The sequence below is a fragment of the Lissotriton vulgaris genome, chromosome 3_1 (genome assembly GCF_964263255.1).
Source record: "Lissotriton vulgaris chromosome 3_1, aLisVul1.2, whole genome shotgun sequence".
In the NCBI taxonomy this organism is placed as follows: domain Eukaryota; kingdom Metazoa; phylum Chordata; class Amphibia; order Caudata; family Salamandridae; genus Lissotriton; species Lissotriton vulgaris.
Genome location: NC_141689.1, coordinates 1511887912 through 1511960000, shown reverse-complemented (window position 1 = coordinate 1511960000; position 72089 = coordinate 1511887912). Strand labels below are relative to the sequence as shown.

The 72089-nt window shown below is 45.6% G+C and overlaps 1 protein-coding gene across 1 annotated transcript; it reads left to right on the top strand.

Moving 5' to 3' along the window:
- The first annotated feature begins 14184 nt into the window (after positions 1-14184).
- On the top strand, positions 14185-51515 carry REST (RE1 silencing transcription factor). Its single transcript, XM_086961978.1, has 4 exons — positions 14185-14308; positions 22007-22902; positions 40714-40797; positions 45931-51515. The coding sequence occupies exons 2-4, from the start codon at positions 22017-22019 to the stop codon at positions 49800-49802; spliced, it is 4842 nt and encodes a 1613-aa protein (XP_086818104.1). The 5' UTR covers positions 14185-14308; positions 22007-22016; the 3' UTR covers positions 49803-51515.
- Positions 51516-72089: the final 20574 nt, after the last annotated feature.

The window sequence follows — 72089 nt, the reverse complement described above, 5'->3', positions numbered from 1 at the left end:
CCACAGAAGCAGCTTATAGAATATGGCTCAGGCCTGCCATTGAAGAGCCAGTGTGCAGTCTGGGACTGCCATGTCGACTTGGCAAGTACACCCACTTGCCAGTCCCTAAACCTTCCCTTTTCCACATGTTAGTCACCCCTTAAGTAGGCCCACGGGAAGGGTGCATTGTATGTAAAAGGTAGGACATGCCCTGATGTGTGTGGAATGTCCTGGTAAAGAATCACACCCAATTTTATTTTTCACTATTGCAAGGCTACCTGTTCCCATAGGCCAGAAAGGGCAGTTTGATTATACCATCTTATAATCCTAACTTGCCCAGGGACCAAGCTAGAAAAATGAGTTTAGTATGACTGAACTCATAATGTTAAAATACATCTTTTATTGAGGGTGATTCTTACAATCTGTGTTTGAAAATACAACTTTTAGAAAGTAGGTATTTTCTTGCCTAACCATCCAGTATGCCTCTGCTGGGTTTGTGTATTCCATGTCTGGGTTGTGAGTGAAAGGGGGCTGGAAAGGGCCTTGGCTCCAACGGTTTGATGGGTCAGGGCTGGGCTGAATAGTAGAGAGTAGGTGGCAGAGATTTCCTTTCACTGACCTGAGACCTTGTAGAATAGAGAGTAGGGGAGGAGATTTTCTTTCAGCTACCTGGGCCAGGTCTGCTCTCAAACAATGCTGTCTCCACCTCCTGCCAGGAAGCTGCACCCAGGAGGACAGAACTGGTTTTGACTAGGTACAGACACTCTCTGCCTTCAGAGAACAAAAGATGTTGCAATATAAATATTGGTGCCCATATCCCAGAACTTTAGATCATTTCTGGGAAATCAAGAGGAACCTTTGCCAAGGAGAAGAAACCAGAGAAGCTGAAGGAGGATTACTGCCCCTGTGCTGTTTGCTGTTGGCCTGCAGTGGTTACTTGTTGCCAGGGAAAGGAGAAAAGGACTTTGCTGTTTGCTTTGTCATCTTGAGGAAGATCTCCAAGGGCTTGAACTGATCTTGCCTCCTTTCTGAAGTCTCAGGGACACAAAGACTTCAGCACCAGCTCCCCCAGAATTTTCTTGTTGGGAATTCTAACCTACAGAGAGGTGCCTGCAGCTTCTTTAGGACCTCTAGTTTGTCGCTGGGAGCTGGAAGAACGATGAAGAAGCGAGTCACATCCACACTGAGACCCGACGCATCACGAGCCACAGGAAGAAGCGTGTTGCATCTACACTGAGTTCTGACGCATCACGAGAACATCGTTGCAGCGAATGCTGTGCGGCTGCAAAAGTACATGCATCAAACCGGATCGTCGCATCGCAAGGAGCTGCCATTTTGTCGCACCAGATCGTCGCATCTTGGCACCATCTTGTCGCATCGCAACCGGAACGCAGTAAGAAACCGATGCGTTGCCTCCTCTCCGGTGCGAAACAGAAGCATCACCTCCCCTGCGCTGCAGTACGGAACCGATGCATTGCCTCCCACAAAGCAAGGAACTGACGCATCACCTTCCCTGCGACCCTTTTGTTTGTTTTGCGTGACGCATATAAGGTACTTTGTTGGAAAAGTGTTGCATTTACAACCTGCATTGAATTGAACTATTTCTACCATTGAAGAGCCTATTTTAGTACTGTATTGTGGATTTTTGATGTTTGTTCTTGTTTAGATAAAGATTACCTATTTTTCTAAACTGGTGTGGTGTCCATTTGTAGTGTTTCACTGTGTTACTGTATGTGTTCACAAATGCTTTACACACTGCCTCTGAGATAAGCCTGTCTGCTCGTGCCAAGATACCAAGGGGTGAGCAGGGGTTATTTTAAGAGTGTATTCCCCTTTCCCCAACTAGAAGCAAGGGTCCCTATTTGGACAAAGGTGCAACCCATTGCCAACTAGTAACAACGCCCAAGGCCTTCGAAGCATGGAATAATGATTTGCACACTCCGCTAACAGAGGAACAGTTATCGTTTTGCTGCAATCAACTTACGGCCCTATCCCCCAATTATAAGATTCGGCTAATTCATTTTTGATTCTTACATAGATTTTACAGTACCCCTACTCAACTTCATCGAATGGGGAACAGGGCGGATGATAGGTGCTGGAGATGTGGCTACGCTCCAGCAACATTCTTACACATGGCATGGGGATGTCCTAGACTAGCTTATTGTTGGTCAACGATTTTTAACACCATACACAACATCATTGGTACACCTGGTCACACGGATCCCTTGTTGGGATTTTTGGGATATGTTAAAGACACATCAACGGGGACTCGTAAACTACATTCTATGCTATTGGTGTTTGCCAAGAGGGGGGTGGCTATGTACTGGGGAGAAGGAATGCCCCTTGCATAAAAGATTGGATTCAGGATGTGACATTCAGTCATACACAATTGTACACTTTTTGGGAACTGATGTCGAATGCATCAAGGCCTAGGGAGATATAGGGACCATTTTTGGAGTGGGCCGAAACAACCCCCTCAGGGACACTAGAAGGCTAGTTGGCATGTTTATCTACGCCAATGGGAGAACATTGCGTAGTTCTCAATACACAGTGGAGGTTAAAAATTAGATCTGGTTGACACAATTACCTGGGCCCCACTCCTGGACAAATGTTAAATGCTGTTTGGATTTTCAACTGTACAGTTCAACTTAACCATACAATTGATGCGCAATGTATAATATATTTTGTTTTCCCCTAGTACTAAAGATGCAGGGACTATCTCTTGTACAGACATTTGAACATGATTAGCGCACAGATGTTGTGGGCTGTAAGTGGGAGTGGCTGGCTATGTTGGTATTTTTGTTTGTTCATTTATTGTACAAAATACCAATAAAGAATTGGTCCCAAATGGCGTACCCATGAGAATAATTAAATCTGCCCTAGGTGATTTGACAGCCCTGCTCTCCCCGCTTTTTAAAAACTGAATGTGGGGGAATGCAGTGCTGGACAGCTGAAGAGGTCCCATACTCAGGCTAATCCACAAAAAAGGCACATGTGACAACCCATCTAACTTCCGGCTCTTTGACCTCCTTGACGTGGATGGCGAATACTTTGCAAAAATCTTACACACTGAGGGGGTCATTAGGATTGCGGTTTTTCCGCATCCTCGGGGCCGGCGGAAGCCACCGCCGGCCCCGAGGATGCGGAAAAACCGCAGCAGACTGACCAAGGACCCACCGCCACATTAGGATGGCTGGTGGGTCCTGGTTTCCGTCCGCAGCTTTTCCGCCGCGGTCGGCTTACAACCGCGGCGGAAAAGCTTTAATATGGTGACGGTGTCTTCCAGACATCGTCCACCATATTAGGATGGGCAGTACAATATGCTTTTCCACGGCGGGTTTTCCGCCGTGGAAAAGCATACAGAACTTCACTGCGGGGCCCGTTGCGGGCCCCCTAGGTGAAGGGGGGGGTGGGGGGTGCACATGGGGGGTACCTATGGTACCCCCCTGCATTTGCGTGCACAAAGCAGCAGGCACCGCGCGCTGCCTGCCGCTTTGTGCACGCAAATGCTGTGCATGCTTTTTTAACATTGCGGCGGGTGCAGCTTCAAGCTGCACCCGCCGCAATGTTAAAGATTGAGGATGTGACCGCCACCCTGGCGGTCACATCCTAATCTGCACGGAGGGACCTCCGCAGCCCCTGCGGACGGTCCCTCCTACTCTATGGTGGCGGATGGACGCAAGTCCGTCCGCCATCATAATCGGCCCCTTAGTTAGGAGAATGGTCCAGCTACAAGGCCCTAATACCCATTACTCAATCAGTCTTCAGGCAGAGGCATCGCACTGAAGACAACCTGATCATCTTATCTTCCTTGATTAAAGCAGCTAACATCAAAAAGCCCCCCCGCTTTGTCGCATCCATCAAATTTATAACTGCCTCTGATAAAGTGAACAGGGGGAGACTTTGGCAGAAGCTATATAACTGGATATCTCGGAAAATCTACTAAGAGCCATCAGAAGCCTATGCACTGGAACTTGGGTAAAGGTAAAAATCACACAACTAATAGCATCACAACCTATAAAATCTGGACCACATCTGGGGTAAAACATGGTTGCATTATTGCACCACTGTTGTTCAATCTCTATCTGGCAGGCACACACAAAGCTCTGGCATCTGCGCATGCTTTTCTCCCTAAATTTGCCTGCACCCACATTCATTGCCTCCAGTACGCCAATGACACTTTACTATTTGACCATATGGTGGTAGGGCTGCAGCGATCTCTGCCGGCTCTCTATTTTTATTGTTCTGAAAACAAATTAGAAGTCAATCATGCCAAAACTAAAATTGTGGCATGTGGAGTCAAAAATAGATGTACTGCCAAATTGTATTCAACAGTGAACAACGTGGCTCTGGAACAAGTGAGAAGCCTTAAATATCTGACCATTAATTTTAACCAATGTGGCACCCATGTCACACACCAGTCCAGCATTAAGGAATCTGCCCTGTCTAAGACAATAAGTATTTTAAAAAACGTGCATCTATGATAAGCAGTCCAGATCTAACTGATGCCAAATGTATGCCAACACTCACGCATGGCTCATTGATTTTCAACAATCACATCTCTGTCTGGCTGGAAAAGCCCAGAAAAGATGTAACAAACATCTATTCAACCTTATTGACGCTGCACCATACTCACAGATAAGGCTGTAATTCGGTCTCTATAAACAAACTAATATGTTGAAAGCTCGGTTCTTGGGATATTATGTGAAACAGAAGGATGCTCCTTCGGGGTCCTTTAAAGAAATGATGAGGCAAGGTATCCAAGACAGAAAACCTCCTGTGAGAACCCTACTAGGTAGAAGCCATGGAAGCACTCGACGTGCGGATCATCTTTAAGCAAAATCTAACCCCAAATCTCCCTGCAAAATTGTTGGTTAAAACGGCAAAGATACAATCGGGAATCGCCGATAAACAAGATCTTTCTTGAAAAGCCCCTACCATTCTATGTGAGACTTTGTACCAAGATATGGCCATGTATGAACGGAGGTGGCAGAGTGGGCTAAAGAACGGTGATGGATTAAACCCAGATCTGTTGACTGGGTGTGAGTGTTTGATTTGTTCAGATGCTCCGTCCATCACCATACCCTTTTGTATCGTAAAATTGGGGGAAAGCATCATATCTAGACACCCAATGAAACTGGCCTTTAAAAAAAATCTCTTGAGGCTGAGATGTGGCTTAATCACTCCAAAAGGCCACAAGTGTGGCCATTTAACTGAGCCAGTGGAACATAACTGCTGTTTATGCAGTTACAAAAAGGAAAGACTGACCCATGTCACGTGCATGTGTCCAACCCTAAAAGGTTTACGATGCTACTGGCTGAAAATGTTGTTCAGCAACCTTGGTGTAACACAATGCAACGTGGCCATCACTGCTTGTCTGAGCGGTGTGGATGTGCAGCTATCAGTCAGATGTATGAAATGTTTCAGAGAAGCATTTAAGATACTGAACGCACCAGAAAGCTGTTGAAATGGGAAATTCCTTGATCCTCCTTCCTTTCTTTGAAGTTACCCATTTACGGCAAGCAGGTGAGGCTGCGCTGGATCTGTCTGTGATGATAGGCCACTGCAGAACTGTCTTCCATCATCAGCGCTTCATCTTAACCCCTTCGGCGCTCATGACGAGCTTAGCGACTTCCGGCCTACGAGCCTATTCAGCCCTTTGCTGGTCCAGACGCGCAGCGGGTGAGCGCAGCGGGCGCGTCGGCAACGCGCTGAAGGCGCTCCAAAGGCAAGCCCGTCTGCGCCTGTCCGCGTCGGACCAGCGCCCAGGGCCCTAACCCCTGCCCAAATTCCAATAGCTCACATGAAATATGTCTACTCAAGAGAAACACTTACAAATCTAAGACGCAATGAGTGTCAACACTTGACACAACTCCCTGATAGAGGTAAGCCGTACACTCGTACATGTGGACCCTGCGGCTACACAATACCACATCTCGCACCTAGCGAGCTCAATTTAAGACCCAGGGCAAATTCTCCCGACCCTCCTGTTCAGCCCTCGAACTGTCGTTCTAAACCAAACATCAAATCCTTAAAAAACATACTTCTAAATGTCAGGTCAATGCCAAAGCATTAACACGAAATTGAATCCTTCATTGCTGACAACGAGGTCGACCTGGCCTTCTTGACTAAAACGTGGGCCACTAATTCATCTGGGCCAGACTGGAACGCAGTACCCACAGACTACTCGTTAGTACATGTGGACAGACAGAGAACCACAGGCAGGGGGGGTAGCCATCATTCACCGGTCAATTTTTTAAATATACATTCTCCATCAGCCAGGACTAGAAGCAGAGGCTATATCCTTTTCGGTCAAATTTAACAACCAATTAATATTCACAGGCCTCCTGCTATACCGACCTCCAGGACCCAGAGGTCCCTTCACTAACGCCCTTCTAACCTTCCTGGAGTCCACCTCAGATCAACCCACCTTCACTGTACTGGGAGATTTTAATTTTCACCTCGAGGATAAAAATTCTACTGAAACCACTACCCTCATAGATAACTTCTGTAGCTACGGATTAACCCAACTAAGGGCTGGACCCACCCATACAGCTGGCCATACCCTAGACTCAATTTTTACCAATAATCACCACATCAAGGTCACGTCCACCACGGCTCTCCCCTGGTCCGATCACGCTGCCATTAACTTCACCCTTGCAATCACTTTGACAAATGCAAGGAGAAAGGACCTTGTACTCCCGACCAAATCCCGTTCATGGAAAAAACTAGAAGCCACCTCCCTAGCAAACACACTCAGCAGGGACGTACCTGCCTTCGTTAGTACGGATAGCAATGTTGGAGCCCGTAAATTCCACACCTGGCTCACACAGGCAATGGACAAGCTAGCCCCGGAAGAATCCAAAAAACTCAAGATTCGTTCAGCAACCTCACAATGGTACACCCCTGAGGTTAAACTGATAAAATTGAAATGCAGGAGGGCCGAGAGGCTTTGGCGAAATGACTACAGCCCCCAGTCAAGAAAGGAGAATACAGCTGCCCTACACGAATACAAGCTAACCATAGAGCAAGCTAAGGCGGTCTTCTATACAAGGAAGATTCAAGAGTCCTCAAACTCTTCAAAGGAACTGTTCAAAACCATCACACATCTAGCCAAAAGTCCCAGAGAAACCATCTTCAAACCTCACCAAGAATTTGTGGAAAACATAGCACAATTCTTTCAGCAGAAAGTTCAGACAGTCTATGATGACCTTCGCCTGCTACCCACTTGTGAAGAGGTCCCCCACGAAATAGATCAACAGGTGTCAGATCCGGAACTCCCCAATTTCTCCCAGCTTAGCAACGATCAAGTCGCCACCCTACTCCTACAGACTAAATCTGGCTCTCCGCTAGACCCATGCCCCCCTCACGTTCTACACCTGGTCCCTGAAACTATCAGCCAAGCTCTTACCCCCCTCCTCAACACTGCAATTAGCTCCAGGCAATTTCCCAGCAGTTGGAGGAAGGCTTGTATCAGGCCCACCCTTAAAAAGGAGACACTAGACCCTAAGGAAGCTAAACACTACTGCCCAATATCGTGTTTGCCCCTCCCTGCCAAAATTCTGGAAAGTGCAATGAATCAGGAGCTAACCAAACACCTTGAGGACAACCACCTATTAGACCCCACACAACATGGCTTTAGGGCCTGTCACTCAACAGAAACTGCTCTGATCATAGCATCGGAGGACATTCGTCAGACCATGGACAAAGGAGGCAGAGCCGCTCTGATCCTATTGGATCTGACAGCGGGGTTTGACACCGTTAATCATGGTGTCCTCATAAATAGACTAAGAACGCTGGGCATCACACACACCGCCCTAAAATTGCTTCAGTCCTTCCTAGAGGCACGCATCCATCAAATTCACTGGGATGGTCTCCATTCAAAGGAGTTCCTTCTACCATGTGGAGTCCCTCAGGGTTCGGCTCTGTCACCAACCCTCTTTAATCTTTATGTCACTCCCCTAGCTGCACTGATAAAAACCCATGGCCTGCATTTAGTCTCTTACGCCGACGACACCCAACTGGTAGTCTCACTGGCGCAGACGGTAGAAGCCACCGCCACCAGTTTCAGGAACTGTCTGTCAGATGTTAAGACATGGATGAACGCTCACTTCCTCAAACTAAACACTGAAAAAACGGAGGTGATCGAGTTTGGCCAAAAACCCTCCATTTGGAACGATCTTTGGTGGCCCCCAGAAGCTGGCATCTGCCCGGCTCCAGCCAACAAGGTCAGAAACCTAGGTTTCATAATGGACAAGGACCTTTCTTGTAGAGCCCAAATCAACCAGGTCACTTCGGCCTGCTTCTTTACACTTAAGGTCCTCTGAAAAATCCTGCCATACATCCCTTTCTCCTTGAGGAAAACAGTAGTGGGAGCATTGATTATGTCCAGGGTAGATTACTGTAATGCCCTGTACATAGGTGCCGGCGAAAAACAACTTAACCAACTCCAGTCAATCCAAAATGCAGAGGCCAGAGTACTGCTTAACCTCCCCAAACGACACCCTACTTCCAAAGCAATTAGTGAACTCCATTGGCTTCCGGTCAGGAGAAGAATTCAATTCAAGGTCATGTGCTTGGCCCACAAATCCCTCTATGGGCAGACCTCCAAACAGCTTTCCAATCTTCTTCCCCCGTATGTACCTGAGCGCTCACTCAGATCCAGTTCCCAAAATCTACTGTACATCCCCAGGACTAAGAGAGTCCGTTGGGGCGGCAGATCTTTCTCTCATCAAGTCCCAAAGCTCTAGAACAGTTTACCATCCTCGCTTCGTTCCAAAAAGAGCATAGCTAAGTTCAGAAAGGCACTGAAGACCTGGCTTTTCGTGCTGCCGTAATCCACCTCCTCTCTCTCCGTCCTACAGCGCCAAGACCCCTCGGCATAAGAGCGCTCAAAAAATAATTCAGTCAGTCAGTCAGCTCGTCATAAGTTACGCCTGTCGTACGCTCATGACGAGCTGAGCTCGTCATGTAACGCGGGTTTTTTAAAAACTCAGCGCACAGCGGGAAAACCGCTAGCACGCATGAGGTTAAAAATCTGACTAGTAGAGCACACCCAAAATGGACTTCCGGCATGACATCTCATTAGTATGTGATCTTAGTAAATCATACATTTGTACTCCAGTCATTGGCTTCACCGCAGAGATGTCTGCCAGATCTTACTGCACCTGGCACTTTTCCAATTTCGATATGTTTGGGTCTGTCTTAGATCATCTACCAGTTATCTCAAAAGAATCAAATTATTAGAGTACAACCATCACAGACTTTTCGCCTTCCAGTTATATTTTCACTTTACCTTGATCGAACTTTAAATTTGCACTCCAGCCATTGGCTGCGCTGCATTGATGTCTGCCAGTTCTTACTGCATTACGCACTATTCCAATTTCAATCTGTTTGGGTCTGTTTGAGATTGCGCACCTTCACCTCAAAAGTATCAGACTATTAAAGTTCAGCCAAAATGGACATCCTGTTGCACTTTACCGTAATCGAAACTTAATATTTACATTTAAATCTCTGGCCTCGTCGCAATGCCTGCCAGTTTACACTGCACTAGGCATTTTTCCAATACCAATGTGCTCTTTGTTCACGTTCCTCTATAGAAACCCCTAGCATAAGATGCTTGCTGTCCAATGAAGATCTCCTAGGGCTATATATATCAACAACATAAGAGTGACCAAAGTGCTATAATCATATTATCGTGATACAACAGAAACCTAGAAATAACCAAATGGTGACGTGTAACCAATGAGAAAGAAAAGCTTTGTTTATTAAGAAGAACCCTCCCTCACCCTAGTGGTGACATGCTTCATCATAGGGTTCCCACTGGGGAGACAGAGTGGCCCCCTAGTGTGCTACAACGCCTGAGTTACAGCAGAGCTGGTATTTTGAGTGAAAAAAGAATGTGCTCAAGTGAGTGCAAATTTAAAAGATCCCAGTTATACCATAAACAATTTTATTACATGATTAACTGGTCTCATTAAAATAAGTGAAGAGGACTGAAACGCGGTCTTTATTTGAACCGCAAAAGTCCTAAAAAAAGGTTGACATGTTTCAGCTGTATATTGCCAAATTTAGCTCAGCTTTCTCAGGACCAAAAATTATCCCCCGGCGGTCCACGCGCGCTAAGGCGTGTCCTATCCGTGAGGATATATATGTGTGAAAAAAGTGTAAAACTCATGGTTATACCCGTGTGGGCACTCCTAGATATCACCAGGGGCCATAACCTGCAAGGAAATAGAAATAAAACCAACAAACTTTGTTGATAATATGCATGGTTTGTATAGTAAGTGCTTGGTAACTTATCATCCTTAATTATTCATAAATACATTTTGTTAACAGAAGTTATCTTCCCAAAGAACACCTCAAGCCACGCATATGTGATTGTATTTAAATGTTAGCAATCTGTAATTTTATCTCAACTTGCTCTTATATGCAGGAGAAAATTTCTTGAGACCATTAGTGCCCCCATTAGAAACTACAAAAAGTCTTGTGTTGGTAGAATTCCAATATGACTCAAAGCCCACAAGTTACATATCAGTCTATGTAGTTTTTGTCAAAAAGTGCCAAACCCCAATTAAAAACCTCCGCTCAAAACGGGGGAAATACAAATTAAAAACACACAAATAGGAAGATTTTTAAGTCCATTTACAACACATAAAAATTGAATGCGTAACATGGGCTCGCAGTGGGGGCAAAATCTACACGTTGCGCGCTATCTGCAAGTAAAGTAACATTGAGAGTAGGAATTACGCTTTTTCAGAGACCCCACCACTAAATGGCAAATCCAAAAGGAATGGGCCTGCCAAAATCACTTACTTGCTGCACAACGTCTCACCGCCAGGAACCTACTCGGCACGCTTCTGCTGCCCGAAAGATAATGAGTCAATTCCAAATACGGAAATAAAAAGGAACTTTAGTTGGTCACGTGGACGTCATATGCGTCATCGCGTTCAGAAATCAACTAGAGCGCAGATCGTGCAACCAGTTGTGTGAATAAGTCTTTCCTACTGTTGGATGGAATTTATTAAGTATTAGCGACTTTTCATATGAGGATTAACCATTGGGTCCAATTCCAAACTAACGTGATCGGCTACCTTAACTTGTTACTTTAATCGATAACCCTGGATCGCATTAGCGATCCTAGAATCAAGTCATCCATAATTGTGTTGGGATCAACAAAATGAGTGTCATCTTCCTAAAAACACCCAGTTAAGGAAGAAATTATAACACACCCACCCCTTCCTGTTCGATTCGGGGGTAAACCCTATGATGAAGCATGTCACCACTAGGGTGAGTGAGGGTTCTTCTTAATAAACGAAGTTTTTCTTTCCCATTGGTTACACGTCACCATTTGGTTATTTCTAGGTTTCTGTTGTATCACTATAATATGTTTATAGCACTTTGGTCACTCTTATGTTGTTGATATATATTTAATAGGGGTAGAAGAGTGGCTTACTGACCCTGTCACTCTTGTTGTTTTGATCTCCTGGGGCTCCCTACGCCTAACAAGTTGTTCCGCACATGCATGTTCGCTTCTTGTATTTTATTCACTGGATTATCTAATTCCAGCATGGCTACGGCTACCTCCGGCAGCTGAAGATGCACTAATTGACCGTTTTTATCTGCCTGACCCATTGTAGGTCTTTTCAGCTGATCTGCATGTAGACTCTAACATAGCACCCAGGCCTTTGTAGTCCGGGGCCAGAAGTGTGCTTCAACCAACTTGTTATATCACATTGCAACTTGTACTTTATCAGGTCATGGCCTCAATTGGGTGCACTGTGTTTTACTACGATTGATGTCTGACCATAGCTTTTAGAGGAAAGATGTTTGTATGAAGTGAATAGGTTATAGTATGTCTTCTCGCCACTTGTATTGTTTTAAGAACGCTGTTGTCTTATATTGATGGTTTTAAATAACTGGAAACAATAAAAATCTGTCTATTGGCAGATGGAGTCTATATTATTTGACATAATAAGAAACGTGTGTATTCTGTAGATTTGCATATTAAGCTTTTAAACATCCAATGTAACCTTAGTGGCTGTATAAATTGAAGTTTTCTATAATTTTTAAATGTACTGCTCATAAACTTGGAGTGCTGCTTATATTCCTTATGACCAATGTGTTTTTACAATAAACTGACTTGTGAGTTTCCTTTAATCAATATACTGACTCCAGGGTTTTCTTTTCAGGGGTAACTTAGAAAGAATGCTTTTCATGTGCCTGAAAGGACAAAGGAATTCCTCAATGCTGCCAGACAGCTCTGTGATAGAGGCAGGAGTGGAGGGGGGGCCACAGGGGAGGGGGCGAGTGGGCGCTACCCTCGAACAAATTAGTTGGTTCGAGTCAGTTTAATTGGACAAGGACTGGCTGCACAGCACATCTATTGGAATGTCACCTTCAGAAACCCATTGTTTCAGTCAACCACCCCCAAGGAAAAGGAGCGGGCCTGTGCCGACAATCTTCAGAGTTCCATTGGCGGACACTTGACCATCTAGTGTAATTGGCAATGCAATCCTGGGCATGCCATTGTCTTTATGAGTGCCGCCGAAGCACTTGGGTTTTATAGGTAACACTTTTAAACATTCTGCACAGATAAACAATCAGTTGTACTTTTTATAACGTTATCGAGGAAAAGGTAAAGTAAGGAGAGCAACCTGATACAATAGCATAGGTCTAAATATTTCGAAAGTATATAGTAAAGGCATCCTAACATTAAAATGCTAGTCCAGCTTCCGAGTTTGTTCGACATTTATTAAAGTGAAGGGACAATTTGGAGGATCATGCTAGCAAATTGTTTTTTTCCCCAAACTGAGCACATATTGTTGCTTTCAACCATCTATAATAGTGTCGTTTAAACTATATGCATTTGTTTCTCTTTACAGGCAAGAGAAAAGCTCCTCGCCTTTGAGAAATGATCCATTCTAATTAACCAAACGATTTAACTTGCGTTTGCCCTCGTAAACTGCCTTCCACGTCGACATCCCTCCAACATTGGGAAGTTGAGGGCAGTCTTGCTGGTCACTTTTTGCAGAATCCAAGTGCACATTTCTAAAATAGGGACGATGTTGAAGGTTTGGTTTACTTTAAAATAATAGCCCACCCTGAACGTTGGTTTAAAAGAAACAGACTTATGTTCCTTCCGTAAATTAGTACTTCTTGGATTAAAAACAGTAATTACAGGGCATGTTTGTCAATAAATATTTAACAAATAATCATTCTTAAACAGGCTAACCAAGAAATGCGCAAGGGAGGGGTAAATCAATCGTCCGTAAAAGGTAGAAACAGATAGTTTTAATTCGAACAAAAATTATCACAATAAAAACGACCAGATTTTTTTGAACTGCGTACATTCATTGTGACCGCTGGGAATAAGGGTACATACATTCAGCATTACAACTCGTGCTAAGTGCCAAACAGTCAAAAGTTTGTCTGGCTGGTGTAACTCATTTTGTGATATTTAACCAGCGCCAGTGTGCTCGGATTACTAAAGTAAAGAAGGCTGGCTGTGCGTGGACTTCCAGGTTAGAGCTTTCTCGGTTATCTCTGCATTTACAAAATGGCCCCGTCTAATTTAAGTTGGGTTTTCTTTTTCTCGCACACGCCTAGCAGAGCAGTGTCTGGAGAAACGAGTCCGGATGACCTTCATACTGGGTGGGGGTGAGAGCCTCGTGTCTGAATCGGAGCCGCTGGTGGCTGTCGCCTGCTGTTTCTTGATAACTAACTTCGAGTGGGCCTGCTCCGGCTTCACTTCGCACGTAGGACTTGAAGCAGTGACGGGCAAGCCTATAGTCCGCTAAACCTACTCTCCGGGTGGCACATGCTCAGCTTCGGGAGTTAAGGGTAGGGTCCAAACTGCCCTGGGTGCGGGTGCCCCACGGTGTGCTCGCTCCGCATCAGTCGGCTCGTGTTGTACTAGAGCTGTCTGGACAGCGCCCTGGAGCCTCCTCCTCCCGCCTCCCTCGTCCAAGGTGGAGGAGGAGGGGTTAGGGGGCTGCGCGGACGCGCGCGCTCAGTCACGCCGCAGCAACTCTTACTCTTAACACGTAGCTCGGCGCTGCCTCGCGACCGAGAGCGCGCGTGCCGATAGAACGAAGCGCGAGACTGTGCGAGCGTTCCGAGCCTGCGCACATCGACACACAGGGGGACGCCGCACGCTGGTGAGTGAGGAGAGCGCGCGCGCTGGAGGCAGCAGTGTGCCGGGGAGCGCGCGCGCTGACTCCCGCTGGAGGTGCGGGGAGCGCGTCGGCCTGTGCTGGAATGTGGCGTCGGCCGGAGTTTTCGGAGAGCTGAGAGGGGTCGGAGCCGGAGCGAGGCGACCCGCCCGGGGGTGAGAGGCCACTCTGGGAGGGGTGCGGAAGTGGGGGGCCCTGCCGGTGCTTGGCCCGGGAGAGGCGCTGTCCAGGGCTGATCAGCGCGCGGGGGGGAAGGGCCGGAAGCGCGATCAGCACCACGGCCAGGAGGAGCGAGGGGGTGGTGCGGGCTAGCGCACCCGAAATCTCAGTGTTTGAGGGGGGACTTGCCGAGCCGGATAAGAAGTCTACAGTGGGCAGAGGCCCGGGGGTTGTGGGGGGAGTTCCGCGGGGGGTGCAGCTGCTCCCCCGCCGTCTCTTTCAAAACTTTTGTTCGCTTCGAACTTGTTTTGAAAGATTCCTCGCCGAGTTCGACTTCCCAACTCTACTCAGCCCTCACCAGCGGTGGCGCTGGCAGGGAGCACTGGCGGAGTCCCCCGAAGCGCCCCGCTTAACTTTGTTTGACTCTCGCGAGTGCAGTTCCCCGGCCCCTGTATTGGTGGTTTTCAGAAAATGGCCGGATGCAGCTCTCGTAGCCCGGGAGTCGGTGGTACCGCCCGGCCTCCTCGGCAGGGGTCTGATCCTCTCCATGTGAGGGGCTGTGACCCTGCCCCCCGCGCCGGAGGGCGTCTTGCTGTGTCCGTTCCCACATTTCAGCACCAGGCGCTGCTTCCTGCTGCTCCACTGAGCATGATAAAGGCGCTGCTGTTTACTCCCTGGGCACTCCACTTCGTGATAGTTATGACATGATTTAGGCCTAATCACGAGAGAGAGGGCATCTCAAGGCCTTAGTAAAATACGACCACAGGAGTTATTAGCGGCAGTTTTTTTTATTTGTAAAGACTTTGTCTGCCAACAAGTATTTTTTTTAGAAGAATTATTCATCTCCACCACTAGCAAACTCTAACCAACTCACTCCATAAATTAGGATTTGTCACAATTAAGAGCCACTTTTTCACCGATCAGACGTGAAATTATATTTTTAATAAATTAGGTTAATTTTTTTGTGGTTTTACACAGCGTGGGCTGGTTATTTTCAGCGTTAGATCGTTTTACTGATTGCATGTCCAACAAAACGACTTGCATAACAACGCTATGCAAACTCTTCATGTATTATTACACTAGGGGTGTAATATGTTAATATTTGACACTATGTAATATGATAGGCCACAGCTTCTCTGGCTTTTAAGAGTTATACTCAGTACAAGCATGCAATATTGTGTTGGTGACATGTCGGATTTGACTGGCCAAGAAAGTTTGCTATGTTGCGTGTTGTGGGTACAGCGGCGATGCATGTGAACTTGCTTCAGACCCCTCAGCTTGTGCCCGACAACTCTCAACAGCCCGGGTGTCTGTGCATGCGCTAAACTAATGTTTGTAGTATCTGTTTTGCATTTCCATAGCTCCTAATTATCGTCCAGAAAACAGCAAACTCCAATAAGACTAGTTTTAACTTCGTGGTTTGAAAAATAATTCATGTCCTTACAAGAAGTTGATCCAGTGGTCAGTACTTCACTGTTACATCACTCCGCAGGAGAGCTTGCATACAGGATTTTGAAGTCACTGTCAAGTATAAGTGACACGACTGACTGAGGATGGGTGACCATGGCCCTAACTACTATTCTAAGCCACCGGGTTAGCTACAATAGATTTCGCTTTTGAAGCAGGCATCATTTGAGGTTAAACTGCTTATACGATTTTACTCCATCCTTATAGAGTTGTCACTCTACAAAGCCTTGGTAGCAGACCCTTTGGTAAGCAAGTAGGTCATCTAAAATCACGAAAGCTACACCCTCATATGATCAAATAAACAGCCACAATGGAGCCTGGCACTAGTACACTTGCATATGAGTAACCTGCCTTCTCAGTGCAGTTCATGATGGCGGTCCATAAGTTGACATTCTGCCGTTGGCCTAAGCCAACCATGACAGTCTTGTCCACTGCCTGCCGAGATAGCAACACAGCCTATGTGCTCTGGCTGAAGGCCTCTCATGCCTCTTACTCCCTTTGCCTGAGTTTGACATGTTTTTGGTGCTGAAAAGAGCATGCCTTGCCTTATAGTCTGACTCTTCACTGGAGCAAGTCCAGAATAGCCCCCATGTATCCGAAGTTGGCTCCAGCTCTTATACAGTATGCACAGGTTGACTCACTGAACCTGCACATCATTGAATCTCATGCCATTTTTTCTTGCATGGGGAGCTGCATTAAAGTAGTGTTTGCTGACTTTAAGATCTTTACGTTAGGTAGACCCATCATGTCTGTTCATCTTAACAATGACCGATTGCAGATTTCCTTGTCGGAGTAGGTTAATAAAGTTGGCTGCATCCAAGATTCTTGGAACAGTGTGAAAAAAGAGAGCCACGTCAATCTAACCTATTCCCCGTGATCCATATGTATGGTGTTTAAAAAATACATGGCCATTCAAGGGTAGGATCAACTGCAATATCAGGTTGTGTCACTACCACAGAGTTCCTTGACTACAGGAGACGAGGCCGATCTTTTGTGATGTTCCGAAATCGGAGTTACCCAACCAGGGCTCGAGTCAGGGGTACACGCAGGTACATGCGCCCCCCCCTCCTTTTCAGAGGGTGGACGCCTTCACCCTGCCAAGAAGATGGGCCCCACAGAAATATGCTGAACTTGTCCCGGTGTAATTTTTAGACACCAGAACACGTTCACCTGCACGTTGCCTGCGTTACATTCACAGCAGCAGCATGCAGGGAGCCTTTTTTCACCTCCAGTTGGGCCGAAGTTAAGGGGCCATCCGGCCTCCTTTTGTTTGTATATGCTGACTGGGGCTGCCTGGAACCTTACATTTAAATGTAAATGCCACAGAGGGAAATAAAGGCACACAGCTTGCGTTCTCTTCACAGATACTTTGGAGAGGCATGCTTTTGCCTTTGTTCTGTCCCAGTATATAAATGCAGACACTGTAAGACTGTCAGATGGGTTAGTCTGTCCCAGTATGTACACAAATAATTTAAATAGCACTGTTTTATTTCTTTTATAGCGCTATGTCGTGACGTCATGAGGTCATTTTGATATTGTCTTACTTGATCAGTCCCCCTACTTCTTTTTGTAGGACTTGTGCCCTGTACTCAACACAGTGTGATGAAGAGTGGCATACCGAGTGGGAGTTATTGTATTGTCAAATATAGAGACGTGTATCATGTTACTTGCACTTTGAAGTCATTGCAATTGTGAGAAAATGGCTATTAAATATCGATAAAAAGTGAAATCTGATATTCTATATAGGTTTGTAACTCTTGCTCTTCTACATATGAGTTCACAGAAATTAACTATCTGACTATTCTTTCATTTCAAAATCTTTATTTCGGTTAAAATGTAACCATAAAAGACATACATGCAGTAATTAAAACAGAACCAATTTATCCATTCCGGCCCCTATTCCCACAATTCATTTTAGACCAATTGAGGTTCATTCAAAGAGATTTGCGATTATAAAACAATAAATACATTTGTAAATTTAAAACCATAGTGCAATTCATTATTCTAAAAGATATTTACAATCACAAATTAAAGATTAGTATTTCATTAGAACCTAGTTTATATATGAATTATTACTCCCTTTTCCTATAAATAGAAAAATGAATAAAAGGTGCAAATATTTATGACAATTGCATTATATAAAACTAACTAGAAGGCATTACAGCTTAAGACCCTGTCTCTTCCGTACTATCGCCACAGAAAAGAGGTATCTGCTCACACTAAAAACTATTGGTTGAGTTGTTTCTGATCTAAGAATTCTTTCCGCCTCACAGTAGCGCCTAAATCCCAGGAGGCGGCAGATGGGTTTAATCCACTTTCTCCTCTGGTATGTGTAAGCAGGACAGAAGAATAGTAAATGTGCTTCATCGTCTCTGGCATTGCTGTTACATAATTCACATCTAGCCAGGTCATCCTTCCCTACATCACCCTCATGACATACCGATCTTGCGGTGTTAGCTTTGATTTGCAATATCGGAACTTTAAATACAGTGATTTGGCAAGGCCTGGTAGAATCTCATCCATAAAGGGTTCGAATCTACTCTCTGTCTTCATAGTCAGATATTTAAGAGTTAAAACCCCCAAATCCGGGTTGTGTAGTTTTAAATGTAAGAAAAATGCCCAGTATCGTTCCTTTAGCAATTTTTTGCAGCTCAAAGTGAGACCCTCAAGATCCATCCAGTAATCGCTCAACCCCAGCTTAAACAGCCACTCCTCGATATGGTTTAGCCATGCCAATTTCGTATTGTTTTTTATTTTCATAATTTCTTTCAGGGCTTCTCTGTAGTCTACTAATTCATCTGTTGACCACAAGCAGACCCAATACAACAGGGGTTGTAAAGCCGCATGGTCATCAGCACGATGAATATCCAGGTCCATTGTGAGTGGAAGTAGGGGTGTGCACTGTGGAATCGCTAGGATATTCCTGAGAAAGGTGTTCTCTTGTACCATAAAAGCATGTTTGGCAACATGGCCCCATAACTCTGCCCTGTAAAGTGTGGCCGATTGTGCTTTGTACTTGTACAACTTCAAAGCTGGAGTGACGGATTTCGAGTACCGTATTTTCTGGCGCATAAGACGACTTTTTAACACTTGAAAATCTTTTCAAAAGTTGGGGGTCATCTTATACGCCGGGGTCATTTTATAAGCAAGCGAATATAGCCCAAACCCTATATTTTAAAAGGAAAAGTAGGGGGTCGTCTTATACGCCCAGTCGTCTTATACACCAGAAAATACGGTAACTAATCTTTTGAAGCCTTATTATTGGTGCTACATTTTGTGAGAGGATCATTTTGCTTTTATCTATCTGGGTTTTCCAGTTTAGCGTCAATTGTAATACCTAAATAATTAAAATTCAGAACGTGTTCAATCGATTCCGCATTAACAGTTAATGTCTTTTTAAAAGTTTTATGGGGATTAACCGCCATGTACTTGGTTTTTGACGAGTTGATCTCCAGTCCTTTAGCTTCACAGTAAGACTGAAGGGTATCTAATAAGGTTTGAAATCCCTTGGGTGTCTGTGAAATTAAAATGGTGTCATCTGCAAATAACAACGCGGGCACATGGCGACCACCCAGCTTGGGAGAGCCATGCTCTCAGCCCAAGAGGGTGTCTGGTATATCATTAACATACAAGGAGAACAGTGTTGGTGCCAGCACGCATCCTTGCCTGACAGCTCTATTTATATTAATTCGATCTGACAGTTCTCCGTTTGGGCCCCACCTCACCCTAGCAAAATTAGCTTCATGTAACCTGACAATCTGTCCCAAAATTTCCTCAGGAATACCCTGGTCCCTTAGTCTTGACCAGAGTAAGTTCCTGGAGATCAGGTCAAAGGCTGCCTTAAGGTTAACGAAGGCCACGAACACATGTCCCCCTTAATTTTTATGTATTTCCAGTAGATACATAAAAATCTGAATACCTGGTCGATTTTACTAATCCGTTCTCTAAAACCTGCTTGGTACTTGGTTATGGTGTTGGTCTCCTCAATCCAAGAACCAAGCCTATTTAAAACCTGCCTCGCAAATACTGTCTGTAGAACGTCATGGCCGGATTCATGCGATCCCTCTTTATGAAAATTGTTACAATCTCAGTGCCCCGCCACATATCTTGGATAGGGGCACCCTTGGCAATATCATTACAAAGGCAGTTAACATATGGGGCCCACTGCATGTTTTCATGCTTCCATACGTCCCCCGGAATCCTATCCGGTCCAGGTGCCTTTCCCTGTTTAATCGCTTTAATGGCTTCAGTGGTTTCTGCCAAACTAAAAGACAGAGGTATAACACTACGGTTCGGTCCTGGGTTATCAGTAATAAATGTAAATTCAGTATTACTAGGGGAGTACAGCTTTGAAAAATAGGAGACCCAAACATTTGCTTCAAGGAACCTATCCCTACTGGGAGTTCCACCTTCAGAGCCTTTGGGAATCAGGCCCCAAAATAAGGTCTGATCATTTGCCTTAAACGCTTCCAATAATTTGGACCATCTGACTATTACTTATTAATGGTGTTTTCCAGAAGTCTAATTGTGGTGTTTACTTTTTTTGGAAATGGGTATTTTACTGGAGTATCATTGCTCCACATCCCAGCAAACTCCACACAATATGATCTGCGTGATATTGTGCCTGCTGCTGCAGTCTCATTTTAGTCCTGACCTGACAGCACAGTTGTCAGCTTGTCGTATTGCTGTCAATGCTCAAAAAGCATTGGAAAAGTGAATGTGTCTTGCCTTGGCTACATAGTGAAAAGTTTTTTTCCCATTGGAAGCATATACCCCAAAAATAACAAAAAAAGATACAGCCCCCTAAACGTGACTGCCATATTGCTTACAGTAAAACAATTTATGTTGAACATTAATTGATGCATCCGTTTTACTAGTGAGGTTTTATAAATAAGCCTTTCAGTTGTGCTTTGCATTTTATTATTCTTTTGTGAAAGAGACCGAAATAAATCATGTCACTTCAGTACAGCAACTTTAAATGGGAGATAGAAAATAAGTCGTCTTCTAACTGAGCACCCAAAGGGCAGGCAAAATAAACGACTGGTATTTGAAGTTAATATAAAAAGAAAAAAAGACAGACTGAACCAGGGTTGTCCCTGGAAAGATAGAACATTTTTAGGTGGAAGTGGACAACATGAATATGCTTTTATGCAGTCACTAAAGTGAAGGGAGCCAGTGGGTATAGTAGGTTGACTCATTGGCCATGCTATGGTGGGTGGAAGCAAAACGTAAGTGTCTTTAACAGATCAGTGGATCAATCTAGCTGACGAAAACCCATCTGTGTATGCATGTTGGAGACGCAGCAGTCTGCTGAGTCCTTTAAAGCTGCTTCAAAGTCTTGGCCTGAAAACTATGTTATGGCTCACCGCATGAGATTATTGCTCCCTCACTTCATGCTTTTGGCTGTTGGGTGTATATTGCCATCTTCCAGGAAGTCGTTTTCAGGTCTACAACTCCTATATGCATTATACACAGAAAGCAAACTTTTTTCTATTGTTTTTACCGACCGTAATAAAGTCAGTAGGGCAGGCTTTAATATGATAAAACAACATTTGTAAGCTATGCATGTAAAGTGCATTTGTGAATGTCTGTGTGCACATGCGTTGGCTTTGCAACTTCCTGTTTCTACTCCCTACTGACCATGCCTTCCTCCTGTTTTCTTTCTTCTTTGTTAATCTTATGATATGCTGAAGACACCAAACCTGAAATATAGGTCTGTGAGGTCCCTATTTCATCCTCTATTGCACACTAGATAATGTATACATTTCAATTGGCCCCTCCTTCTGACCCCGTACTAGTGGCCCGGTCTGCTTTTTGGACAGTTAATTGAGACAAAACCTGTATGGCAATGCAAAATATGTCTCTATTCTGTATACTCACTATAGTTTGGCTGCTCCTCCTGGTCATCACTTTGATGTCTACGCTATTATACTACGAAAGTAAATATGTTGTCATTATTTCAGCGAAGTACAGTGTGATAGTCCTATTGGATCCATTGCTTTAATATTTAACTACGAACGTCATTGTAACTACTGTGTTGGTGCACATTTTGAAACAGCTAGGGAATTCTATGCAACCGTACACGGTCTTAGATTAATACTAGGTTGATTTGTGATCGGAAGTTGTATTTTCAAAACCATATGCCGACATTACCATATTAAAGTATTCAAAGTACCACTCTCGATTTTGTACAGTTGAGTGAAATTAATCTCCTTTTTTCATTGCAGAATTGCCATCATGGCTACCCAGGTGCTAAGCCAGTCTGGGAGTAATTGCTTCTTTGTTGGCAATACAGACATGGGAATGACCATGGCATCTGGCATGTACGACCTTTCTAAAGCAGAGCTTGCAGCACCTCAACTCTTCATGCTGGCAGATGTTGCCCTGACTGGTGAGATTGGGAGCAGCTGCTCCGAGTACCATGTTGAAGAAGAAAAGCAAATGGCTGAACTGAGCACTGTCCAAGATGGTAGTTTTTCAGACAGTGAAGGAGACAGTTTGACGGCTCAGTGCACAATGGAGATTGATTGTGAGGGAAATGAGCGAATGTGTAGTGAGGATTCTGAAAATCAGAGAGATGGATCCTGTAGTATTTCAGAATCGTCAACCGTGAGCATTGTGGATGGAGATCAGAGAATGGGCACTGCGGATCCCCCTGGGCTCACTGAAGAGAAAAACAAATATTCAAAGAGCAAGCCATTCCGTTGCAAGCCGTGTCAGTACGTGGCTGGATCAGAAGAAGAGTTTGTTCTTCACATTAAGGTTCACAGCGCACAGAAATTCATTGCAGAGGAAGATGCAGAAAAACTAGCCCAGGCAAAGGAAGCTGAATCGGGCACGCCAGAAGAGTCGGACTTAATGAAAGGACCTATTCGCTGTGAACGGTGTGGGTACAACACTAGCCGATACGACCACTATATGGCTCATTTGAAACATCACAACCAAGTGGGTGACAACGAGAAGGTGTTCAGCTGTCCCATTTGCACGTACAATACAGTTAGTGAATATCATTGGAAAAAACATCTAAGGAACCATTTCCCGCGGAAAGTATACTCCTGCCATGAGTGCAACTATTTCTCAGACAGGAAGAACAATTACATCCAGCATATACGCACTCATACAGGTGAGATTGCTCTTTTATCCCATCTCTTACAGTGTGTGATCTCTTCGGAAGGGGGGTGTTCTCTTTGAATGTTCATGCAGCCGGACGAAGGTCATAATATTATGTGTATTTTCAGTGTTGCGTGTTCTTCTGCCTTTGCTGATTGATCCATCACATGATCAGTAGGGTTAGTGGTCTGTGTTGGATGGCATGCACATGTACACAGGCTTTGACTCTTCGAGGTGCTGTGCACATAAATTCAGCAAGGAAACCTGCATTAGCACCGCTGCTCTTACGTCCTGTGCTAGAACCACTGCTTTTATGGATCCCAACTTTGTCCTAGGTGGCAACCTCATGCAGTGTAATAGCAGCCGTCGTGTGGAGGCAAGTCGACTTCATGACTTGTGAATCCATGGGTATAAGGGGGATAATATATAATGTATATGAATCTTACATATATGGAGGGGACATTTATGTTTTTAAGGTACAGTGTATGATCTGAAGTGGATGAGTTTTTCCATTTGAAACATAGCACAGATCCTTTATGGTTAGTGTCAAGCACTTTTGCACTACTGACTTTTTAAAGTTCTCTCATCGAGAAGGATGGAAATTGTAAGTGGTAGATAAATGCGTACTAACAATGCTGACAGTGTTCACTGCTGTTTTCAGTTGCTTGTACCACATGCTTCCACCTGATGGTTGGCTGTCTAATTGAAGCACCAAATTTCTCTCATGTTTCGTCATGTTATTGTTTTGTCCAGTTAGTCTCTGGCATTGAATTGTATGAGGGAGACTGTCTATTTTGCAGGGAATGGTGCTATGTGGAAACATAGCCATCTAACAAATTCTGTCAAATGTTGAACTTTTTATTTTTTGTTGTGGATCTTGGAGTTATAAAACTCCCTCTGGAGAACACCGTTTTTTAAACCTATTTTTATTATTTTCCAGGAAGATAGAACAGTTAGCACTTTACATACATTGTATGTTACACTAGTCTTCAACAGCAAGCCTAGACCAGAGCCAGGAGACCAAGTTTGAGCTGGACTGTTGCAACTTCCAACTGTCCTCAGATGTCCGATCATCAACGCTAGTTAGGCACATCAACGCTAGTTAGGCGATCAGTATTTATTACCAAATAATGGGGCAGAAGAAGACATTGGTTTACGGTACAGATTTGAAAATAGTGGCCATTAGACCCTAGGCAAAATATATATATAAGCCAGACGCAGTCCTAGTCACATTTTATCCTTAGGCATCATATCAAAGAGAACTTTTTCTGTCCGCAAAGAGTCCTCATTTGAATGAAACAAACTATAACAAAACATAAAGTGACAGAACAGCCCAAACTCCACATATTAGTCCCAACCTAGGGATGTCAACCTCCATATAATATATAGCAACCATGACCAAACGTTCCAGCGAATGCATTGCACCGGGTACAGTACCGCTTATGTACTTTGCTTACAGTAGTCCCCAAAAGTAGATGTTCCTTATCTGCTATATGCTCCACCATCTGTGTATATCTAGTGTAAATCCAATTCAATGTTTCAATAGTCCCCATTGGGCCCGATTACAAGTTGAAGCATTATTTATCGGGTATTTTAACGATACCAGAGTTTTTTTTAGAAGAGTTTTATATAGCACAAACTTGACCAGAGACATCAGGTATCAGAGCGCTTTACATGAGCACAAGTTTTGTTACAGATGGACACATTCATTTTTGTTAGGCACAGGGAGATTAAGTCATTTGCCCAGAATCACAGGATGTTGAGCTTTGTTGCTGAGATTTGAACCCGGTTCCCCAGCTTCGAGATCGACCGCTCTAGCTGTAAGGCTACATCCGCTCCCAATTATGTTATTTATCGGGTGTGATAACACCTATTACAAGTCCATGAGGAATAACCTGCTGATTTGGGGGGTTTAATGCACCAGATTCCGCTTGATACAGTAAATATCGCATGTTTTCCCCTGTTCAATATTGGCAGGTTACCTTCAAACCTGTAATTTTGACCCAAGCGTAACCAGGGGCTAAAGCACCGGTTGGAATATTACGAGCAACAAGAATTAGGCCCTTGGAGTTTTTCAAGAGGAACATGGATCACATAAATCCAATGCCTCTAGAAATTTAGGGATGCGATCAGAACCAATGCCAATCTACCTCGGGTTTTCATGTGTATATGAAAAGAGGCCCATATTCTTTTGAATCCGGAAACCCTATCCTCCTCCACAGCTGTCAATTTTTCCATTGTCTATAGTGACCACACACTTCCGCATCAGGTTTGATGGGGCAGTGTGGGCCCTCCATTGCCGAACCACCTTAAATCTGTACAAACCTTCATTTTGCGAAACTTCAAAATATAACCTACATCTAGACATAAATATTTCTATATATTGATCTTTAACTTATTAAGAAAATGTATTTAAAAGAAAATATTGACACACTCCCAATATCCATATGCAGTAGGGCAAAGCTATAGTCCCCCAGGAGCCTGAGTGTTCAAGCAGTACAACAAAATATAATTTAAAGAACACCAATTCATGGTACCTAAATCTATGTAGGGGCAATGTCTATTTATTAAAGAAATCAAGAATAATAGAACCTATCCAAATAGGAGTTTAAAAAATTGTGTGTAATAATTTTTTATTTCTTTATAAAATGTTGATGCAGTTTATACAGTAGAATCTTTATTCAGCAATAATGCCATAAAAGTTCACATACATGCAATTCACATAAAAGAACTCTAAAAAGCGGTAAAACCAATAACAGTCTTTGAAAAACATCATAAAAGACCATTAATAAATAGTTCTTAAATAGTAGCATAATCTGTAAACATTTGTCCCGTTTTTATTTTTTATTATTTTTATACAAGAAAAACATTTGCAAACAGTTGTTACAGGGTTAGTATAGGAGGACACAATTGCCCTTTATACATCGCAGTTTATATAGCTAACCCCAAGTGGCATTTTTTATTGAAGAAGAGAGAAAGGCAGACTGAAGAGAGCAGGAAGCAACGGTGAAAAAAGAGATAGGGACAGGTAATGAGACGTTCTTCTTTCCATGAAAAGGCTAGGCTGGCGAACCATACCCTGGTACTCCCCATGATCGTAATACCAAGACAATTGTTTTTAACTGGTCTGTAAACATTTATAATCATGATATTATTCTGAACAGGCTACAGCCAAATAACTTGTTCTTTGGGATTCCAATAGAAGATTAACACCTTATTTAAGAATGCCACTAAGTTGCAAGGTGTAGTTAAACTATTTTCTGATGGATCACATTACCAATAACAAAGGCCAACGCAATACAATATTCATAGCCCTACACTGCCCTGTCTGTTTCAACATGCTCCCAGTGAAAAACCGAGCACAGCAAATACGATCAAGGGTGATTTATTGGATCTGAGGATTCTAGAAACAATCCTAAAGCCCCTAATCCCCATATTTCGATAGAGTGGTAGAATACGCTTCTTCCTATGATTATGATAACGTTGACAAAATAATAAGATCTGGTTAATGTCTGGGGACAAAGGGCAAGCTATATCTTGGTTGGTATCCGGTTGCCCTTATTTAGCGGTAAATTTACGCAATGGTAAGGTCCCGAAACAAAATGTAATGTACAAGGTTTTTGCCAATGGGGCTTCAATAGAGTCAATGTATTCTTCCATAAGGAAGGTATCTCTGAATTCCAAGAAAGCTGGAGTCAAAGCACCCATATTCCTGCCCCATCTCAATTCTCCATCTATATGCCTCCAATAATTCCCCTTGAGAGCAGCTTTTTCACACCAGTCAAAGCTCCTGGATTAGACCACAGATGTTCACACCCCAGCTTTGTTAGGTATTATATTATACCCAAACGGGGGATCCTAGAAACTTAAGTATGCCTGAGTAGCTCCTCCAATCCCGCCTGATACAGGGCCAAATCCACGTCCACAGAGGCCCATACCTGTCTTCAATACAGCAGAGGTATAAAAGCTGCTTTGAGGGCGAGAGACCTACGGCCAAGATCCAACAATAGTGGCAGGAGTGGGGTACTAGTAGGGATATTTGTCAGAGTTCGCAAAAAATGATTCTCAAACACCTCCAAAGCAGTGACCTTCTCATGTCCCCATAGCTCTCTCCATATAATGAGCCTATAAGTGCTTGTAGGTTGAAAATCTGCATGGCCATGGATATGAGTCAAAAGCAGGAACCCTTAAAACCCATCACAATGCCACTGCATAATGTTCAAGCTTCAACTTCCTCTTGCGGAGTTCCTGTGCATTTCAGTCAAAATTCTCCATCCGGATAAGACCCAGATACTCGAGGGAAGCACCATTCAGATTCTGGTTTGGGTAGGTTGTGTGGCTAGGAATAAAGACCATATACATGTTCTTTTGGAGGTTGATCTCCAGCCCTCTCTGCTCACAGAAGACACCAAACTGGTCGAGGAGATTTTGAATACCCAATATTTGCATACCAATCAATCAATACATTTGTAGAGCGCGCTACTCACCCGTGAGGGTCTCAAGGCGCTGGGGGGGAGGGGAGTGCCTCTACTGCTCGAAGAGCCAGGTCTTGAGGTGTTTCCTGATTGTGAGGTGGTCCTGGGTCCGTCGTAGGTGGGCGGGGAGGGAGTTCCACATCTTGGTCGCCAGGTATGAGAATGATCTTCCGGCGGTGGTTCTGCGGATCCGTGGGACGGTGGCGAGGGCGAGGCTGGCGGAGCGGAGTTTGCGTGCTGGAGTGTAGAACATGAGGCGGTTGTTGAGGTATTCGGGACCTAAGTCGTGGAGCGCTTTGTGTGCGTGGGTGAGGAGCCTGAACGTGATCCTTTTGTTCACGGGGAGCCAGTGCAGGTCTCTCAGGTAGGCTGATATGTGGCTGTAGCGGGGGATGTTGAGGACGAGTCGTGCGGGTGCGTTCTGTATGCGTTGCAGTCTTTTCTGAAGTTTGGCTGTGGTTCCTGCGTACAGGGCTTTCCTGTAGTCTTGTCGGCTGGTGACGGGGGCCTGTGTGACCGTCTTCCTAGTACCGGTAGGGATCCACCGGAACATCTTTCGGGGCATGCGCAGGGTGTTAAAGCATGAAGATGAGATGGCGTTGACTTGCTTGGTCATCGTGAAAGAGGAGTCCACGATGAATCCCAGGTTGCGTGCGTGGTCAGTGGGTGTCGGTGCGGAGCTCAGTTCTGTGGGCCACCAGGAGTCGTCCCAGGTGGATGGGGATGGTCCGAGGATGAGGACCTCCGTCTTGTCCGAGTTCAGTTTCAGGCGGCTGAGTTTCATCCATTCAGCGACGTTTTTCATTCCTTGTTGGAGTGGCTGGGTCTCAGGTGAGGGAGAGTATCAGTTGGGTGTCGTCGGCATATGAGATGATGTTGAGGTTGTGTTTGCGTGCGATGGTGGCGAGGGGGCTCATGTAGATATTGAAGAGGGTTGGGCTGAGCGATGAGCCTTGGGATACTGCGTAGATGATCTCGGTGGGAGCGGAAGGGAGGGAGGCGGACTCTCTGGGTTCTGTCGGGGAGGAACAAGGTGATCCAGTCCAGGGCTTTACCTTGGATCCCGGAGTTGTGGAGGCGGGTTATTAGGGTGCAATGGCAGACTGTATCAAAGGCGGCTGAGAGGTCTAGGAGGATGAGGGCGGTAGTTTCCCTGTTGTCGAGTAGGGTCCTGATGTCGTCGGTGGCTGCGATGAGGGCGGTCTTGGTGCTGTGGTTGGCTGGAAATCTGGACTGGGGTGGGTCGAGGGATCTATTGGCCTCGAGGAATGCGGTCAGCTGTTTGTTGACGATCTTCTCGATCACTTTCGCCGGGAAGGGAAGAAGAGAGGTGGGGTGGAAGTTTTTGAGGTCTTTAGGGTCAGCAGTGGGTTTCTTCAGTAGGCGTTGATCCATGCGTGCTTCCTGCTCTCTGGGAAGGTGGTGGACGCGAGGGAGTTGTTTATGACGTTCCGTAGGTGAGGATCAATGATGGTGTCAGCTTTGTTAAAGATGTGGTGAAGGCATGGGTCGGAAGGAGAGCCGGAGTGGATGGTGTTCATAGCGTGGATGGTGTCTTCGGTGCTGATGGGAGTCCAAGCGCTGAGGGTGGTTGTAGGGGACGTTGGTTTGGTGGCTGGGGGCAGTCGGGGCGCCGAAGCTGTTGTGGATATCGGCGATCTTGCGGTGAAAGAACGTGGCGAGGGAGTTGCAGAGGTCTTGCGATGGTGTGATGTCGTTGCTGTTGGCGTTGGGATTGGAGAGCTCTTTTACGATGCTGAAGAGTTCCGTGCTGTTGTGTGCGTTGTTTTCCAGCCGTTCTTTGAGCAATGTCTTTTTGGTGGTGTGGATCAGCTGGTGGTGTTTGCGGGTGGCGTTCTTGAGGGCTGTCATGTTTTCAGTCGTCTGTTCGCGGCGCCAGGTTTTCTCGAGGGTTCAGCAGGATTTCTTTGATTCTTTGAGGTCGTCGGTGAACCATGTTGTTTTCCTGTTGCCGGGCTTGCCTGGAGGGTTCTTCAGCGGTGCAAGGGCTTCGGCGCAGTTGGCGATCCACTGTGTGAGGTTGCGGGCTGCGTCGTTGGTGTCAGTGGTGGTAGTTGGTGGGTTCTGGCTCAGTGATGTGGTTAGCTGGTCTACGGTGACTTTGTTCCAGCATCTACGGGGGATCTGTTGCGGGTGGTGGTGGGATGTGGTCTTCTTAAAGGTGAAGTGGATGCAGATGTGGTCGGTCCAGTGTAGTCCAGTGGAGTGGCTGAAGGCAACGTGGCTGCTGGCAGAGAAGATGGGGTTGAGCGTGTGGCCGGCGAGGTGGGTGGGGGTGTTCACCAGTTGCTTGATTCCGAGGTTGTCGAGCAGGGTGGTGGTGTTGTTGTCATTGTTGTTCTCCAGGTGGAGGTTGTCGAGCAGGGTGGTGGTGTTGTTGTCATAGTTGTTCTCCAGGTGGAAGTTCAGGTCCCCTAGGAGGATGTAGTCTGATGACGCGAGGGCATGTGGGCTGATGAAGTCAGCGATGGCTTCACTGAATTGTGTACGTAGGCCCGGGGGTCTGTAGATGAGGGTTCCTCTGAGGGTGGTCTTGGGGTCGGTGTGGATCTGGAAGTGTAGGTGTTCGGCGGTGGTGGGGGCATCTTCAGAGTTGGTCGTGACATCAGTGGTGTTCCTGTAGAGTGATGGCGATTCCTCCTCCGGTTTGGTTGATGCTGTCCTTTCGGGTGATCTTGTAGCCGTCCGGGATGGCTAAGGCGATGTCAGGGGCTGAGGAGGCGTTCATCCAGGTTTCTGTGAGGAAGGCGACGTCTGGTGCTGTTGTATCGAGGAGGTCCCAGAGTTCGACGGTGTGCTTGTAGACGGAGCGGGTGTTGAGTAGTATGCACTTGAGGTGGTTGTTGTTGTTGCCTGGTCTGGGTGGTGGGATAAAGGTTCGGACGCAGGTGAATTTGCAGGTTTGGCAGGAGAAGTGTCCATGGGTGCGCTTTGGAGTGGCTTGGTAGCAGGCTGGCTGGTGTTGAGTCCCTGGAGGGTGGTGGGGTCGTACTTCCGTCGGGTTTCTTGGTTCCGGCGGGGGCCAGGGGTTCTGGCGCTGGACAGGCTCCATAAGAAGGGCTATGGGAGGGAGGAGCAACTGGGGTGCGGGAGCGGGCGGCGAATGGGGCACCAGGGGGGCGCGGCCGCAGGGAGGCAGCGGCGGGAATCGCGAGGGAGGGGTGCGGGTGGGGGAGAGGGCACAAGGCACTGGGGGGAAGTAGCAGAAATAAGGCCAACAGTAGATGGTGACAAAAGGAAAGGCAGAAACAAAGGCACAAAAAAGTAGCAGACAATAAGGCCGAAAATAAGGCCAACAGTAGATGGTGACAAAAAGGAAAGGCAGAAACAAAGGCACAAAAAGGAAATTCAGTCCGAGGCAGAGGAAAAAGGACTGCAACGGTCTCAGGCGAGGACACAGCGGCACAGGGGGACCTTGTGGCGGCTGAGGTGGCGACCTACCTGGTGATAGGGTCAAAGGTCGCTTTAGTATGGTGTCGTCTGCAAACAGGAGGGCTGGGATCTTCCTGCACGCTATGCTTGGGCGTCATGGTTGCACTTCTCTGACTGAGCTACCAGATCATTAATGTATAATGGAAACAAGGTTGAAGGAAGGACACCGTCCTGCCGTACCCCCCTCATGACTGGGCTCAAGTGTGCCTACTGTCAGAAGGGGTTGTTTTGTTATGACAGGTAGGAAAATTGTGGTGTAGTCCCATATACAATACTTGTCCTACACAAAAAAAGTTGCATTTCTATTATTTTACACTGTTTTCACTAAATGGCAGTAATTTGCCGTCTGTAATTAAACCGACATTGGCTAAGACAATACCTGCCACTGCAGGTCCACTTTTTATACCAATCTAACTGAGGTCTCCTGTTTGATGGTAGAACCCTCCAAACATCTGACTGATTGGTGAGGACTCTACCCTCTACCATCTGGATCTCACCGTATTCATATTATGTCCAATTGTATCCACTTGTATCAGTGTGGGGTGCGGCCTCTTTAAGTAAAAGAAAGCTTATATTGAATAACACACAGTTTTCTAAATGTGCTACTGAGCCAGATTTGTTTGTAGCTGGCAATTCGACTCCTGCCTTTAATGTAATAAATGCTACCTTGGGTGCTCCTAGAGCAACGTACTGCTGTGTTGGAAGAGAAGGGCAACAGCTCTCTGCTATTCATGTTGCAAATGTAGTCGCCCATTTGCCATCTCTGATGGAGCACATTAACTCCCCACGAGATTTCTTAGTCTGTATTTTTAACCTCGTCTGCAGGAGGTAGTACTTAGGTGTCCAACATGTACAAGGGGCCTTCATTTGCCAAAAGTAGTATTCCGGCTTTAATTTGCAGCTGCCAGACACTAAAAAAGGGAAAGGACCAAATAGTACTCCATGTTTGTGGCAGAGAGTTGGTTGTATTATTGTGTCACCAAATTTGTGTCAAGCTGGCAGACTTCCTGTACCGCAGTGGAAATTATGCCAATGGGTGACTAAACCTGGTCCCCTCCGCCTCTCACAGTTGTTGCATTACAGCATATACGTTTGTAACCATATATCCTAGGTTGTTCAGGGTTCTTTATATTCATAAACATTGTGTCACCCGTTTCTCAATTTAATATTGCTAAGATCTTTGTGAAGTGCACGAATATTAGTCTGAAATAGGAAATCCTGCATAATCATTTCCTCCTCACCCGCCCCCACTTCCATTTGTCTATCCTGTTTTCTATATTTTATGGTATACCTTATTGTGCCTTACATGCGAAGCTTATGAGTGTCACAGATTGTACACGGACATATTTTTCCTGTGAACATGATTGTAGTTTGTGACTAAATGAATATAAATAAAGAATTTAAAAAACAGTGAGGAGTTGAGGGCGGGGTGTATGTTGCAGCAAGGAAAAACGGAATATGGTTGTCGGGGGCTTAAATTTAAGAAAAAGAAAAAAAAATAGCTGAGCTGAAGGGAAGCAATCGACGAGCATCAAAGGGGAAGAGATGGTGATCATGGTAAATGCAGAAGAACACCAGCGCACGCAGGAGAGAAAAAAGCACATAGTGTACTGAACTGTAGCACGTTCTAAGCCAAAGTAAAAAGTAGTTAACTGAAGGCGAGTAGTGAAAGGAAACAAGCCATCAAATTAAAATAATGGGTAGGAAGCTATACTGCAAGAGAGGAACGGACACAAGTAGAGGAAGTAAAACCATTGAGTAAGAAGGAAATAAATTAGAGTGACAAGAAAGCCAGCCAGTAGTGAGCAGTGGGCTGGCCCAAAGCTCAGTGTGAGTATTGGTATTGTCCACGATAAGGGGTCGTTTACGATGTCGTTCGGAAAGCATTCCGACCAAATCAGTCTGGGAATGGTTTTCAACAGAATCGGATTCGGGGAGTCCTACCTATCGATTACGATTTGTTCTAAATACGATTCGGTCAGACTTCCATGGCTTCAATAGGAGCCTGTGTTCCGACCGAATACACAGGCTCCCATTGAAGAAAGGGGTAGATGGGGAAAAGCGTGGTGCCTGCCACACTGTGCATGGTTGCAAATAGTGGTCCCTTGGGTCCCACTCCTTGCTCCATTCAGAAGGCTCCGGGTGAATATGGCCTGCTACAGGCCCCCAAAGTCTTAGTTCGACAGCCGATCCATGCTTAAGCAACCATATTGGAAAGTCTGTTCGAATCTGACATCGTAATCGCTCGGTCGGAAATGCAGGCCGTTGACCTGTATGAGTCGCACCAATCTACTTGGTTCCTCCGAGTGTCATTCGGAACCGACTCGTAAAGTCCGAACGCTCTCTGAACATCGTAATCAGTGGTTTGGAAAGCTATCCAAATCAGTCAGAAAGACTGGTTCGAATCAGAGCCTTTCCAACAGACATTATAATGGACCCCTAAGACTTGCACAACAGACAGTTAAAGGCTGTCTGTAGGTGAGACCTAAAATCAATACAGCATCCACTGAAGAATTCTATTTTTTTTTCCCTGCTTGCATTTTCTCCTCATAGGACGCCTACAAATTAGAGGGGGGTGAGCCACTGAATTCTCAAGCCAGATGCTTTCCTCTGGCTCAGCTTGTGGCAAGCAAGCCCAAAATGAGTCGATCCTTCATGTGGCTTCTGCCTGCCATCCATGCCTTAACCTCCTGCGCCAAGAATTAGCATTGATGCAAAAGAGGACATAGAAAGAGATAACCATCTAGTGGCTGAATTACTCAAATAAAACCGAAAACCTTGGATCAACGCCAGCTTCTTCACTTGACAAAATTGTGTGATCTCAGTTAAATATTTTATTTCACGAAGTCGCCGCATTCTTATCTCATATGAGTGCCTTCAAATGCCTGATATGCACTGTTCAAAAACCTTTTGTGTTTGATTTAATAGAATATTGCTCAAGTATAATCAGAATCTAGACAACCTAAAACTGACCGGAAACTCAGTTGCATCTTAGTTCTAAAATTGTGTTGTCAGAGCAGGGAAGGAATTTTTCGTACTTTGTTTCAGAACTATCTCTTTTAGTACATGCACCTCATTCCAATGATTTAAACAAATATTCTTTTTGAGTTTGGAAAAGTTATTTGTCATATTTTTATATGCTGTTTATTAAATGATTGACATGTCAGATATGTATATGCTAGGCTCTTCTTAACCTGGCTCTCTGAGCCAAGCTAGGCCATTGGCTCGGCTTGCCATGTTAATGATTTGGCTCTGCCACCTCTACTGAGTACAGCTCTTTTAATATGACAACCTGCTCAGTATAATAAATAAATCTTAGTGTGATGTAGGGCGTGCTCTGACCTTTGTATTCCTTTGACTATGAGCAGTGTGGTTTGCACCAGTACCTCCAAACCTGCTTTGATAGCGTGTTAGAAGTGCCAGCCGAATGGAGCGCACGGCTGTCTGGATATGGTTTTGTTGATGACTTGTGATGTGTTTTGGCTGCATTGCGACCGCACCAGACCCATTATTCTGCTTCCATACCACCTCACTCGTACTTTCTTTGTATTTTTGTCCCTCTCTTGCTTTGTTTTCCTCTTGAACGTGCATGTGCTAAGTTGTCTGTCAGCTGTATGGACCCTGTAGTGTCATAACACATTATGTAATGGAAAACCGGGTTGTGTTCCTTTTCAGTACTGGATCTCGGTCAGTCTGACAGTGCATCCTACTTGGTGGCTCTGGTAATGTCTTGTATGAAGCGCTCCCTTGAATTCTAGACCTGCTATATAGCGCTGTGCTCAAATGTCTATGGAGGAGAGTAGTGTTGCAAAATCCCAAGTGAGTTTTATACGTCCAACAAAATTACATTTGTTGTGAATTGTTTAGTGTCATTTCAAAGTGGCTGCCATTTCAAGTGGCTTGCATCCTAAAATAATGTGACCATGTAAAGTATAATTTCTGTGCTGGGTCAGGCCTAGTGGGGTGGAGAGTGCGCATTTGTGTGATCAGTTGATTCTGGGTTTTGCAGAACCTGGCTGGGGTGGATTGGATCCCAGGGCCTTCAGGTCTTCGGCCGTGAACAGTGGGGTTGGTGGGAAGTTTTCGAGGTGAACCCTCTTCTCAACTCTAGGCGGTTCAACGCAATGGAGGGTTATATGAAAGGCACCAGGTCCGGATACAGAAACTATATGTAAGTGTTGTTAACATTTTGGGTGCAGTTTAGCAGACTTTTGTTTCTGGGTCAGTGGAACCGTCGGTTTCCCCTGTCCATAGGGACATCTTTCAACTAACTTTTAAGATAGGACATTTTAATGTGGGACAGCTGGTAATGTCTGCCATAAACCAAGAAATCCGAAATCTACTTTGATTGGCCATGTTCTCGGCGTACCATAGTGTTTGAAACTGTATTTGGCGCCGCGTTAGAGACAGTACGGTAATTGTCGGATTCGCCCCAAACGCTTTAGTTAATTGCTCATTTTTCTGTGGGATTTATCGGCGACGTTGTAAGGTTTTGCAGACCAGATCTTTTTGTGCGCATTTTACCCTTGTTCGACGTTGCCGAGTGATTGATGTCAAATCGTCTGGGCAGTCCAATGACTTTCCCATTGTTCCGTTTTAATCTTTTGTTAAAGCCCTGATTTGTGGTGTTGCAGAGTAGCTGCCGGACTAATTGTGAGCGCCCTGTTTAATGGAGCTTTGTTGTGTTAACACTGCACTTGTAAGCCTGTCTGTTCACTCCCCGGAGAACAAAACCGTTTGTGTGGAAACAGCATGTGCTCGACTGTTCTCTTTTAAAAGTTTGTTTTAGATCGGTAGAGAAGGAAGATTTCAGGCTTTAGTCCTTTGTCGGAAAATGAAGGCCACATGCTGGTCACATTTTAGTCTGTATGTTTTTTATTTATTTTTTTCGGTAAAGGAAGAACTTTCGGCGTCCGTGACCTGAAGGTTTTAATGTTTTGAGGTTCAAATTAGGCTCGGCAGAAAAATAATTTTCAGGTTAGAATACATTTAACATAAAACATATTTGAGCAACTGAAACTATTCAAAATACGTGGATTATGGGATGCTTTTGATTTAGATACGTACGTTGGTAAGACAGTTTATTATCAAATATCTAAGGATATGTGAAATGGTACTCCTTATAAGATCCCTTGTGGGTAAAACATGCAAACCTTTCCCTTGGGAGGGGCGGGGGGGGGGGGGGGGGTGGTAGGAAGAAAGATCGAAATATACCCCGTCTTCCTATTCCTCTCTGCGTTTTCAAAATGTCTGAAGGATCTGTGCAGCTGGTTTGACCAGTAATTAACGGTTCAACAAAATCTCCATTAAAGGGTAATTGTTTGGAAGTGTTGCACATGCAGGCAGGGTTGGTGCCCACAGTCTTCTGTGCGTGTAAATGTCGTTTTCTTAGCAGTAGCAGAATTCAAGAATGGACTCTGTAAAATATGCTGCTATGAATATCTTTGCATTATGTGTACCTGCATTTGGGTCTCCCTTCGCACCCACTGCTCAGTATTCTGCCTCTTTAGTTTGACTGTGCAGTGTTCTACTAGTGTTGTCTGTCTAGAAGCGCGCACATGTGTACCTCTGTATTCAACGTGTGACTTACTTGCCCCCAGGCCTCGCTAAATGGGGGGGGTCGGGCGTTGTGACGTGTGAGGATTAGCCCATCAAATTCAGCTGTCTGCAGAGGAGCGTCAGTACATTCCTGGAACCACACGTTCTACACACGAGAGGACAGGGTGGCCTAGAGAAATAATTACAGGGCTAATCTTGTACCCTCTGGGTTTTTCCGAGTATTGTAACCAATATCAAAACCCTTGCCTCTCTAATGATCAGTGAGATTCCATATTACAAAAATATGCCTGCTCTCTTTTAACACAGTGTAATAGTCCACCTGTTAGACCCAGCGGTTTCGAGCAGGTTGGGACGCACCGAAATCAGTCAGAATCCACCATATAGTAATAATAGTAATAGGGGCATTTATATAGCGCTGGGTTTTTACGCGCACCGGCGCGCTGCGAAACCCTTCCTGGCTTCCCTGAGAGATGGTCCCTTAATGGGTATCTCCAGGGTGAGACCAGGCATCCCCGGCGGCATTCCAGACAGAATGAGTATGATACACGTGTCCGATAACCTGTGTTCACTCTTGGGTAGCTTGGCAATGAGCAGTGAGGCTTTTTTTCAGAGCTCAAGTGTAAAGTATTGATACACCACCCTCGCAACACACTAGGTGTGCCACACAAAAACTCCACATTGTATTTATAAAACACTTGTCTTTGTATTACACACACAAACTGAAATCAAAACGAGATACACATTGTATATACACTTTATAGTTGTATGCAATTGTCCAACTTCCCCATTGAAATCAAAATGAGACACACATTGTATATACACTTTACAGTTATATGCAATTGTTCAACTTTCCCATTAGTAGAAAGGTCAAACAGTCACAGGTCTTTTACAACATCTTGTGACTCACTCAGCCCCTCAGTAACACTAGCCAACAATACACGTTGCATCTGCTGGCGTCCCAGTGACTAGACAGTCGGAACCACCTAACATGGAAAGAAACAGTTACTTAGTTTCGTCCATCCGGATTAGATTTACAGGCGCCCGGCAGCACCTGCATGAGTGTGGGATCGATATTCTCCCCCACCCCTGTAGACAAAAGGTTGTGACCCAGGAAGCTGGAACGCTTCCAAGTCTGGAGAAATGTTTTCCCCTCAAGATGAGTTGTGAACTGCCGTAGCCCGACAGTCAACTGTGGGTGCACACAAAACTCCTCAGGCCTCGTCATGATGTTCTCCACAACAAAGTGCCTTGTGGCGTGGGTCAAGGGAGCCAGCGACCTCTGATAGAGGCTGCAATGACAGGTACTGTCGTCCTCCCAATCTGGAGGTTGAAGACCGTCTCAGCTCCTGGCTCAGGTTCCCCCAACACCCCTCTGACACCACAAGCTCCAGAGTTCAAGCTAGCACAGGTCCCCTTGGTTGCAAACATGGGTCCCGCACTCCTCGAACTCCTCACGTCCGGCACCTCGGGTGGCTGCTGATCTTTACGAGCACACTCAGCACAGTGTGATGACGATGTACATTAGGACGGTCCTTATCCCAACCAACGATTACTTCCACCCGTTTACACCACACACACTTTGGTCCTTATGATCTTGTGGAAACTCTGAGATCCTTTGTGTCCGTGGGATCTTGTGGACAGGAGGCCAGCAAACAGGCCCTCAGAGAGTACTTAGGGACCCAGGCCACAACAATTGCCACTAAGCTGCAGGCCAGCAGTGTTCAGGCAAAATCCACCAAGTGATGGTCCCCTTCCTGGCCACCACAAGTCTGTGGGTACTCCAGTTCCAGCGTGGAAACAGTGTAACATGGTTCCAGATCCAAAAGCGTCTCTACTTTCTAAGGCCAGAGCGCCAGTAGTTATACCCACTTTGACTGTGGACTATTCGATCAAAGTCCTAAGTCAGCAAAACAAGATCAAAACATGAAGTCGCCAGACTAAAAGGTCAGAGGAGACCATGCCAAAAGATGCCAGGTCTAACACTGCCCTTACAGCTTATTGACTTTAACACAGAGTTGTTCCTTTAAAGCCCAAGTCCCATATTAAAAAGACATCTTTCAAAGATTCAGAACGGTGTGATAAGTTTGAAGCCTGCTTAGGTTCATGAACTTTATCCTTGCTTTCGTATTGCTAGAATAAAATAACTCCGGCCTTTTTCTGTCTTTATCAAATTTGTTAATAAAGAGATCAAATCTATAGCATCTAACCTAACCTTTTTCCAACAAACCAATCGTACCATAAGCATTTCCTAATACATGGGGTTCTGTACTCTGTATAAATGCCAGTCTCTGATTTCTTTATAATAAGGCGACTTGTGGTGCACCCAGTCGCTGATTATAAAGAAAAGACATCAGAACTAGACTATTATAAGTTATTACAGTCGAGTTCTGATGGCACACGGAGCATAATTAAATCTGCTGTTTAGCAACATTGCTTTTCTTTCTTCCGCTCTATTTCTTAGTTTACAATGACTAGCAGAGATAATATTTTAGTTTTTTGCACTCCTTTGATAGAGTAAAGTTGGAATCTTCCTGCATGTTTTTTAACAGTCCGAGCTAGTTAGCTTTTTTTTAAATTGATTAATATTGAACTGTTCTAAAATCTGTTTGAACAAATAGCTAACAGGTTTTAGATGGGTTTGATTTTGAACTAGGGGTTTTATTTCTATTCTTCGTTTGCAGACATGCTTGCTCTTTCGTATAAAATGTTATGTTATATTGATTAGTAGAGCACACTAATCACCTGAGAGAGTATCCAGGCCCTTGAAGAACCGCACCAGCAAAGTAGTCCCTTGTGGGCGTGTCTGCGTTGTGCTTCGGGCGTGTGCTGGGGCGTGACAAACGCTGGGGGCGTGTGGTACGTTCCGCCCTTCATGCCATGTCTCATATTGTGTGCTAATCCCACCCTGCTCCCTTTAAATACCCCTGCACCCCATAATCCTAACCCACCCTTACTCCTTAAAATACCCCAACACCCTTAAACACTAACCCATCTTAACCCTATAAATATACCCTGTACCCCAAAACCCAAACCTACCCCTGAACCCTAAAAATACCACTGTACCCCAAAACCCAAACCTACCCCTGAACCCTAAAATACCCCTGTACCCCAAAATCCAAACCTAGCCCTGAACCCTTAAAATACCCCTGTACCACAAAACCCAAACCTACCCCTGAACCCTAAAAATACCCCTGTACCCCAAAACCCAAACTTAGCCCTAAACCCTAAAAATAACCATGTACCCCAAACCTACCCCTGAACCCTAAAATACCCCTGTACCACAAAACCCAAACCTAGCCCTGAACCCTAAAAATACCCCTGTACCCCAAAACCCAAACCTAGCCCTGAACCCTTAACACCCCTGTACCCCAAAACCCAAACTTAGCCCTAAACCCTAAAAATAACCATGTACCCCAAACCTACCCCTGAACCCTAAAATACCCCTGTACCCCAAAACCCAAACCTAGCCCTGAACCCTAAAAATACCCCTGTACCCCAAAACCCAAACCTACCCCTGATCCCTAAAAATACCCCTATACCCCAAACCTAGCCCTAACCCTAAAAATACCCCCGTACCCCAAAACCCATACCTCTAAAACTACCCCTGTACCCCATAACCCAAAATTATATCTGAACCCTTAAAATACCCAAACACCCCAAAACATATACCCCATACCCATACTTACCTTATCCAAACATTAAAAAAAAACATGTTTTTACCATTCTTGCATTTACAACGAATTTCGTTGTAAATGTATGCGTGGTAAAAGCATATAAAATGTAATGCCATGCGTTATAATGGCATTGCGGAGTCATGGTACTTTCGTAATGAAAGTATGCGGAGTGATGGTATGCAGAAAAAAAGCTAGTACCTTATAAAGGAACTTTGCCTTTAGCCTCATTCCTCTAAATGGTTATGGAAGTCCTTGGTGACTTGTAGTATCCTTATAATGTATGGCAGGGGATACTTTATCCCATATATTATGGGCTTGTTACCATAATTCATTTAAGTCACTGTGGCCGTATCCCAAGTAAATTATTTTTTACTTCAGTATTATGTATGGCGGAGAAACAACGTGTTACATTTAATGTAAAAATACTTCACACTCTGCATTCTGGTACATGTGGACTTGTGCGTTTTCCTGACATTAGATTTTGTGACATTTCATCAAAGGAATGTTCTGTCAGTTATTTTGTACATCAAGTGCAACCATTTTGAGAAACTGTTAAAACTTCATTGGTAAGTTATTGGGACCAGTTACTATTTTGTATTTGTACTGTATTGCACCTTCTTGCTCTGTTTTTTAAGCTATCTGTATGCTGTTTTTCTGTTGCAGGGGAGCGTCCATACCAGTGCATTGTGTGTAATTATCAAAGCTCACAGAAGACCCACTTAACGAGGCACATGCGCATACATTCAGGTTGGTAGCAAAGTAAGGTTTTCTTTTATATTTGAATCACAAAGCAGTGGCACAGACTGCCCAGGTCAACACATAAAGACACACACTATCTGCTTGTTTACATAACAAGTAAGCTTGAGATGCAATTGTCACCCTGGTAAAATTTTCAATTTCCCCTTTTTAAATGTTTGAAATCTTACTTAGTTTGTTTTATACCATCTGTGATTCTATACATCAAATTTCACAAAGTAACCAAGTGCCAGTCAGTAAATATATGTTTGGGTTTCAACATTTTACTAGTCTCTATACCTCTTCGAGGGATAGGAACTGCAACCATCAAACCGGAATTAGGTTTAAACAATCTTCCCCTGTTTTGGATGGAGGGGATTTCACAAACAAACAAGCTATATTAACCCCTTCCATGCTGGTGACGAACCCCAGCCGTCATGCACTACGGTGCTCGTGTGCTGATGACGGCTGGGGTTCGTCATGGCCCGCCCCTGTTCGTTTGTTTACCGCACGGGGGCGGTAACCGGCCAGCAGGGAAGGGGTTAACATAAAAGCCTAATAAAGCCCTGGTTCATGGTTTTTTTCCCACAGATTTATAGCAGGCTGTTCTACTATTATGTGTCCCACTTTTCACCTAGGTATTTAATGCTGCAGGGCTAAAAGCGACTATTAAAGTTTCTATAGCGAGACAGTGGATCCACATTCTAGGTCATACTGTATAGAAGTGGGGCCAAAACTTACCACTTTGTACCAGATCAATCTGATCCATTGCAAGAGGCAAATACCTGCTATGCTCCAGGACTGGTATCCATGATACCCAGTGTCCTGTAGGCAATGGGACATTGCCTGGTTTCACCAAGTCTTGCTGTAAAAAGCTGTGGGTTTGGGATTGACCCAGGAATCTGCCTGCTTGCTGAGAGGGAAGATGGGTGACTCATGTCCCTCAAGAATTTGCCTGCCATTGAAGGAAAACCCGGCTGCCAAACAATTGAAGGAAACCCGGCTGCCACACCCTGTGGGACCATAGGGAGCAGAGAAAATGTGGGAGAGTGCCGAGGAAGCTTTTACAGTGCTCACGGTTCTCTGGTCTCCCTGCCTGACTGCAGAACCAAATCAGACTCAGGAGTGGCCTTATCCAACTTGGCCAGTGTCCACTGCACAGCAAAGACTGCCTGATTTAGACCAGGCAGAGAAAGACACAGATGTCCTGTGCTGACTCTAACTTTGTTGCATTTCGACTTTCCTAACAATCAACGAGGCAAAAGAATAGTTCCAAGTTCCAGAAGGTAATTTCTTACCTTACGCAAAAATCTTGCGCACAGTCGGTGAAATGTGGACCTCGTTCCACGAAGAACCAAAGGAGTCGCGAAAGCTGAGGGCGCATCTCACGTATATACAAAGCACTGAAAGCTAATCACACAGTTGACCTGTCAGCAGCCAGGGTAGGATGGGAGGCGGCGTATCGTCCCCACTAACTGACGGGGAGTGGATGAGGGAAACAGCCTCTACAACGAAGCCGTTTCCACGAAAACCTTAACCACGCATGCATTACAACGCATGCGTGGTTACCACGAAAGCCTTTACCACGCATACCTTTACTACGAGGTACGTAGTAAAGGCATGTGTAGAAAAGGCTAACATTAAAAAGGGGGCTTGGGGGGGGTCTCCCCCCCCCCCCCAAAAAAAGAAACTCACCTAAAGTCACTGAGCGTCGTTTAAGAGGAAACGGAAAGAAACTTCCGCTTCCTCTTAACGACGTACGACGTCACCACGAACAAAGAGAGGAAAAGGTTCTACGTTGAAATAGCATTCCGTTGTAACGCATGCGTGGTAAAGGCATGCGTTGCAACGGAATTCGTTGTAATAACATACAACCAGTGGATGATGGCATTGGCACAGGTGGCCGAGGTAGCCAGTAAAGCCCGGTTTAAACTCACCCAGTTCCATTATCGACACTGCACATATCAGACCCTGCAGCGGGTGGCGTGGTTCACCCCAGGGCGACCTTCAGCATGCCCACGTTGCGGTTCAGACCCTGCTACTTTCCTCCACATGACTTGGAGTTGCATACGCCTACAAACATATTGGAATCAGTTGACACAGATTCTCCGCACCACAACGGAAGTGCGCGTGGAGGCCTCCATTTTTTCAACGCCAAAAAAGGGGACCCGGATACAGCACAAGTTTGCACTCCTGGGCCTGGTTCTGGCATAACATTGAACCACCATACACTGGATCCAATCTACTCCCCCCCCCCCCTCCCCCCCCCCCCGATAAATGGAGGGAGGAGCCGTGAGAGTGGGGCCTAGCTGAAGTGTTGCCTGAGAGCAGTGAGAGTGGATGAGAATGCAGAGGAAGACCTGGTAGTGTGGGGACAATAGCTTGCGGGAATGGCGCTCCCCACAGACCAGAATGAAAGTGAGGGGAACCCTACTCAAACCTAGAACCACACCCCAACTGCACCTCACATATACAATGGGAAAAGCCCTCTCACCTAAACGTAAATGCACAACACGCCAGTCTCCCCGAAGGCCAGGCCCTACACTCTTTTATATATATCATACATGGGTTGGGCGCTGCCATCAGGCGCTGCCAGTTTTTTTTCTCCAGTTTAGTAGTTTTGTATTTTCTCATTTAACCTACATTTCTCTTATTAACAATACTGAGGAGCATTGCTATGTACATTGATCTGCTGGGTAAGAGGATGGGCTTGCTCACCATCAATGGCTATAACATGTTTAGAAATTGTACCATTGCAGGCGATATGCGAACAGTTCTACGAATTGGCAAGTAATAATTTGCTCTTCCTTGTTTGTCAATGACATACTGTAGCATGTATATGACGGAAGTTCAGTGTAATATGGTGCAATGTCATTAATAAAGACAAGTATAAAAAAAAATGTAAAAAACGTTGTTGCACTTCAGCGATTGGACCCTTCTCTGCAATCACTGGAGCAGACTGCTGTAAGATGTATTTATGGTGCCACTGATTTGCCAGTCAACCCACCACAGAGAGGAGACCGGGTTGCCCAAACAAGTGCCGGTGGGCGCAGCAGGTCACCATGTCACACGTCCACGGGCACATCTATGCTTGGTAAACCAGAGTGCACAGCAATCAGGAAAATCTATACATTGACAGACATTGACGGTGAACCTTTGGCTAACCGAGGAACAATTGATCAAATATTGCTATCCCTGCACTATGACTGAGGAGTCATTTGCTACGCTCTGACCTACTGGTCACACATGGCTCTGAAGTTTCTCAGCAGTGACATATCCTGCACCTGAGCTTTAAATGTGACTACTTCTGTGTTTTTGTTTGTAGAGAACCCCATAGTCCATGCTTGTAGATTCCCTTACTCCGTATGTTTTGACAAACTTTGGGCTAGACATTACATTATTGCACCTTTTGTGTGATTGTTTGAGTTCTGACTCTGTTCCCTACAGTACCTCTCAGAGGCAGATTGGTCTGCTCGTCCTTGCAACCCTGGAAGTCATATGCAGACAATGTACTTTTCCCAGTTTGCAGAGCCATTGAATGACCCCAGGCAAACGACTTCAAGCACCACAGTTTGAACCCGTCTGGCCTGTGACCCTCCACCCCGAACAGGGATAGCTCCTATACTGTTGGCAGCGGCATCACACAAACATGCACCAGTGGTTGATGCTGTGTGATAGGTTGTGAAATTCTAAGCTGTGGAGTTATTTCTGCTTGGAGAAAAAATATTTGCTATATTCCACGTGGTCATATTCAGTGTAAATATCCAATTGGTGCCTCTCGAGTGACGTTGTAGCACCCTTTACTTAATAACTATAACTCTCAGTGTCTGGTGAAATCAAGCAGTGCATCACTCTTTGTCATTGCTTCATTAAATATTAAGTTTGTTTACAGGCTTACTTTCAATCAAGCGTTCAGTTGTAAATGGCAAACTGTTTTGGAGAGCAGGTTCCGGAAACACAGCGTAGTATTACACGGTTGAAAGCGTTCTGTATAGTTCAAGAAGGATTGTAATCAAAGCAGTGCCTTGAGTGTCCCTCATTTGGTATTTTGGGGACTGCAATATAATTCTGATTTTACATTTATATATGATAACCTTTGAAGAGGTTAATGTACACTTGTTTTTAATTTGAAAAAGAAACAATTGTAAAATGTATTTTGTATTCATTATTTCTACAGCTACTGCCATTTTCTTTTAAATGTACAATATTGTATCCCCTCCAATTGTATAGAACATAGTTACACAACATTTGTTTTGAGACTGTCTATCTTGCTTCGTTTATTTGCACTCTACCACCTAATACTTAAAACCCCTGTGAACTTCACATATTTGCACTGTGTTAATCTAGTTTCACAAACTCTTAATTTCTGTCTCTCTACAATGCATTCAATGGACCAGTTGGGTATGAATTCAGTTTGGTAACCTAGTATTGTGTATTCTGGTAGGTATTTCTAGATAAATGTGACCCCTATGTTTGCTGCCTGTGTTTGTTTCTTGGTGTTGTCATGTGGATATTGTAAATGTATTGTTTTTCAATAACTCACTGACTCAAATTGATAAGTTTTAATTCTGCCCAAGTTAATAATAATCTTACGATATTGCCTTATGCTGGCTTGTGGAAAAAATATTTCCTCCTCCTTATTAAAAAAGCAGAAAGTACACAAATGCATACATAATACAGAGGCTGCGGCATAGTGTTTAAAAACAATTTTGCAAACATTGGTAAATTAATATAAAAGCGAGTTGGTGTCCATTCGCTGTATGAATTTCGGATACCCCCTTAGAGTGACAACCCTATTGGCTGCCACATATGGTTGCCATAGATTATTTATGGTAAATGGCGCACCTCTGGAAGTCTTGCACTAACTAGGAATCGCCCTAATGGGTATGAAGCACTGAATAAACACAGTGTGCTGCTGCAGAATACAGTTGTATGACAAACTGTGCAGTGTGGTCACTTGACCTGTAAGTCCATACTAAATGACTCCCAGTTTGCAGGGACTCTTCAAACTGTGTGATTTCATGGAGTCAGAATTTGATTGGCATGTTTTATGTCCCAGACAAACTGCATGCAATGGCTGTAACTTTTCTTTGTTCACACTAGATCAAACTACACATGGTGACCATTATTTTTGTATTTCCCTAGGTGAGAAACCTTTCAGATGCGATCAGTGTAGCTACGTAGCATCAAACCAGCATGAGGTAACACGGCATGCGAGGCAGGTGCACAACGGACCCAAGCCCCTGATCTGCCCACACTGCGATTACAAGACGGCGGATCGAAGCAACTTCAAGAAGCATGTAGAGCTTCATGTCAGCCCTCGGCAGTTTATGTGCCCTGTCTGCCAGTACGCTGCATCCAAGAAATGCAACTTGCAGTATCACATCAAGTCCCGGCACTACAATTGCTCCTACATCACGATGGATGTTTCCAGGGTGAAGCTGAGAACGAAAAAAAATGATGCAGCTGGTTCAGATTCTGCTGCTAATAAAAACACTGAGAAAGTGCAGGCAGAAGTGAAAGAGAATGAAAAAGCTGATGAGCCCCCACAAAGTGAGGAAGAGCAGAGGAGTTCGAAAGCAGAAAAATCGACCACTGAGGACTGTGTGGAAGAGTCTACCACCAGAATTCGCAAGCCTGTTGCCAAAATCAAGGATGTTGCTGAAAAAGCGAACAAGAAAAAGAAAGAGAAGTCCGTAAAATCAAAGTGCGTAAAAAATAAGGTGGATGACGATTCTGGTTCTGTGGAGGGTGACCAACAAAAGGAAGAGGCCGAGTCTGTTTCTACGAAGGTGGATATGTCAAAAACAGCGGTGGAGTCTATTCCTACAAAAGGGGAAAAGCGAAAAGCAACAGTGGAGTCTGTTTCAACGAAAGTGGATAACCAAAAGACAGATGCTGGGTCTGTTTCAACAATTGTGAGCACCCAAAAGGCAGATACTGAGTCCAATTCAACAAAGGGTGTTAGACGGACGAATCAGACTGAGTCAATCTGTACGAGGGGAGATAAGCAGAAGGCAGAGAGTGAGTCCATCTCTACCAGGGCAGATACCCAAAAAACAGTGGCTGGATCTGTTCACTCAAATGTGGACACCCAAAAGACAGATACTGAGTCCATTTCAACAAAGGGTGGTAAACGGACACAGTCCGAGTCAATCTGTACGAGCGGGGATAAGCGAAAGGCACAGGTTGAGCCCTTTCCAACAAAGGGGGATACACAAAAAGAAGCAGCTAAGTCTATTCCAAGGAAAGGGGATAAACGAAAGGCAGCAAGTGACTCCCGTTCTTCTACAAATGGAGACAAGCAAAGGGCAGATGCGGAGACAATTTCAACAAAGGGGGCTAAGGGGAAGACAGAGGCTGAGTCTGTTGCATCAAAGGGGGATATGCAAAAGGCTGAATCTGAGCCTATCTCTACCAGGGCAGACAAGCGAAAAGCAGAGGTTGAGTCTGTGTCTACCAGGGCAGATAAGCGAAAGGCTGAGTCCATCACTACTAGGGGAGAAAAGCGAAAGGCAGATGCGGAGTCAATTTCAACAAAGGGCGATAAGGGTAAAGGAGAGGCTGATTCTGTTGCATCAAAGGTGATTAAGCGGAAGTCTGAGTCTGAGTCTATCTGTAAAAGGGGAGATAAGCGAAAAGTAGCGGTTGCGTCTATCACCACTAGGGCAGATAGCCAAACGACAGAGGTGGAGTCTATTTCATTAAGCTCAGCCACCCAAAAAGCAGATCCTGAGTCCATTTTAACGAAGGATGATAAACGGACATCCCAGACTGAGTCAGTCTGTACGAGGGGCAATAAGCGAAGAGCACAGGTTGAGCCCTTCTCAGCAAAAGGGGATACGCCAAAACAAGCAACCAAGTCTGTGCAAAGGAGAAGGGATAAACAAAAGGCAGCATGTGAATCAGTTTCTACTAAGGGAGATGATCAAAAGGCAGAGGATGTGCCGGTATCAACAAAAGGGGACAAGCAAAAGGCAGATGCGGAATCATTTTCGTCAAAGGAGGACAAGCCAGAGTCTGTTTCACCAAAGACGGATGGGCGAAAGGCAGAATTCGAGTCTCCCACTACGAGGGCAGATAAACGAAAAGCAGAGTCCGAGTCTGTCACTACGAGAGGAGAAAAGCGAAAGTCAGATGCGGAGTCTGGCACTACCAGAGGGGATAACCAAAAGGAAGAAGCTGCCTTTAAAAAGGCGGAAAAGAGGAAGCCTGAAACAGTCTCTATCGAGGGGGTTAACCGGAAGGCAGAAACCGACTCGCTTTCTACAAGGAGGCATAATAGAAAAGCAGAAGCAAAGCCCAGGTCTATGAAAGGGAATGCACTGAAGGCTGAAGTTGAGTGCACTTCACCTCCAGAGGATGAAAGCCTACCAATGAAAAAGAGGATAGTGGACGAAATTCACCATAACACTCAAATAGTTCAAAAGCAGGAAAAGATGGTCTCCAAAAAGCAAAAATGTAGCCAGAAAAAGAGCAAAAAGGAGAATTTAAAAAATACACAAAGCAAGAAAACCAAGATCGCCGCTGGGAAAAAGAGCAAAAAAATTGTGGTCCCGCAGAAATCTTCTGTTGGAATGAAAACCCAGTCCTACGCATCTGAGACCTCTAGCAGTCTGGTTAAGGACAGTGAACTTGCTGAGGTGACACTCCTGCTAGGGAGCAGGTGCACGCTTGTGGATAATGTGGACAAAGGTATCCAGTGCCAGATGTCCGAGCTTATACCAGAAGCAGAGACTAATGCTCCGCATCTGCTGGATGCACTGGAGATGAACAAGGAGGCTGCTAAACAGTGCAACAGTATAACTAGTCCAAAAGATCTTGCCCCCAACTTGACTGACATTCCGCATTTCGTCACTCCAGTGGAGCCGACAGAGGAGCAACCAAAGGGAGCTCGAGTGGAAGAAAAGCATGGTAATGAGCTTTTCGAAACTTGCAAAGGCCCTCAGTTAAGCCAGGCCAAGCCATATGAACATCCAATAAAGGAACAAACTAGTGGCACACAGCAAAACGAGGGAACCAAAATGCGCACAGAAGAGAAAGCAGGAGAATCGGAAACAAGCAAGGGGCATCACAGTAATGATATGAGAATACTCGAGGTACAGCTGGATAACGTGGAGATAAATACAAGACAACACACAGAGGGTAGGGACATTCGTTTAGAACTTGCAGGGCAGAATGCAGACATTCTCTCAGAGCCTGGAGAACTGCAAAATGGTGGTTCAGAAATTGTGACGCTGCAAGAGAGTGAATCTGCAATAAACATGGAGCTACAGAATGACAATGCAGAAATGAATGCAGATTTACAGAGCGCGATTCCAGAAATGCAGGATACTTCTGAGATTTGCACAGAAGTGCCTAAAGACCACTCTAAAATGCACACAGAGATGCATCCAGACAATGTAGTAGGCAGTACACAAGTGCATGTAGAGCAGTGTAAGGAGGACACTGACAACCAGGTAAAACTGCAGAATGCCGACCTCAGAATACCTGTAGAGCATCAACTGACAGACACTGAGAATATAGGAAAGCATAGTGAGGATACAGGTGTAGTGCGACAACTAGTGCCATCTGAAAAATGCGTGACTCAACATGCCCAAGGCTCCAATCCAGTAGAGGGTTTGACTAATGCTGTCCCTTTCACGGAACCAGATTCCCCAGGCAAAGCTGGCCGGGCTGCCTGCAAGACCGTGCCATGTTCTAGTAAGACAGGAAGGACTGTGTCTGTGGAAACTGAGGACGATGAAGGCATCCACAGCCACGATGGCAGTGACATCAGTGACAACATTTCCGAAGGGAGTGATGACTCTGGGCTGAACGGCGCCTCGTCGAATTCTGAGAAAACAGAAAACAAAGCTACTGCACCAAGTGCAACAGAAAAAAGTGCAACGAGGGATCATTTTGTGTGCATATTTTGCGATCGCTCATTTAAGAAAGAAGATGAGTATAGCAAACATCTAAACCGTCACCTGGTCAATGTATACTACCTGGAGAAAGCGTCAATGGGTCAACAGTAAGCCACTCTCAGATTTGTGGCATAGTTGCACTTCCTTTGCCTCCTGCAGTACATTTTTGTACAGATCTTTGTAAACCGTGTGCTTTGAGCATAGTTTACTCAAGTGTGGTGGTTGACTGATATGGAAAAAATATTGTACCACATGATGAACATTGGGTTAAATCCAGGATCTCTAATGTAGAGGAATGGCCCCAGTTATGTATTGTATCTCTGAATGAGAGACTAGTTAGTATGTGTAATAGCATTTGTGCTCTAAATGTACTATTGTGACTGTATATATTTTTGATCGCTCAAACAAGTAAATTATTTTTCAAATCAGAGGTCTATTTTGGGTGATAAAGTAGACTGTGTTAATGCTTGTTTTTAAACGTACACCCGCCTATGTATTCCTTTAGCAGACATTGGCTCTGATTATTTGCAAATGTCTTGTTGGGTGAAGTCGCTCCTCAAACTCGTATGAAATAAACTTTGCTTCAGTTGAATGAAGTGAGCACTTTGTGGGTACCTTTAGCAAAGTGGAGTTAAGAGGTCCCTAAATAATTAGCGAACGGGTTTAGCTTGAACATTATTTTAATTAGCCCCTTAACTATTGGCATAATTCATAGACTTTGGTTTCCAACTATAATCAAATTGCCTGCTTCGGTTATTGTTTCAAAACATTCACAAGAGCAAGGCATCGCCTTTTATTCTTATTATTTAAGAGGGTTTTTTTGGGGCCATCTGTTTAACTGAAAACAACTGCTGTTGTCCTTAAAACGAATGACATCTCCAAAAGTTTTGCAGTTAGAAACCAGAGAAAAACTGCATATGGCAAAAATGCAGCCTCCGGTTCCTTTACTTTAGCTTTTTCAATTAAACAACTGTTTGAATAGTGTCATGCTTCTTGCTTTGGTCATGTATGCCGCGGCTGCAGAACAGAAATGGATTTGTGCACAAAAAATACAGTTTTCTACAGTTTCATTTGTGCGGCCCAGAATTAAAATCATTGGCGCTATGTACCTGGATGAGTGAGCTTTTGTGAACCTATTTTGTTCTGTTTGGTGCTTCAACTGAACCATTGCACATTTGAGTTTTATCTTTACTATGCAGTTTAATTAGTTTTAGTCTTTATACTGTACTGTTTACACTTTATATATATTTTATATATCCATAAATATATGTGCATGTTTTTTCTATGTGTGAAATATTATTTTGTATTGAAAGGTCCAGATTGGTAGATTACCAGAGGTCATTGAATATGTGTTATTGTAATATAAAAAAAGAGCGAAATATATATCTGTTTGCAAAACACACAAAAAAGGATGTGTCGTCCCTGCACTGAGAAGCAGACTTGCAGTTGTTTTAGAATAGAATACTCAAGCCAGCTCGTGGGTGAGAGCACAGGGGATAAAACACACGGATTAATAGGCTCTATGTGAGGGCAGAAAACCCAAGACTGGTGCCCATGCCAGTACTGTATTCCTATTAGCAATTGTGTTCTTTATGAGAAGCACTGTTCCTATTCTGAAGTTTGTGTGAATGTTTGACATGATTATAAGAGGCCTGGATTGGTGCCCCGACTAATCTTAAGAATCCTTACACCATGTGTTGCGTAGGTACCCAAACTCTCGAGGATGGAAAAAAAGTGAATCCCTGCTATTAAATACACTTTCTGGGCTCAGGGCATTACAGCAGCAGTTACAAAATATGCATATACTAGTGTCATCTTTCTACTAAGTTCCGTCAGATTAGGCGTTGACTGAGAAAAGGCTAATATAAGGGGAAACCTCAATAAAAGCTTTCACTCTATAAAGTGTATGGTTGCTAGATTCTTTAGTGTAAATAAATAGTGACCTTTGTTGTATTTGTTGGATTCACCTTGCTACATACGTACGCCAAGTAGCACCTATTTCATTATCAATATTTCCACTTTAATGTGAGTATGCATAATAGACCGGTGCTTATGCAGCTGAAAGAATGCTGAATGGTTGAGAGGCGCAGTGCTTCTGCACATAGGCCAAAGATTTGTAGAAAATAACCTCCCTTTTCTGCACTGCTCGTCTTTCGCAGTGCGTATACAGTTTTTTATTTGTTTGTATAAAGATTTTTCTTGAGTGGTCTTTATCTTGGCTTTGACAATCACTGTAAATCTAAAACTGATTTGTAACTTTATTTATGTTGAAACCTTTAGGAAAGAAAACAGTTTTTTTTTAATTTTTTTAGTTTTGTGGAGGACTTCTACACCAAATGTTTGCATTACTGTAAAGTTTTGAAGAGAGATCTGTAAGAACTGTGCTATTGAGAGCTCTTTGTGGTTTCTGTACTTCTAACCAAGAAAGTTTGTAGTGGGACCTCTGCCGACACTACGTAAAGGTTTCTTAGTTTGAAACATATACAGCAGGCACAGTTGCATGTTTTTCAATGAAGCGGACAAGCAACAGGCTCAGCATTTATTTTCACTATAACCTTCTTTACAAAATTGCAGCCATGTGCCTTATTAATCTACTTTTGTTGTTCATTGCCACAAACAGCCAAACCATATGACCACATAGTTCCTTTGCACCGTACATTAGCAGTTGGAGTAGAATTATTGAACACTCAATCTGTCATCTAGGAATCCTTCTGTTTAACCAGTGCTAGTAAACTTCATGCAAAGAACAGTGCTGTTGTGCAATTAAACGTGCTGTCCTTTTTGCACAGAGTGCAGTTAGTTCATACACTCTTATGTAAATTATTTGACAAAATAGTTAACTAGCAAAATAACTGCTTTCAGAGATCAAATTCTGATACACTGGGGGAAATTCTATTGCTGTGTTTATTACAGAAAGTACCAATTTGATGTTCTAGTTACATGTATTGAAAGGATGTATGCATTGTGCTAGTTTCTATATTGATTTAGGATTTGTAAATGAACTTTTGAAGCAAATCTTCATTGTGGTTGACTGAAATTCTAGTTCTTAACTATGAAAGTCTTCAACGTCTTCCAGGGCTTGAGTATTTCTCGTAGTGTCTGTAACACAAATGTGTATTTATTTTTATGGTGGTCTCATTGCGATCTTTACCTCCTGGTCCAAGGTTCTGTGCTTGGATGGTTGATTCTTCGCTTAGGAGGCATCCCAGCGACATGCCGTCATATGTTCATATGCCCACGTGTTCAGTCTCAAAGACTTTGCAGGATCCAGGTCTTCTTGCTTCACAAATTTCTGTACATATTTTACGCATGTAAATAAGAACACTACCACTCCTACAAACAACCCTTGCAACTAAAAGCTTGTAATTACCGTTCCGGACTCACTAGCGACTTTTCCTGAGATTAGCGTAATTTGCTCCTTATAGTGGGCTACATGCATAAAATTGTTTAAAAAAATAAACGGTAAATCGGAGAACCAAATTGATGTTGTCACACACACATCTGCAGACAACCCCCTCTTAGGATGGTCATAAAATACAATTTACAATGCTTTGAAATCATGTTTTGAAGCTTTTCATGCAGTGCAATACTTGTGCTATTTTCTTAATTGTTATACCAAAGGTAATATTTTTGTCAACGTTGTAACTATCTGCTAGTAGTGTACACAACTATACCTTTTCTATGTGTTCTAGTTATTGAACAAAATATATCTAATTGCAAGTCCTGTTTTAACCTAATCACTGTAAAAGTTTGTAAAATAAAACCACGCATTGTATTAACCATCAACAGTACTTTCCTAATTCTAAATCTCAATAAAATGATACATTGTTTAATAAACTTAAATGGTTTAAACTTTTGTCCTAGTTGACAAGAAACCAACTGCATAATGAATCGTACAAAAGGTTGATAAGGTATTGCTTTATGCAGGCTAAATGCACCTTACTGTGCCATTTACTATATAATGTTTTATCAAAGTTATTTGTTTTTGTATTGCCGGGTTTTATTTTTCTGTGCAGCTTTTTAGGTCTCGCCTGACTCCGTGAATGTGGTGTGGCTTGCAAGACATTTGGTTAACTTGGAGCCCGCTCGTTGCTTATCTGTCGCTGGCTTCATTGTCATTCCTATTTGCTGTCTCCTGATTGGTTAGTACATGCTGGTTTCACTTTCACTTCATTTGTTTCTCCTTTCCATCGAGCATGGACCAAGTACTGATTGTTTTCTTTTAGGTCAAGCCTAAGCAGCGCTTGTGCTGTCTCTCCACATGCTGTATTCACTCTATGGGCTTACTGCCCCCTCCAGTTTCTGATTGGCTTTTGTCCGTGTCTTTTAAAAAACGTTGCTTCTAGTTGGATAAAGGTTTCTGCTGGTCGCACCTTTTTTAGGTTGAGCCAAGCGTAGCACGCATGCGCTACTCTAGGAAAAATACCTCTTGGAATCGCTCTGGACTTTCAGCCTATGGCTTGTGGTTACGAGCAGCGGCTCGCGTGCGCGCACCACTCGTGGGACGCTGCAGCTGCATTTGTGGCTGCGCTTGTTTCTAATTAGCTGTTCGCGCGCTCTCCCTATCGGCCCAGGACACCCCCACCGCCCCTCTGCTTCACGCCTCTTTCCTCTTTTGCTTTAATTATACTGATGGGACTTCTTTCCAGCCAGCAGCGTGAGTAATGAAAACCTATGTATGCTACTGTGAGAAACACTTATTTTATTAATCATCGAAATATTCAATTTCAGTGTAGGGGTTTTAACACTATGTGGCGTCATCGTCTTTTTTGTAATAGAAATCCAATTAGTTTATTTAAATATAGCTGTTATTATATTGTTGGCATAATACGTCTGTTCCTTTCCCTCCAGAGCTTCACTAGCAGCTGTTACCGCCTCGAGTCCCACTCCCACTCTATAAAGCGCCCAGCAGAGTATTGCTAGGAATGTAGTCTGTGGCTTCCTAGACACAGTGCAGCTGGCGGCCTGGGACTCGAGACTCCCATGGCCATGCATGTGGCCTCACACTAGGTCAATCACAAGGTGGCTGATCGTTGACGTGCTTCGACCAGCACTCACCACCTGTACCCCACATGCAAACAGCATCTGAGGCAAAAGGAGGAGTCCACGAGAATCGTTCCGAAAAAATAGTGCTCCGTTACTCCTCTGGGCGTGGTTGGCTCCACCTTAATGGAATTAGTAAAAGGTATTTAAAAAATGCAACAATACAAAATCAGAAACAGTCACATATTTTTTGGCAAGCGTGTTAGAATGGCTTTCCCTTTGTTTGGGCTCCACAGAAGCTACTGTACCGTTTTTAGTTTCGATAACTGTAGATTGCGGCAATGTTGATTTCTGCCGCGGGGGGAGGGGTTCACGAGGACATGCACACTGAGGTAGGCATTCCTCACATTAGTAAGCAACAGCTTGCATCTTTTGAAAAGCAGCTGTGGGGTGGGAGGGTTCATTACTATCTGATCCCAAGGAAGATTAATCAAATCAACATACAGGCATGCGGGTCTGACCCGAGGACACCTTTATTCTGTTAATTCCTATTAAAGGAAACAGCAAGCAGAGTTTGATGCCCCTGGCTACAATATATGGATTTAAAGATTTTTTGTTGTTGTTAATAAAAGCCTTGAAATTATAGTGTTTAGTTTAGGGACAAGGCCAAAAACATGAGTTCGCTACACTGTAGTATTCTGCAAAATGTCTTCAAATTTACGAGCAAAAAGGATGCATTTTTGTCCTCGAAATAATCCTCTTCCTGGGAGCCATCACCCATGATTCCAAGTCCGTGTTTGCGCACAGGAGGAAAGCACAATTGTCAACAGAACCCCCATTTTTATAGAGTACTTTGTCCATCAGGGACTCCAGCAATGCACATGGACAGAAGAGCGGAGAGCCAGGCAAGGGACAACTGGTGGCAAACCTCCCCATGCATGCAGCAAAGTGTGCACCACGAGAAGCAACCTACTTCACAAGGGATGCGGCGCCTCGGAAATAAATCTGCACGAGGTAGTAACCTCGATGCAGGTTGGAAACTGCAACAAAGCGTCTGCAAAAATCACAGCCACATCCTCGGTCCTTCATTAGGAGAATCTGAAAGAGACACTTTAGTGATAGATTCCTTACCTTAGAATATCCCCAGGCGTCAGACTGGATCCGGAAACTTTTACGTAGTAGTACCCTTGCGCGTCGGTAGGCATCGTCTGCGGCTCCGCGTCCGTTGTGATGACGTTGTCGGAGTACTTAGACGCCGCCTCCGCGCCAGCAAGCGCAGATCTGAAAAAAGCAGTAACCCTTGTCAATTTTTGACTAACTTTTTGGGATCATTTCTCGAAGTCTTGCGATTCCGATCGGTGCCGTAGGGATGCCTGGTTTCAAGCACTGCGAGGATTGCGACCGCACGATGTCGGTCACGGATCCTCACCACCTGTGCCTAGCTTGTCTAGGCGTCGACCACGACGACAAGGCCTGCTCCGACTGCCGGGCCCTCTCTTCGAAAGCCAGGCAGGAGCGGTCCTGCAGGCAACTCGAACTCCGGCAGTCTGCCCCGCACCGCGCGAGGTCCCAGTTCCACGGGAGGTCAAGGGACAGGTCGCGGGGACGGAGCCACCACAGCTCCGGGAGTCGGCACCACTCTTCCGGCTCGAAGTCATCATCCGGTAAGAAGCACAAGAAGTCGAAGAGGCGTCATCGCTCTTCTGACTCCCCCCATCTCCCCCCCCCCCCCCCCCCCCCCCCCGACGCTCGCGCGATGCGGCCGGGGGTTCGGGTGACACCGCCCACGCGGCTCCCTCGGAGTCGCGGACGTCGCGTCCCGCCCCACACCCTCCGGTCCCTGGGCGAGACGCGACGCCGGAGGAGATCGAGCGCTTCCTCATGGCCATGAGGTCCCTTTCTTCTCCAACGGGCTCCGCGGCGCCTTCGGGCCCAGCGGACCCGTCTGGGGCCCCTAGCGGGTCGGGTGCTTCGGTGCCTCCGGGCCCCACAGTCCCGACACCGCCGGCGCCGCAGGGTCAAGCGGTTCCGGCGCCGCCGGCACCTTCGGGCCCGGTGCCGCGGGACCCCACTGGACCTTCTTCAGGTTCTGGATCGTCACCGGTGGTCTTTACGACCCCCCCCCCCCCCCCCCCCCCGGCGCCGTGCCGCCCCAATACCTCCTCTGCTCCGGTTCCGACGTCGGAACGGCGCCGCTGGGCGCCGCTTTCGACGCCGTTTGGAGCTATTCACTTCTACGAACCGGCCCCATTGATTAAAAACCCTGAGTATCAGGAGATGGGTGATGAGGAGGATTGGGAGGGGTCTGAGGACCCTCTGACCAAGTAGTGTCAGGCTCAAGAGGACTGGGCAGGAGACCTTGGGGAGGCCAGTGGCCTGGACACCTCTCCAGACACTGGTTTTGTCTCCCCTCCTACCGTGGCTTCGGAGGAGGGGGCAACCTATAGTGTGGTGTTGCTCCCCGTCGCGGCCGTGAGGACTAACCTCACTGAGGTCCTTAAACCGCAGTCAAGCTCGGCCGAGCCTCTGCTGCCCTTTAAAAAGGCCTTGACCGACGTTCATTTGGGCACTTGGTCCAGGCCCGCTACGGGTTCGCCCGTAGATAGGAACGTGGCCAGACGCCACCGCCCGGCCCCGGGCGACCCATGTTTCCTGTCCACCCACCCCACCCCTGAGAGTCTGGTCATCCAGGCCTCCAATTCCCAGACCGCAATCCTGTCGGCTCCACCGGACAGGGAATCCAAGAGGTACAAGCAGTACGGGAAAAAGATCTTCTCCTCCCTTAGTCTAGGACTACGGTCTTCCTACACCGCATGCCTCTTGGGCCGCTACACCCACTCTCTGTGGGAGACGGTTGCGGAAGTGCTGCCAGAGTGTCCGTTGGAGGTACGGGCCAAACTCGGCCAAGTCTTTGTGGAAGGTCGGGATGCAGCCAAATATTCCATCCGGTGTGGGCTGGATACCACCGACTCACTAGGTAGAGCGATGGCAACGACGGTGGTGGTTAGACGCCACGCCTGGTTGAGGTCTGCCAACTTTTCGGCAGATGTCCAGAACACTCTGAGGGACATGCCGTTTGATGGCCGTCACCTTTTTGGCGACAAGGCAGACCACGCGCTTGAGCGCTTTAAGGACTCCAAGGCTACGGCCAAGTCCTTTGGCCTCTCGGCCAGCAAACGGGTGCCTTTCACTCCTTTCGTGGCCAAGGAAGGGGCGCCCCCACACGTGCCGCCAGCCACACGCCACAGACTAACATCCAGCACGGTGGCGGCCGTGGAGGCGGTCGGGGACAACGGCGAGGCCAGTCCACACCTTCCCCCGCAGCATCCGTCTCTAAACCCTCCTAGTCCTTGCTTCTCGGCCCATGTGACGCCAGTGGGGGGGCAGGGTTCGCCATCACCACTCTCACTGGCGCACTGTCACTTCGGACAGGTGGGTGCTGCAGATCGTCCGGAGGGGCTACTACCTCCCCTTCGAGACGACCCCTCAAGCCATGCCACCGCAACACCACCGTGTATCGGGGGATCACTTGCGGCTTCTGCAGGAGGAAGTTTCGACCCTCTTGGCCAAGGGGGCCATCGAGCGCGTTCCTGGGCCAGAAGTAGGACGTGGTTGCTACTCCCACTACTTTCTGGTACCCAAGAAGGGCAAAGGGGGCCTACGCCCTATCTTGGATCTACAGAACGGCTTCCTCCGGAAGGAGAAGTTCAAAATGCTGACTCTGGCTCAGGTCTTAGCTGCCCTGGACCCAGGAGACTGGATGGTAGCGTTGGACTTGCAGGACGCTTAGTTCCACATCCCCGTCCGGCCGGCCCACTGGCGTTGCCTGCGGTTCACGGTAGGCAACGATCACTTCGGCCTTACCAGCGCCCCACAGGTGTTCACGAAGGTGATGGCGGTGGTCGCAGCTCATCTGCGCAGGTTAGAGGTTTCAGTCTTCCCCTACCTCGACGACTGGTTGTTGAAGGCGGGTTCGCCCCAGACAGTCGTCAACCACCTCCAGACAATGGCAGACCTCTTGCACCAGCTGGGGTTCTCCATTAATGTGCAGAAGTCACACCTGTGTCCCTCTCAGAAGCTCCTTTTCATCGGAGCGGTTCTCGACTCGACGCAGTTTCGGGTTTACCCACCCGAGCAGCGGGTTTGGGATATACAGGCTGATTCCAATCTTCCAGCCTTTATCCCGAGTTTCGGTCAGGTTGACGCTGCGGCTTCTGAGGCTGATGGCTTCCTGCATCCTTCTGGTGCATCACGCCCGGTGGCGGATGCGGGCTCTGCAGTGGGACCTGAAGTTTCAGTGGGCCCAGCATCGGGGAAACCTGTCCAACCATGTCCTGATCTCGGAGGGCACTGCGAGACAGCTGCAGTGGTGGCTCACGGACCGCGATTGGGTCAGCGGCAGATCCCTCTCCCTTCCCCAACCGGAACACGTAGTTGTGACGGACGCGTCCCTCCAGGGCTGGGGAGGCCACATGAGAGAGGCGGAGATCAGAGGCCTCTGGTCTCCGGCGGAGTCCCGGCTCCATATCAACCTTTTGGAGCTGAGGGCGATTCGTCTAGCACTGAAGGCATTCCTCCCCTCTGTCCGAGGGAGTGTAATGCAGGTGTTCACGGACAACACCACCGCCGTGTGGTACTGCAACAAACAAGGCGGGGTGGGATCGTGGACCCGCTGCCAGGAGGCTCTGCGCCTCTGGCAATGGCTGGAACATCAGGGCGTGACTGGTGGTTCAACACCTGGCAGGTTCTCTGAACGCCAGGGCGGACGAACTCAGCCGCCGGTGCATGATGGATCGCGAATGGCGTCTGAACTCTGACGTGGCGCAAGGTCTCTTTCTGCAGTGGGGAGAGCCTTGGTTAGATCTATTCGCCACTGAAGAGAACGCGCAATGTCATCAGTTCTGCGCGTTGGAATTTCCAAGGCGGCACTCGCTCAAAGACGCTTTTCGTCGCGAGTGGAGTTGCGGTCTGTTGTACGTCTTTCCGCCTATACCACTTCTGCCCAGAGTGCTGAAGAAGATCAGGCGCGACCGGGCACAAGTCATCCTTGTGGCTCCGGACTGGGCATGAAGGTACTGGTGTCCCGAGCTACTCAGTATGTCAGTCGATCCCCCGGTTCGTCTGCCTCTTCAGTAGGACCTTCTGTTGCAGCAGCAACCTTCTGTCGTAGCAGCAGGTGACGGTCCTGCACCCGAACCTGTCCAGTCTCCACCTCCATGCTTGGAGATTGAGCGGCGACAGTTGAGACCATTTGATTTGCCTCCTGAAGTCTGTAACATCATTCTGGCAGCCAGGCGTCCCTCCACAAAGTCGGTATACGCCTGCAGGTGGAACAGATTTGTGGCATGGTTCACAGCAAAGGCTGTGCATCCCCTCAATGCCCCTCTTTCTGAGGTTCTTCTCTTTCTTCTTTCTCTTGCCCAGCAGGGCTGTGCTCTGGGCACTGTCAAGGGCTACCTTTCTGCTCTTTCAGTCTTTTTGAGGCTGCCTGATCAACCTTCTTTGTTCAAGTCCCATATCGTTAATCGATTACTGAAATGCATCACGCATACGTTCCCTCCTGTTCCCTTTGTGATGCCTCAGTGGGACTTGAACTTGGTTCTAACTTTTCTGATGTGCGCTCCCTTTGAGCCACTTCACAACTGTCCTCTTCGCCTTCTCACTTTGAAGACCGCCTTTCTGGTAGCCATCACCTCTGCCAGGAGAGTGAGTGAGCTCCAGGCTCTATCCTGTAAACCTCCTTTCCTTTCGGTCCATCCGGACAAAGTTGTGTTGCGGACAAAGCCCTCTTTCCTACCCAAGGTAGTCACGGCCTTCCACAGTGGGCAATCTATCACCTTGCCTACCTTCTTTCCGCCTCCGCATCCCTCGAGAGAGGAAGAGAGGCTCCACCACCTGGACCCAAAACGTGCGCTCTCGTTCTATCTGGACCGCACACGCCAGTTCCGGGTGGATGACCAACTCTTTGTTGGTTACGTGGGCGCTAAGAAGGGGAAACCGGTGCAGAAGCGGACCATCTCGCGGTGGATCATCTTGTGTATCCAGGCGTGTTACTCCTTGGCAAAGAAGGAACCCCCTGTTGGGCTGAGGGCTCAATCCACTCGAGCCACAGCGACTACAACTGCCTTGGGCCGAGGTGTGCACTTGCAGGACATCTGCCAGGCGGCTACGTGGGCCTCGCTGCACATGTTTGCCAGACATTATTGCCTGGACAGTCACGTCCGGAGGGATGGCTTCTTTGGCCGTTCCGTCCTCCAGGACTTTCTGGTGTGATTATTGGTTCGCAGACCCACCACCACGGGGTTGGTATTGCTGGGGTATCTATTCTAAGGTAAGGAATCTATCACTAACGTGTCTCTTTCAGATGCACAAGTTACTACTTGTGTAACGATATATCTGTAAGAGACATTAGTTAGTGATAGATTCCTTACCGACCCACCCATCCTCCCCGTTCTGCGAACCGATATCTAGGGTTAAGGTCATCACCTTTCAGGGCCCTAGTTTCAAGGCACCAGTGTTGGTTTTTGGCATAGCTCTGCGTTTCTGGCGCGGAAAAGGTGTGTCTAGGAACTGACGTCCGCACGCGGAGGCGGCGTCTAAGTACTCAGACGATGTCATCACAAACCCGACGACGGACGCGGAGCCGCAGACGGCGCCTACCGACGCGCAAGGGAACTGCTACGCAAAAGTTTCCGGATCCAGTCTGACGTCTGGGGATATTCTAAGGTAAGGAATCTATCACTAACTAATGTCTCTTACAGATATATCGTTACACAAGTAGTAACTTGTGCTTTACCATTAGAATTAGGGGGATAAACTGGGTGTAGGATGGAAGGGCGGATATAGGACTCGGAGGCTGTGTAGGTTTCGCAATTTTGATTGTTTTTATTTAACGTCCGGATATATATGAATCTAGTGTTTCCTCCATGAGGTTTCTTGCGTATTTAATTATACAGCACAATATCCTTGGTGCAACATCAACTGTTGCACACCGAGGTAGGCACTCCTCACATTAGTAAGTGACAGCTTGCATCTCTTGAAAAGCAGCTGTGGGGTGGAAGGGATCATTACTATCTGATTCCAAGGAAGATTAATCAAATCAACATACAGGCATGCGGGTCTGACCCGAGGACACCTTTAATCTGTTAATTTCTATTAAAGGAAACCGCAAGCAGATTTTGATGCCCCTGGCTACAAGATATGGATTTAAAGATGTTTTTTTTGTTAACCCCTTCTGTGCTGATGACGAGCCCAGGCTCGTCATGCAGCACGGTGCTCGTGTGCTGGTGACGAGCCTGGGCTCGTCATGAGCCGTGGAACGCTCACAGGCGGGGCTAATTTCCCCGCTGTGCTGAGCGTTCCATTGCGCGGGCGTGGTCATGACGAGCCCAGGCTCGTCACCAGCACACGAGCACCGTGCTGCATGACGAGCCTGGGCTCGTCATGAGCACAGCGGCGCCGTGCGCGGCCCCCCTCCCCCCGCGCAGTGGGGAAATTAGCCCCGCAGCGAAGGGGTTAATAAAAGCCTTGAAATTATAGTGTTTATTTTAGGGCCTAGGCCAAAAATATGAGTTCTCTACACTATAGTAGTCTGCAAAATGTCTTCAAATTTACGGGTTACAAGGATGCATTTTTGTCTTCGAAATAATCCTCTTCTTGGGAGCCGTCACCCATGATTCCAAGTCCGTGTTTGCGCACAGGAGGAAAGCACAATTGTCAACAGAACCTTTGCAAATCCCATTTCTATAGAGTATTTAGTCCAGCAGGGACTCCAGCAAGGCACATGGACAGAAGAGCGAAGAGCCAGGCAAGAGACAACTGGTGGCAAACCTCCCCATGCATGCAGCAAAGTGTGAACTACGAGAAGCAACCTACTTCACAAGGGATGCGGAGCCTCGGAAGTAAATCTGCACGTGGTAATAACCTCGATGCAGGTTGTAAACTGCAACAAAGTGTCTGCAAAAATCACAGCCACATCCTCAGCCCTTCATTAGGAGATTTACTATTAGAATTAGGGGGATAAACTGGGTGTAGGAGAGAAGGGTGTAGGTTTCGCAATTTTGATTGTTTTTTTCTAATGTTCCGATATATATATATATATATATATATATATATATATATATATGAATCTAATGTTTCCTCCATGAGGTTTCTTGAGTATTTAATTATGCAGCACAATATCCTTGGTGCAGCATCAACTGTTGCATAGCTAAACACTTATAAGGTCCCAAAGGCGAAACCTATTGGCTATGCCAATGCTTCTTCTCAATTGTTGACTCCCATGGATCGCCCCAGAACTTTTTCTCTTCCACTTTGCTATTGTATGTCCTGTCTTTGAGACTTTTCTTTACATTGACATCGAGCACTTCCCACTTAGCATGGCACCCGATTGACGGCTGCCCCGCTTCAGTGTAAAGCATCTCCCTTGCGTGCTTTTAGCTCTAGATGTTATGTGTTTCTATTTAAATGCGCTCAGCTAACAGCATTTCTAATCCCCAATGCGTTTACAGAACAGGAGCTACTGCACCTCCCTCATCAACCCGGCAATGCCTTCCCGTAGTAAAGTATGTGATTTTTGTGGTTAAAACTTTTTTTTTACATGGGACAAACTCCACCACACTCTATCTGAGCCCTTACACAAAAATCAGTTGTGTATCTACCCACAGAGGGTTCTGAGCCTCCCGTACATACAAGAATCGCTCGAGCCCTAGCGGCAACGTTGGCCATCTCTAGCCTAAACAACACATCTTGTCCCGAGATCAGCATTTAAAATGGCTTAAACTCCTTTGGAACACACAATTAATGTGTGTTACAAAACTTTTTCAGCCATCTTGTTTTCAGATGCTGCATCCCAGTTTAATAGTGTGGCACTTTTTTTTTTTTTTATTCAAATCTTTTTTATTGAAGAACAAAGCTGAAAATAAAAACAATACAATGACTTTTCCAAGGTACAAATGAGTAGAATGATGGCACCAAGACACTTACAGTAATCAAATCAAGTCAAAGAGGAGATAGAAGAAAAGTGGGAGAGAAAAGGAGAGGAGGAACGAGAGAGAAGAGAGTAGAGAAGAGAGAGGACAGGTGTATCCATAGAGCGGTCATAACCAGTTTACCCAAACCTGGTTCGGCATGCATGTATTAGGAAGTATACAGTAAGCATATATGGTTGAACACACTAAAATTCAATAACAATTCTATGGAACAAGTTGACCATTGAGATGTGCCTCATGGGGGTTCAAAGTGGCAGGATGACGCATCCAGGGATGACCAGAGTTTGTTGTTCGAAGGCTTCCAAGTGGCTGACTGTAGCGCAGGATTGTCCGCCCCTCTTAGAAAGGAAAGCCATTCCAGCCACATTTTAAAGTTGACTTCAGCAAAATTTTTCCACTTGTAAAGTATGACCTTGCACGCCAATGTTAACATGATATCAAGCAATTGTCTATCATGAGTCTCTGGCAATTGTTCCTCCAGAGGGCCCAGAATGACATATATAAATTCCTGAGTAGGAGTTATTCCAAATATCTGTTGAATATATGAAAATACTTTATTCCAGAATGGACGCAGTAGGGAACAGTTAAAAAGCATGTGTGCCAAGTCACCTGGCGCTTCTTGGCAGTTCCAACAATTAGGCGTGTCCCTCAGATTGCATTTAAACAGCTTCTGAGGGGTCCAGAACACTCTGTTCAACAACATAAATTTCGTTTGGCATAGGATCGGGGAAACCTTGTTTGTTAGTGCGGTGTTATGTATGACCTCCCAATCGATCACTATTCCTGTGGAGTTAGGCTCTGATTCCCACTTGGTTTCGGACAACTTATGTGGCTTCTTGGGCAGGGGGAGGAGCAGTTTATATACTCTAGAAACAAAATGACCAGCATGGTACAGTAATCGGAGGCGGTTCACCAGCCAAGGCGGGTCTGTAGAAAGGTGACGTTTGGAGATAGCAGCTTTCAATTTCAGGAATTGGTAAAATTCTATGTGAGGCAATTCAAATCTCTCTTGCAATATCGAAAAGGGTAGAGGCCTACCACTTTCATAGAGGTCATTCACTATATGTATACCCTTAGTCGCCCACAGTTCCCAGTAAAGGGTCTTCCCCTCTATCCTGAGCATAGGGTTATGCCATAATGAGAGTAGAGTAGATCTCTTAATCACCGAAGCAGTCTTATGGGATTGGTCAAGTCGGAGGAGTGCTCTTCTAGTATTTAGTAGAATGTATTTAGAGTGAGGTATATGGGTCAAATCCATGGTGAGGAGAGCCGAGAGGGGTGCACGCGTCATTAACGACCTTTCGATATTTAGCCACACTGGAGTGTAGGGTGTATCATCAACTAGCCAAAGGGCCCCTTGTTTACAGAGGAAGGCTGTTTGGTAGTTCCTGAACGAGGGCAGGCCCAGGCCGCCTTTGTCTTTTGCTAACTGCAGCTTTTTTAGTGATATCCTGGCTTTTTTCCCTCGCCACAGGAACTCACCGAACAACCTGTCCACCTTCTTGATGAATTCTTCTGAAAAAGTCATAGGGAGCATGCAGGCTAGATAGTTAACTAGAGGCGTGCACATCATTTTAAGGGTCTCAGCCCTACCCCACCAGGATAGATATTTTGGTGACCAGCTATCTAGCAATGTGGATATCTTTTTTAATGTTAAGTCTTCATTTAACTTCAGAGTCGTAATCAAATCCCTTTCAAAGTCTAAGCCCAGATATTTAAAAGCTTTCGGTTGCCAGGTAAGGCCAGAGGAGCCTAGAATGTCTTTACTCCCGATATTGTTTAACAATTTAACTTCTGTTTTGTCCTTATTCAGTTTATATCCTGAAACTCTAGAGAACCCCTCGATTGTGTCCATCAAGGCCGGGATAGCCTCGTCGGCTTTTTCCGTTAAGATCAGCACATCATCGGCGTAGGCCGTCAATTTTACAGTGCAGTCATCAAATGGGATACCAGCGATGGCTTCGTTATGTCTAATATGCCACAAAAAGGGTTCTATTGCCAGTAAGAACAGAGATGGTGATAGTGGGCAACCTTGCCTCGTCCCTTGTTTCAGGCAGAAAGAGGATGAGAAGGAGCCACCTGCTCTGACTTTTGCAGTGGGGCCGGCGTACAAAGCCATTACGAGTTTAGTGAACGTTTCTCCTAAGTTAAAATGGTGTAACACCGCCTTAAGGAAGGACCAATCCACCTTGTCGAATGCTTTTTCTGCATCCAGCGTGACAGCTACCGTGGGAGTATTCAGAAGTTTTGCTTTCTCTAGGGCATGGGCTAGCACCCTGGTGTTATCACTAGACAGTCTATGTTTTAGGAAACCCGCCTGAGATGGGTGTACAAGAGTGGGAAGGACCTTTTGTAAGCGAGCTGATAGAATCATGGCCAACAATTTACAGTCCAAATTAATCAGGGAAATCGGCCTATAGTTTTTTGGTAGCGACGGGTCTTTGCCGTCCTTTGGCAGAACTGCAATAGTCGCTTCTGCTAACGTACCCCTCACTTCCCCCGACTCAGTAAATTCGTGGAAGAGGCTCAGAAGAGGGTCAACCAAGTCTGATTGAAAGGTTTTGTAAAATTTGGCAGTAAAGCCATCCGGGCCCGGTGCCTTCCCACATTTCAGTCCCCTAATCGCCTTTTCCACCTCAGTAGCCGAGATCGGCTCATTAAGACTGAGTTGTTCCTCAGGCTTTAACTTTGGTAATACACACTCCTGAAGATTTCTTGAATTTTGTCTTCAGCCACCAATTCGTTTTTGGCGTATAAGTCCTTATAGAAGTCTTTAAAGACTTCGGTTATTTTTTGGGGATCCGAGTGAGTAACTCCCGCCGAGTCCTTGATAACATTAATAGCATTCCTTTGGACCTTAAATTTCAAATATGCCGCCAGGCTCTTGCCGGCTTTATTAGATTCACATAGCTTGAACCTTCGCTTTCTGTCTAGCCACACCCCCGCCCTTTCGCTTACTAGCTTGTTATATTCGTATTTTTTGTTGGTCATGGTATTGAATGTCTCCCGGTCTCTCGTCATTTGGTGTTTGTTCTCTAGGATGGCTATTTCCGTCTCTAACCCTTCTAGCTTTGCATTACAATCTCTGTTCATTGCTGAACGAATTTTGATACACACCCCCCTAATTGTACTTTTCAAAGCCTCCCAACGCACTCTAGGTCAGAAGTGTCCCCTTTCGCATTAATCTCCAAATAAGACCTAATGGCTGATAGAATTTGAGTTCTGTTTTGTTCTTTACTCAAGATTTCCTCATTGAGTCTCCAGGACGTTTGTTTAGGGGACGGTTTAATGTTAGTGATGGATAGAGATATGCATGAGTGGTCTGATAGAACCCTAGGTTCAATTGAAGTATCCTCTATCCTTGCAACGCCATTTTGTGTAATGAATATGTAATCAATGCGGGAGAACGAATCGTGAGGGGAAGAGTAGAAAGTATAGTCCCTATCAGTAGGGTTTTGTATTCTCCATGTGTCAATTAAGTGAAATTGTTGGCATAATTTGATAAAGGCATTATGTGATCTGCTTGGTTTGAATACACATTTTGAGTCCCTGTCTAAGGCCGGGTCAAATGGAAGATTGAAATCACCCCCAAGGATATGCACCGCCGTATCAGGTATCGTTGCAATCTGCTTGGCTAAGTCTTGCCAAAATTCTAAGTCATTAACATTAGGTGCATAAACGTTAGTGACAAAGAATTCTGTGTTATCTTTGGAAAGTTTCACTGTGACCCAACGACCCTTTTCATCTGATGAGGAAGACAGTAATTCTACCTTGGACTTTCTTGACAATAGTACCAGAACACCATTCTTTCTTCCAACTGCACCAGAACCTACAACCTCTGAATAAAACTTATTGCGCAGAGTGTAAAATTGTTTAACATCTAGTTTGGTCTCTTGCAGCAGTACAATGTCTCCCTTCTGCCTGCACACATAGTCTAATATCTTTTGTTTTTTAACGGGCTGATTTAAACCTTTAACATTCAGAGACAGAATCTTTAATCGATCAAGTGAGGTTGTCCCAAGCGGAGTGGAAAGTGTTGTTAGTGACATTTATAACAGTGTAGGTATCATGAGTGCTCCACGAGAGCCCTGGAAAGACATGTTACACAGCGCATTATGGAAGGAACACATTGCTTTGCCCCCTATGGTGTATAACAGGCGGAGACCATGGTCCATCATCTGGGCGCCCAGGGATGGGGCATGGCTGGTCTGGGTACCGGTATACAAATACAACATATGCATGATACAGCTTGTCCAGATAAGAGCAAAGAGACAGGTCAGAGGGGAAAGAAAGAGCAAGGAAAAGAGAAGAGGAAAGGAATAAGAGGGAGAGAGAAGGGAAAGTACAAAAAATGCAAACCATAGAACATAACACCCACCCCCCCCAATACCCCACATCCCTCCACCCCACCCTCCCCAACTGTAGTACAGAAGCATGGCGACGTGAGGAAAACCGCAGTAACCCTCCCGTCTAGAACTAGTCATGTATAAACATTGGAACAGCTATGCACAACGTAGAGTGCCGACAAACATTATGCAACATTATGCAAACAGTGTAATATTGGAGTGATGTGGCAGAACTAACTTAGATATAGTAACACGTTCCTTCTGCACATTTTTGATAAATCAGAAACAAACCAATATACCTACAGTATATCTACCAAAGTGATGCTGTCGAGCAAAAATTTGACAATACAGCCACATAGCCTATTGGAAGGTATTATAGCTTCATACCCTCAGCATAGGGCCCCTAATGGTTATTGGTATCTAGGTTTATGCATCAGTGGTGAAGAACCTAGTCAAAAACGAAAACCTGCCAGTAATCGTTCCTTAAACAAAGAGCCCCAGCACGGCCAGTCTGAAACCAGTCTATTCTGATCAATCCTGCCAATGCACCGGATTCTGGATTCAGCCATACACGACTTAACACATCTTACACCGGTATCTTCCTCATTTTAATCAAACAGGGCAGACCAGCTCCAATCAAAAAGTTTAGATCACTAGCAACAGGCCACGTCAAGTACAACCTAGGGAAATAAAGTAAGGAGACTCCAGAACCTTAGTTCAGATCCTCGGGCCACCTTTCAGGCAACGTAGAGTTCTCGGTGCAACGAGGCATCCGTCAACTTGAAACCTTACAGTATGGTGGACTTGCAATTGACAAGCTCGTTGGGCTTTGTGGAATTAACATAGCAGAGATATCCTAGTGAGAGCACTAAACCTCAGATGTGGTCATCTGTAACCTGACGCCGAGGCCGAGGCTGCTTGACTTTCTGGGTTATTAGTTTCCATATCGCGTTCCATGTCCCGTTCTTCCACGTCTTCAAGCATACGTCTGAGTTTCCTGGGGTCCGTGAAGTAGGAAGACGATCCACGTATTGTCACCCTGTACTTTGCTGGGCCCACAAAGCCATATTGATAGTGTGGCACTTTTGATTAATGCGACATAAGTATGCTTCCAAGGGAGGTATGTTGTTGGACTTTTTGTGTATTTTTCTTTACTTTTGTTGTTTTTATTGCTGAAATAGACCGTGATGGATGTAAAAAAATAAAAAAAACAAGGAACTGATGAACAATATTCTTTAATTGTATGCAAATACGGCAGCCACTACCCTAAGCTGAGCTGGCTCGGATACAAAGCCAGAGCAAAGTGTACGAGGCTGCAGGAACTCCCAGGCATTGCTGTGCGGTGCATGGCCGCATGAATCAACATGCATATGAAAGAAATAGAGGAAAAGGACTGGAAGAACTGCTACTACTATAAGCTATTTTGATTTCTCTTCTTTTAAAATAGTCAAATAAACATCCACAATTGAGCCCATAGTCCCACCTCCTAGATTTTGTTTCCAACCCTCCCTCAGACACATGGTATCAGAAGTGGGATCAAAGGAAATGGAGGCCGCTCTAAAGAAGATGGCAAAAAAATAGGAGACGCTGGGCCAGATCATGGAAAGGTTCCTTGTTGCCGCCGAGGGAGACCGCAAAAGATTACATAAGACGTTAACCGAACAAAGCCAAACACAAGAGACAATTCTACAACGGTTAACAGACACTTTGAGGCAACCCCGAAGCCATACTACCCTCCCGTCGGTAGTGTTACAAATGTATACCACAGAAGAAGAGCCCGGTTTCCTTTTTTCCAATTTTGAACGAATGGCAAGAGCACCATCCTGGCCATCAGAACAGTGGGGGCCATATTTAGGTCCCTTAATCATGGGTGATCTCCAGGCCACCTATCAGGTAGCGGTGAACCCATCAGGAGTAACCCCAAACGAGGTCAAGAAGTGTATCTTGGAACGATTGGGAATCGACGAAGAAACATACCGAATCAAATTAAGGAAGGGCCCCAAGAGCCCTATATTAACGTATATGGAACATGGCAGATTGCTGGTTGCAACCCAAAATTGCTACAAAAGAAGAAATTATGGAGAAGGTATACTTAGAACAGTAGTTGTCATCCCTACACCCCTATACAGAAATGGGTCAGGCAACATGCCCATCCCACTCTTGAATGAGCTGTCGAAGCTGCTAGTGCCTATAGTAGGGCACAGGAAATCCAGAGGGGACGGGAAGATACCCAATGGACACCGCAAGGAGGGAGTTTACCGGAAACCCGCAAGAACCACCCTCCTAAGAAGACGGAAACTTACACTTCCCTACACTTCTCCGTCTGTACCGTTACGGCCTCCCATGTCGCACGGGCCTTCATGTTTTCATTGTGGACAACAAGGCCACATCGCTAGGGTGTGTCTCCAAAAGGAGGAACCGATGAGCGTTAGTCTGACCAGGTCCTACTTATGTTCCCCAAAAAGGACCGAAGTCCTAAAGGCATACAAGCCTTCACAGAACAAGTGAATATCCAGTGCGTGCATGGGGACCATAAGCGATATCCAACAACTAAGGTTTGCGTGCAACACAAACTGTCCAAGGAACCTGTAGATCTTCAAGTAGGGCTTATTCCCAAACTACCGGAACCCCTTGTGTGGTAAAATGATTACCCACATCTAAAGCAACTCATCCAAAGGAGTGAGAATGAGGAAGAGTGGAGAGAAATCGCCCCCTTCTCCCAACTAAGCGGGTTAGACGTACCTCTGTGTAAACCAAGGAAAAGTTGGAAACAGAAGAAAAGAGAGAAACAAGAATGGACAAACATAGCCATAACTAAAGCTGTAGCTTTTGTGCCTTGGAAGCATGACTGAGGATTCCGAGAGGCTCAGAGAGAAGACCCTAGCCTGCAAGAAGCATGGGAGAAGGCTACACGTCAAGAAGACCCTAATCAAGTAGGTCCCCAGTTCATAGAAAGGAAGGGGCTCTTATACCGTTTAGGCGGGCAAGGCCAGTTCTCACAACTATTGGTTTCTCAACTATACCGAGAACCTGTTTTATTCCTTGCCCATAGCCATTTTTTTGGGGGGACATTTTGGGGGAGAAAAGACGGGAAAAGCAATTCTAGAGAACTTCTATTGGCCTGGTGTTTACCATCAAGTTCGAAGGTATTGGGAATATCCAATTTGCCAGTAGAACAGCCAACGACATCCCACTAAAGTTCCCCTAAAACCCTTGCCAATAATAGACAAACCCTCTTCTATCGTGGGGATGGACATTATAGGATCTCTTCCGTCCTGTAGTGGGCGTTTCTTTGTTTTAGTCCTAGTTGATTATGCAACCCGATACCCCGAGGCTGTACAACCAAATGCCACACAGATGGCAAGGGCAATGATTAACATCTTTTCAAGAGTCAGGTTCCCAAAAGAGATCTTAACGGATCAAGGAACCCCCTTTGTCACTCTGCTGTTGAAGCAAGTACGTCAGCATCTCAATATAAAACAGATCCGTACGGCGACTTATCACCCACAAACCGATGGGCTTGTTGAGTGCTACAATGCGACCCTGAAGATGACATTAAAAAAGCTTCTTGATTTGGTGGCCAGGAATGGGGAGGACATGTTGCCCTTGGCCTTATTTGCTCTCCGATGTAAGCAGGAGAAAAGCACAGGATTCTCACCATTTGAGTTGTTATATGGGAGACCGCCACGTACCCTACTCGACATGATGCGAGAGGAATGGGAGGAAGAACCAGAAGGGGCTAAGCCGCTCCCTCAGTACGTTCTCGGGCCAAAAATACATCTCCATAAAATACGTAGCATAGTAAAGGATTACTTAGAGGAAGTCCAGAAAAAGCAATACGATAAAAACACAAGACTGTTCCCTGAATATCGGGGACTGGGTATTGATAATGAGACCCACCTCTAACCATAAACGTGTGGGTCAATGGCAAGGCCCTTTTAAGGTCCTGGAACAGGTCACCCCAGTGATGTATCATCTTGAACTAGAACCTGGGAATAAAAGAATACACAGATTTATCATATCAACCTACAAAAAAAATGGAGGTGAGTAGTCCAACCTTAATAGGACTTGTAGACAAC

Excerpts from the sequence above, each read along its gene's own strand:
- REST (XM_086961978.1), top strand. The coding sequence starts at position 22,017 with ATGGCTACCCAGGTGCTAAGCCAGTCTGGGAGTAATTGCTTCTTTGTT. Across the intron at positions 22,903-40,713 it reads GCATATACGCACTCATACAG|GGGAGCGTCCATACCAGTGC; the intron begins GTGAGATTGCTC and ends TTTCTGTTGCAG. Across the intron at positions 40,798-45,930 it reads GCACATGCGCATACATTCAG|GTGAGAAACCTTTCAGATGC; the intron begins GTTGGTAGCAAA and ends GTATTTCCCTAG.